Here is a 72,089-nt window from a genome sequence, read left to right on the forward strand (position 1 = left end):
CACTTTTGATGGCTTGAAAAAGCAAGAGTGACTTTTTATTCCTTGTCTAAAATCAAATTGCTTATCTGAGACTTTTCCTACACCTTAAATTCCCACTTTCCGACACATCCGATGCAATCAATATATATGCATTACCTCACACATATTTTACCATTTCTTATCTCTACAAATGTATATTGATCTTCAGTCATTGCTTTTCTGTTTATAGCCAGGGCTGAATTAATCCCTCTGTGGGGTCAGGGCTGGTATATTTTTGTTTGCTGGTATATTTTTGTTTCTCCCTCTCCTCCCACATCCCCATGAAATTTGATATCACTACACCTTGTAACTTATGACTCCCTCCTCAAACCCCCTGCCCCCCTGCCCTCCCATCTTTTGCCCCTGACCTGCCCATGTACTTTATTGAGAAACTTAAAACTTGTCATGAGCCCTGCCTGGGTATCTCTCCCTCATAATATCAGGCTCTTGACCTATGAGCCCTTAACCAGGGATTTGATTCCCTTATTGATTCGGTCGCTCAAATGATGTTCCAAAAAGTAAAACCAAACACTACTCTTAGAGGGGAAAGATTTATTTTACTAAAGTAGGGGTTAGGTGCATATGCATGCACACACACATACACACACACACACACACAAACATTCTATCTCTCTCTCTCTCTCACACACACACACACACACACACAGCACAACACCTAAAGTTACCAATCCAACTGGTTTGCCCCAAGTCTTGGTGAAGATGATAGTTCTGTGCCTTGGTGGAAAGAGCCCAGACATGGGAGTCAGAGGTCAGAGGTTCCAATTCTGACTCTGCCACTTGTCAGCTGTGTGACTTTGGGCAAGTCACTTCACTTCTCGGTGCCTTAGTTACCTCATCTGTAAAATGGGGATTAAGACTGTGAGCCCCAAATGGGACAACTTGTATCTTTCCCAGCGCTTAGAAGAGTGCTTTGTACATACTGCTTAACAAATACCATTGTTATTGTTATTATTATTTCAAGAAATCAGACTGACCACAGCTTGTTGTCATCCTGGCTTTCCTCAAGTCTTGGTTAAGGTGATAGTTTCAAGGAGTTGGACTGCCCGCAGCTTGTCGTCATCCTAGTTCAAGTCTTAGATGCTGGGCTGCAGCAGCCATAGGTGTCTTAGTGCATGGTTTAGGTGGTTTCATGCTGAGCAAAGAAGGCCGGTTCTTTCCCCCTTTTATCCATTTTTCTTGGGGGATTGTAGCAGGGGGATGTTCTGGATTGCCTACTGCCTTCCACTTGTTAGCGTTACCATTTTAGCTCGTTACTGGGTAAACCAGAGAAGAAAGCAACCCCTCCCACCGGGTATATTCCCCTTGTGAGCATAGGCCCATTCGGCAGTCCTTTTCCTGCCCATCAGAGCAATTTAGCCCCTACTTAAGCCCTCAGCAAAACAATTCAGTTCCTCTCCTCAAAACTCCTCAGAAAGATAATACAGTTTCTCCTCTAAATCATCCTTTGGCCTTGTTGCTCCTGGGGTCACATAATACAAGATGGAGTCACTCTCACTCACCACAAAACTATCAAATGTGATCTCCCTAAAATCTTCCATCTCTTTAGTCCCATCCTCTTGCCCATTTTTCGACTCTCCCATCTTTTCCAGCAGTATCTCGAGGAGATCTCCCACCTTCTCTCAAAATGCACCCCTCCATCTGCACCTCCAATCCAATCCCTTCCTACCTTATTAAATTACTTGTCCCCTCCTTTCCTGTCTCCTATCTTCAACTGTTCACTCTCCAGTGGCTTCTTCACCACTACTTTGACACATGCTCATGTATCCCCCATCCTAAATAAAACCCTCCATTGACCGTAAGACTCCATCCAGTTATTACTCCATTTCCCTCTTACCATTCCACCATGCCTCTCCAAACTCCTGAGCAAGCTGTTTTAACTCACTGCCTCCACTTCCTTTCCTCTAATTTTTTTTTTGATCCCTTCAAATCTGGCTTCTGTCTCCTTCACTCCATCAAAACTGCTCTCTTAGTTAAATACAAATGCTCTACTTCATGCTAACCTCTTCGATTTCTAGGCTGCCTTTTGCATTGTGGACCACCCCTTTCTTCTGGAAACATTCTTAGTCTCTTTGATGGGTTCCTCCTCTTCTCCCACTGTGGGAGTCCCTCAAGGCTCAGTTCTTGGTGCCCTTCTATTCTTCATCTACACCCATTCCCAAGGAGAACTCATTCACTCCTATGGCTTCAACTACCATCTCTATGCAGCTGATTCAAAATCTGTATCTCCAGTCCTGAAAGAGAAATCCTTTCTTGCAGTCTCCTATTTCCTTCTTTCTTCAGGGCATCCCAATTTGGATGTCCCACCAACACTTCAAACTGAACATGTTCAAAGCGGAAATCCTCATCTTCCCACCCAAACCCTGTCCCTCTCTGCCCCGTGCCCCACAATTTTCCAATCACTGTAGAGAGCACTTCCATCCTCCCTGCCTCACAAGTCAGTATTCTTGCCATTATCCTTGACTTGTTACTTTCATTCAACACACAGATTCAATCTGTCACCAAATCATCCCTTTCCTCTCCATCCAAACTGCTACTTCATTAATACGAGAATTTATTTTATACCACCTTGATTGCTCTATTAGCCTGTTTACTGACCTTCCTGCTTCCTGTCTCTCCCCATTTCAGTCTGCTGTCTGGATAATTTTTCTACAGAACAATTTAGTCCATTTTTCCCCACTTCTCAAGAACGTACTCCTTACCACTGGCTTTAAAGCACTCAATCAGCTTGTCCTGTCCTACCTTACCTCCCTGGTTTCCTACTACCACCCAGACTACACACTTTGATCCTCTAATCCCAATCTACTAACTATACATCAGTCTTCTTTATTTTGCCTCTGACCTGGAACTCCCTCTGCTTTTATAGCCAGCAGATGATCACTCCCCATGGCTTAGTGAATCAAGTACAGGCCTGGCAGTCAGAAGGACCTGGTTTCTAATCCTGGCTCCACCACTTGTCTGCTGTGTGGCCTTGAGGAAATCACTTCACTTTTCTGTGCCTCAGTTCTCTGATCTGTAAAATGGAGATTGACTGTGAAGCCATGTGGGACAGGGCTGTGTCCAACCCGATTTGTTTTTTTCCACTCCAGCACTGAAACATAGTAAGCACTTAAAAAATTCTATAATTATTATCCTCTAGACTGCAAACTCATTGTGGGCAGGGGATGTTTCTGTTTACTGTTGAACTTTACACTCCCAAGCACTTAGTTCAGTGCTCTTAACACAGTAAGCCCTCAATAAAATGATTGACTGACTGGCTGACTGTACCACTTCCCAGGTCAGTGTCCCTGCAGTGACAGGTTTTGACAGCAAGGGAAAGGGAGCAGATGACAAATGAAGAGATGATCTGCTGTACTTGCTTCTTTCTCTACAGGTCTGGAGGCCCTCTCTGCGTCCCATCTTCCAAAGTTCATCCAGGATCTTTTGAGATGGATTGGACAGGATTCAATTCCCTTATAGTTGGGGTTTACAGCTCCCTCATGCCTCCTGCTCACTGTTCCTGGAAAGAGGTTAGGTTTCAAAAAAGTAAGGGTTCCAACAGGGCAGAGATGTGACTCAGGGAGAAGCATGACCTGCAAAGTTCCCCCACCTGTGCTGGAGAGAAATCTTGGGGATGGAGGGTATTGGAGCAATGACAGCAGCTCACACAGATGATAGTCATGTTGTGGATGTCCACTCCACTTAGTCTAGTCCCCCGGACTTCAGCCTCTGATCACCTCATGTTAATCCTTCCCTATGGTTATCTATATACATGATTTGTCTTTTGGTAGTTACCCCTTGGCATGTTTTCATAGTAATACAATGCTTCCTAAATGACAATGTTTTTTGCTCTTTTTCCTTTAAATGTTGGTCTTTATTCCAAAAAGATACTTTTTTTTTTTTACTTTTTGTTTCTCATTGTGGCTGTCGAAAAAACTTAGCCATTTATTTCTCTAGATTACACTGCTATTCCATTTTGCAGGCAGAGTACAGTAGGTCTTTGGCAGAGAAAATATTCTTCAGTCCTGCCCTTCTAAAATGAAGTCAATAAATAAAAGGTGAGTAATCTTATCATGGTGGTTGCAGTGAGCCATTATTTGTGTGATATAATGAAAAAAACATGAAGCCATAATAGCAGAAAGGCATTGTCGACAGTCAGGCAAACTGCTTTGTAGTTTTGATGGTATGAAATGCTTGTGCATGTTCACTTTGTAACCTTCTTCCACATGTTGTCCTTGGCAGCTGGTAGATGGGATTCCTGAATGCCAATTAATATTGTTTTCCACTGTATGCTTCTAAGGAACACAGATGAAGACACTGTGTACAGATGAAAAAAAGGGTTCTATTTTGACTAGGAAAATGGGAATATAGACTTTGGTATCCTAAGCAATCAATCAACCAATTGAATTTATTGAGAACTTCCTGTGCACAACACCCTCTACTGAGTGACAGGAAAAGGACAATAAAACAGAGCCTACTCTTGTAATTTCTGCAGAAGTGGGAAGCAGTTTCCTTTTTGGGAAGGTCGGTTCCTTGAAAACAGTTTTATAAATTCCCTTTTATCTAAGAAGTTGGAAGAAACCCACAAGTTACACATCTTTGTATATGTGCACTTAGAATTGTTTCTTGGCTGTTGTTTTTCCAGATCCAGAAATGAGTTCTGGGGTTGGATGTAATAGTAAATATATTTCTTAAATGGGGCATTTAGTCACAGGTGCCTTGTTTGCTACAAAGTTTCACCTGTTCTCTAAAAAAGGGCAACTCTGCTTCCAATTCACATTCTGAGGATGTTACAGTCCGATATATTTTTCCAAGTAGCAAAACTATAAATCTTCAGAACTACAAGACTTAAGGCATCTTTTTTCCATTTTACTCTTCTCAGTAAAAATGATTATGTGATTCATCTTTAATCCTGCTATAAATATGAAAAACAACTTGGTGAAACTGTATTTAATTCATCATTTCTCTTTTTAATTATTCACATGAAGGTTAGGCTTATACTAGGGAAGTGAAGTATTGAGGCAATTACTTTAATGATTCAGGCAAACTGTTGTTATATTTAAGAGAGGCAGCATAGCCTCTTAGAAAGAGCTGGGGATTGCAAGTCAATGTACCTTGGTTCTCTACTGGCTCTGTCACTTATCTGTGTGTGAGCTAAGGGAAGTGACTTAACATTTCTGTATTTCAATTTCCTCTTCTGCATAAATAGGGATTAAATACCTTTTTGAAAAAAAATAGTATTTGTTAAGGGTTTACTATGTGCTGGACACCATATTAAGTGCTGGGGCAAATACAAGGTAATCAGGTTGGACACAGTCCCTGGCTCAAGTGAGGCTCATAATCTCAATCCTCATTTCACAGATGAGGAAACTAAGGCATAGAGAAATTAAGTAACTTGCCCAAGGTCACACAGCAGACAAGGGGTGGACCTGAGATTAGTCCTGTTTTCTCTCCTGCTTAGACTGTGAGCCCCATCTAGGATAGGGACTGTGTCCAATCTGATTATTTTACATCTACCCCAGTGTTTTTATCATAGCAAGTGCAAAACTATTATTATTATCACTATTAACTGAATTATATTCATAAACAAAGGAAATTTGTGACTTGAATTATCTGAAATACTTAACTCTATTAGCCAATTTGTAAGTGCACACCTGACCTAAATGTTATTAATTAAAATTTGAAAGAAGAAATGAAATTTATTTTAAGATCTATATTTTAAATTATATTGGAAGATAATACATTCAACTTCCATAGTCCTTTCCAAGTAATTTCAAGAACCAAATCAATCAATCAGTGGTATTTATTGAGCCCTTACTCTGTGCAGAGCACTGTACTAAGTGACAGGAAAAGTATAATGTCATAGAGTTGGTAGATGCAATCTCTGCCCATAAGGAATTTACACTTTACAAGGAGAAATAGACATTCAAATAAACTACAGATACGGGAAATTGTGGAGTATAAAAAGATGTGCATAAGAGCTGGGATGAGTATCAAAGTGTTTAAGGGATACAGCCTGGCCTAATAAGAGAAGCAGCCTGGTCTGGTGTAAAGAGCATGGGCCTGGGAGTCAATGGACCTGGGTTCTAATCCCAAATCCTCTATGTGTCTGCTGTGTGACTTTTTGACTCTTAAATTTTCTGTGCCTCAGTTTCCTTAACTGTAAAATGAGGATTCAATTCTACTCCTTCCTATTTAGACCATGAGTCCTTGTGCGACCAGGACTATGTGCAACCTGATTAACTCATGTCTACCTTAGTGCTCAGAACAGTGCTTGGCACAAAGGAAGTACTTAACAAATATAAGAATAATAATAAACAGCTAACTGCATAATTATGTTATATCATACTCCCCCAAGTGCTTAATACATGCTCTGAACCCAATAAAATCTCAATAAGTACAATTGATTGATAGTTGGCAAAGGGGAGGATGGATAGGAGAAACAAGGACTTAGTCTTGGAAGACCTTCTTTCTGAAAGAGAGGCGATTTTAGTTAGGTTTTGAAGATCCTGAGAGTGTTATTCATTCATTAATTTGTTCAATCAATTGTATTTATTGAGCACTTACTGTGTGCACAGCACTGTACTAAGCACTTGGGAAAGTACAATAAAGAGTGATAGTCCCTACCCACAATGAGCTCACAGTCTAGAGAGGGGAGGCAGACATCAATACAAATAAACAGATATCAATATAAATAAATAAAAATTCATATATATATATATATATATATATATAAGTGCTGTGGAGCAGGGTTGGGGGAACAGCAAAGGGAGTAAGTTAGGGTGACCCAGAAGGGAATGGGAGATGAGGAAAATTGGGGCTTAGTCTGGGAAGACCTCTTGAAGGAGATGTGCCTTCAGTAAGGCTCTGAAGGGGCAGAGAGTAATTGTCTGGCAGATTTGAGGAGGGAGGGTGTTCTAGGTCAGAGGAAGTATGTGTCGGCAATGAGACAGATGAGATCAAGGCACAGTGAGAAGGTTAGCAGCAGAGGACCATAGTGTGTGGGCTGGGTTGTCGAAGGAGATGTGAGGTGAGGTAGGAGGGGCAAGGTGATGGAGTGCTTTCAAGCCAATGGTGAGGAGTTTTTGTTTGATACGGAGGTGGATAGGCAACTGCTGGAGATTTAGGATTAGGATTAGGTAAACTGTTGGATATGATAATAATAATAATGTTGGTATTTGTTAAGCGCTTACTATGTGCCGAGCACTGTTCTAAGCACTGGGGTAGACACAGGGGAATCAGGTTGTCCCACGTGGGGCTCACAGTCTTCATCCCCATTTTACAGATGAGGTAACTGAGGCACCGAGAAGTTAAGTGACTTGCCCAAAGTCACACAGCTAAGTGGCCGAGCAGGGATTCGAATCCATGACCTCTGACTCCAAAGCCCGTGCTCTTTCCGCCGAGCCGTTTCAGGCCCAAGAGAGAATACGGCCAAGGGGTTGTTCCTGAGATAGACAACATCGAGGTATAGAGATTAGATTGGTGTTAGAATAGCAGAGTGTGCAGACTGAGTTGTAGTAGATCATCAAGGTATGGTAGGAAGAAGAGCAACAATCATGGTGGTTGGTCATTCAGTCAGTTGTACTTACTAAGCACTTACTGTGCCCAGACCACTGTACTAAGCGCTTTGGAGAGTACATATAACAATATAACCAAACCTGAAACATTCCCTGCCCATAGTGAGCTATAGACTAGAGGGGGAGAAAGATATTAATACAAATAATTAAAATTATAGATATATACATAAGTGCTGTGGGAGTAGGAGGGGGATGAATAAAGGGAGCACGTTTGGGTGATGTAGAAGGGAGTGGAAGAGAAGGAAAAGGTGGCTTAGTCAGGGAAGGCCTCCTGGAGGAGATGTGCCTTCAATAAGGCTATGAAGTGAGGGAGATTGTCTCTTGGATATAAAGAGGAAGGGCACTCCAGGCTAGAGGCAGGACAGGAGCAAAGGATCTGTGGCAAGATAGATGAGCTTGAGGTATAGTGAGAAGATTAGCAGTAGAGGAGCAAAGTGTGCGGGTTGGGTTGTAGTGGGAGAGTAGCGAGGTGAGGTACAAAGGGGCAAGGTGATTTAAAGCTGATGGTAAGATTCTGTTTAATGCAGAGGTGGATGGGCAAAGTCTGACAGTTCTTGAGGAGTTGGAAAACATGACCTGAATGATTTTGTAGAAAAATGATTCTGGCAGTAGAACTAAGTATGGACTGGAATAGGGAGATAGGAGGCAGGGAGGTTTGCAAGGAGGTTGAGTAGGATATTTGCTTGGTTTAACATGGCAGCATTTTGGCTGGAGAGGAAAGGGTGGATTTTAGTGACAGGGTTTAGTGATGGATTGAATGTATGGGTTGAATGAGAGGAGTCAAGGATAACATCAAGGATACGGGCTTGTGAGGCAGGAAGGATGGTGGTGCCATCTTCAGTAATGGGAAAGTCAGGGGAAGGATAGGGTTTGGGTGGGAAGACAAGGAGCTCACTTTTAGAGATGTTAAATTTGAGGTGACGATAGGACATTCAAGAAGAGATGTCTTGAAGGCTGGAGAAAATTTGTGACTGCGGGAGGGAGGCTGGAGAATGTAGAATTGGCAATCATCTGAATGGAGGTGGTAGTTGCAGCCATGTGAGCAAATGATTTATCCAAGGGAATGGGTGTAGATGGAGAAAAGAAGGGGACACAGAACTGAACCTTGAGGGACCACAGTGCAACACAGACTGAGAATTAGCTTTCAGAGAGCTAGAAGAACGAGGAGAGGACAGTGTCAGTGAAGCTGAGGTTGTGTTAGCATTTCCAAAGAGTTACATTGGACATAAATAAATCTGTATTTTGTTATAGAATTTTGCTGTTCAGAATAAACATAGAGAAAAGTCAATCAAGAAATCCAAAATGTTATTGGAAATTGACTATTTGACAACCTCTAGACAATAAACTCATCCTCTATCCTGTAAGCTCACTGTAGGCAGGGCATGTGTCCATTTACTGTTCTTTTGTACTCTCCAAAGCACTTAGTACAGTGCTCTACATATAGTAAGTGCTCAATGAATCCAACTATCATGCCCACCAAGTTTCATATTAATCTGAAATCTATACCTGAAGTACTATATAAGTTTTAAGGTAGCTGGGTGACCTAGTTAAATTCAGAAGATGCTTCTTTCTGTCTTATATGGTTTTATCAGTTTTCTGCAGCCAAATCTAACATCAAATAGCAAATCAGATCACAAATACAGGGTCCCTAATAATGTTGGTATTTGTTAAGCGCTTACTATGTGCCGAGCACTGTTCTAAGCGCTGGGGTAGACATAGGGGAATCAGGTTGTCCCACGTGGGGCTCACAATCTTAATCCCCATTTTACAGATGAGGGTACTGAGGCCCAGAGAAGTTAAGTGACTTGCCCACAGTCACACAGCCGACAAGTGGCAGAGCTGGGATTCGAACTCATGAGCCCTGACTCCAAAGCCCGTGCTCTTTCCACTGAGCCACGCTGCTTCTCCCTGTAATGTAGTCAGTACACCACCAGTGAAGCAATACTCACTGCAGTACAGCTTCCTAGGCTGGAATTTGTGAGAAGAAAGTATGACTAGAGGTACAAAACAAACTGTAAGTTCATTATGGGCAGGGAACTTGTTTGCTTATTCTCTTGTATTGTGCTCTCCCAATACAGTGAACAGTGCTCTGAACATAGTGAGTGCTCAGTAAATACTATTGATAGATTGAATGATTGTTCACTGATAATAGTATTTGCTAAGTGCTATGTGTCAAGCACTGTTCTAAGCACTGCGGTAGATACAAGCGATACAAGATACAAGGGCTTAGTCAGGGAAGCCCTCTTGGAGGAGGTGTACCCTCAATAGAGCTTTGAAGTGGGGGAAAGTAATTGTCTGTCAGATTTGAGGGAACAGGGCGTTCTAGGTCAGAGGCAAGATGTGGTCGAGGGGTCGGCAGTGAGACAGATGAGATCAAGGCACAGTGAGGTTAGCATTAGAGGAGCGAAGTGTATGAGCTAGGTTGTAGTAGGAGAGTAGCAAGGTAAGGTAGGAAGGGGCAAGGTGATGGAGTCCTTTAAAGTCAATGGTGAGGAGTTTTTGTTTGAGGAGGTGGATGGGCATCCACTAGAGGAGTGGGGGAATATGTTCTGAACATTTTTGTAGGAAAATAACCAAGGTCACATAACAGGCACATAACATGCACTTGACGGGGCTGAGACTTAAACTCTTCTGACTTAAACTCTTCCTTTTTCCACTAGACCAAGCTACTCCTGCATAACTTATACGATACTAAAATCCCTTCACTGGATCTCCCTGGCTCCTCTAGCTATTGCCCCATCTCTTTGCTCCCCTCCTGTCCAAATTCTTTAAACAGATTTTATACGCCTAGTATCTTTCCTCCAACTCCATACTGTCATCCAATCTGGTTTCTGCCCTCTGAAATCTGCCCACTGAAATTATACTGTCCAAGGTCAACAAATGACCTCCTCACTGTAAAATTAATCTAATCCTCCTTGACCTTTCAACTACTTTTGATATTTTGGATCACTCCTGTGGTGAACCCACCACAAGTTGCTTTACTTGTGTGTTTGTGATCCAGAAGAAACTCACCAAAGAACTGGAGTGCTCTACTTCAGGGCAGGTTGTTGCCAGCCCTTGGGGTCAGAGCAAGGAAGTGGTCGCTCTGAATCATGAGGAGGGAAGCAGCGTTTGAGGGAAGCAGTGTTTGAGGGAAGCTATGTGCAGAAGAGGATTGCAGAGTCAGCGGTCCACTTTGCCAGGAACTTCTCCCAACCTTCTGCAGCGAGATCAGCAGAACGAACTCCCCTGACCAGCAGACTGGTACTGGATCCTTGGTGGAGTGGGTGTGAGTGAGTGTGTGTATATGTCACTCCCCTGCAAGTTGGTAAAAACTAAGTAAAACTTTCCACAGTAACTTTGGTGGTTTGGTTTGACTCTATTATGTGTCACAGAGGCTACCCAGTACAAGAAAGTCCTGGTTGGTTCAAGCTGGGGGCTCTTGACAAATCCTTTTCCCTTTTCTCTCTCGGCTGCAAGTTCACTGTGGACAGGGAACATGTCTACCCACTCTGTTATACTGCACTCTCCCAAGCACATAATAGTGTTCTGTGCACAATAAGAGCTCAACAAATATGACTGACTGATTGACTGATAGATTGATTTTCCTAGAAATAATAATAATGATGGTATTTGTTAAGTGCTTACTATGTGCCAAGCAATGTTCTAAGCGCTGGGGTAGATACAAGGTAATCAGGTTGTTCCACGTGGGGCTCACCGTCTTAATCCCCATTTCACAGATGAGGTAACTGGGGCACAGAGAAGTGAAGTGACTTGCCCAAAGTCACACAGCTGATAAGTGGTGGAGCTGGGATTAGAACCCATGACCTCTGACTCCCAAGCCTGGGCTCTTTCCACTGAGCCATGCTGGTGTTAGTCTGACTCCTCATTTCTGATTTTCATCTGACCTCTGTGACTGATTCTTCTCAGTCACTGGCTCTTTATCTTTATCTCACCTCACTCCTCTGGGTGTCTCTCAAGATTCTGTTCTGGATTCTCTTCTCTTTGCACTTTATATTCACTTCCTTGGGGAGCTCATCTGTTTCCATGGCTTCAACTAATAATAACAATAATGATAATTGTGGTATTTGTTAAGTACTGGCACTGTACTAAGTGCTGGAGTGTATATAAGCAAACCCACTTGGACACAGTCCCTGTCCAACAAAGGGTTCACAGTCTTAATTCCCATTTTAAAGTCGAGGTAACTGAGGCACAAAGAAGTTAAATGACTTGCCCAAGGTCACATAGCAGACTAGTGGTGGAGCCAGTATTAGAACACTGGTCCTTCTGATTCCGAGACCCTTGCTCTACCCATTTGGCCATGCTGCTTTACAACTATTGCTGGTCATGCTGCTTTATTCAACTAACATATCTTAAGTGGTCGTCTCCCAAATATATCCCATTAAGCCCAAGTTCTCACTTCTTTCACAATCTCACATTGCTTCTTTCATCCAAGATATCACCATGTCAGCACCTTAAGCTTCACATTTCTAAAACAGCTCATTTTGCCTGCCAAATTTTCTCCTCCATCCAAGTATCCAATCACAGTTGACAATACTACTATCGTCACTGCTTCTGAAGCTGACAACCTTGATATTACCCAGGATGCTGCCCTCTCTTTAGACTCTGACTTTTAGTCTGTTCCTAAATCCTGTTCATTTTTTCTCCACATTTCTTAGATGCACCCATTTCTCTCCATCCAAATGGGGCCATCCTGAACAATTTGCATCACATCCAGACTAGACTAAATTAGCCTTCTCACTGTTCTACCTTCCTTCAGCCTTATCTCTATCCAGTTGACACATCACTCTGCTGCCTGAATCATTACTATAAATTTTATTTTGCGCATCTCTCCATTCCTTATAAGTCTTAGATAGTTACCTGATTCTCTTCAAAGCACTTCTGAAATCCCATATTCCTTAATTATTTTTTATTCTTGTGGGTCGTATCTTCCCTGATTATTTACTGATTTCCTCATTTTATATCCAAAAACTCCCCTAAGCATTTACGAAGATATCTAATATGTTCTACTACTTCCAATAATAATAGTATTTGCTAAACACAATGTGCCAAGTACTGCGCTAAGTACTGTAGTAGATAGAAGATAATCATATCAAACACAGGCCTTGCCCCACACAATGCTCACTGACTAGGAGTAAAAGAGAACAGGAACTAATCCCCATTTTTCATTTAAAGAAACTGAGGTACAGAAAAATTAAGTAATCTGACCAAGATCATGTAGCAGGCAAGTGTGGAGCTGAATGAGAATCCAGGCCTCCTAACTCTCAGTCCTGTATTTTTTCCACTAAGTCATGCTGCTTTATATTTGTAATATATTTTAAGGCCTACCTCCTACCCTAGGCTATATGATACTTGATGGTAGTAATCTCATTTTTTGTTTTGTTTTTTGCTTTTATGACATTTGTCCAGTGCTTACTATGTGCCAGACACTGTACTAAGAGCTGAAGTATAATACAAGCTACCTAGATTGGACACAATCTATGTCCCACATGGGGCTCACAGCATTAATCCCAATTTTACAGATGTGGTAACTGAGGCACAGAGAAGTGAAGTGACTTGAGCAAGCAGAAAAGTGGCAGCGCCAGAATAAAAACCCAGGGCTTTGGACTCACAGGCCAGGACACTTTCCACTATGTCTAGCTGCTTCCCTTTTGTCTAAATACACTGTTGCCCTTTAAGCACTTAGTAGGTGTATTCTACAGTGCTTGGCACATAGTAAGCGCTTAACAAATACCATTTTTATTATTATATTCATATTCTCCTATCATTTCAGCACTTATGCCATCTATGCACTTATACCTTCATGATCAGACTACAACAGCTGTATATATCAACTTAGCTATTGCATTACATTAAGCAATTACTAATCCACACATCCAGTTTTCCATTATCTTTATCCTTCTATCTGTAAATTATTTTGGTCCGCCTCTGCCACCAGATTGCATACACCATGAGGACAGGGATCATGTCTTTAATCTCTATGCACTTTCTCAAGCACTTAGTACTTACTGCTCACAGTAGGGTTCAATACATAGCATTGATTGATTGAATTGTCAGTGCTTAAACCATTCCATGGTGGTAACTTAGTTAAGTGCTTCAAGAGGCACACTCCTTCCAGGCATCTAAGGGTCTACATTTTTAGTAGGGAGGTATAGACTCAAGAAATAATTTATTATAACATAGATTGCAAAAAAATCAAATAATTTTCATCAATAAATTCATTATTCTGCATCCCTATGTGCTAATCATAGTACTGAGCACTTATTAATGTCTGTCCCATTTCCCTTCTCCCGGCAGACTGTAAGCTTACTGTGGACAGGGAATGTGTCTATTAACTCTGTTCTATTGTACTCTCCCAAGCGCTCAATATACAGTTCTGCATACAATAAGCATTCAATAAATATGATTAACTGATTGACTACAACAGGTAAAATAAAAAGGCTCCTGGCCTCAAGGCTGTTACAATCTAATGGGAAACGCACACAGACAGAAACTACTTTCAGTTATTTACCATTAGTGGGAGCTCTGGGAAGGAAGTTACTCTACTGAACTCTCTGAAATGCTCAGTCACTGATTGATTGATAAAGATTCAACTGAAAGAGCTACAGGAAGAAGTGATGGAAGGGTATTAAATAAGTGAATAAGTAGATATTAAATAAGTGAATAAGTAGATAGAGTAGACTGATATATGTATGTACCAAAGGGATGTATGTACCAAAAAGGATGACACTATCCAGGGTGGTGGAAATCATGGAAAACATCCTGCAAGAGGTGAGATTTCAGGAGGCTTTCAGGAGGGAAACATGTCAGTGGGGAGCAGGAAAGACAGTGTGATTGAAACTCAGCATCTATTGGTTTCCCAATAACAAATTAACAGTAAAATTACTGGACTGCCTCAGAACAAATGAAACAAGCTGAGTTATTTTCTTCAGCTAGATATCAAATACTATAGAGCTTGTCTTTAATGTTACCCCAGTCATATTTAGAAATTATCACTCATGTAGTTATTCAGATTTATATATTTGTCAGGTTTTAACATTGCTATTTTAAACATTACTACAGATGATATCTGGTTGAGCTAATGAGGTGATTAATCAATGATTTTAAAGTGTGTTGCAGATGGAAGCTACATAACATAAATGCTGATATATATTCATTATAATTCTACCAACTCTTAATGTTTTGGAGATGTAATTTGAAAGAGAGGAGGGGCAGATGGAGCTGAATGATAAAAATATTAATGGCATTTTCATAAAACAGCCATGAACTTCCCATATTATCTGTTTATAGAGTCAAAAATATTTCTATGTCATTCCTGGCATTTCAGGTACAGTCTACAGAATACATGTATTCTCCTTGCTTTGAAATTCCAGTAGTATGTGGGAAATGAGTCTATTTGGTCTACCTGGTTCTGATCATTTTATGTTCCATTTGGTCTACCTGGTTCTGATCATTTTGTATTCCAGTGTGGAAAACCAATATTGAGGAGAAGGAGAGGAAGGATTGCTTCATCTTTTTGTTATCCTGCCTCCTGTCGCCTGGCTCTGAAGAATGATCCACTACAACTGGAAAAAATGGCAAGCAAAGATGCAGTCAGAAATGCAAAAGGAGGCACAAGTAAAGGGAGGTAAAACTTGTAACCACATAAAACATGCCCCAAAACTAAAGGGATAAGTAAGTGGGGAAATATAAAAGGACTGAGAGTGTGAGTAGGATGAAATAAAATTTGAAACAACAGAATTTTGAGAAATCCTAGAAAAGAAGAATGAAAAAATAATTTCCAAAAGAAGATCATACTAGAAATAAGTCCAATTTCTTCCTGTACCTTGGAGGATCACTGCTTCAAAAGTGTCATAATTATTCCTGGAATAGGAAAAGTTGTAGATGTGGGTTGCCAGCTAGAAAGAGGTTAAAGTTGGAGAGACAAACCTGATGGAGTATGTTTCCTCCAAACTGATCATTAACTGAGCAGATACTTCAGTGACAATCAGGGCTAAATGATCACAGAATCACCTGAGGTTACAAATTTCAGACTTTTGTGGGTACTCTTAGAGAGTTCCTGGAGTCCTTTTACATGCTGTTATACCTAACTATTTATGACCTGTTACCAGCATCTTAGCTATGCTAATTATGACATTCCCTCAAATCACAATTTGTCTGAGTACAGGCCTGATGAAAGAAGGCAGATAAATGAGCTGTTTCACACAAGAAGTTTTGGGCATTCCTTTCATCATAAACTAGCAAAAAGCCTATGCTTTGCCTACTTGTCAGACAGATGCACACAGCGACACAAGTACATACAGGAATGAGAGAGAAATTGTGGTGCTTTGCCTGGTGGTATCAGATTGATGTAGCAGATTGCCTTCCATTGCCCAAGCTAGGAATGGAATGGGTATGCCTCTCTTGACTCTCCCTCCTGCGGTCGAGACTGGTAAAGTACTGGGAACTCTCCAGCTGCAACCCTGAGAAGGGGAGAGGGGGAGACAGACATTAAAATAGATAACTGCTAGGCATATGGGAAAGTAAAAGCCTATGGAGTTTTAGACATCATCACTCGATAGAAAAAAGAGTGGAAAGAAATGAATATGGAGGTGTTGGGGGGATGGGAGAGAGGACCCAGCCTGCAGACTATCTAGACTGTAAATTACAATGTAAACTCCCCCTCTAGACTGCAAACTCACTGTAGGAAGGGAATGTGCCTGTTACATTGTTACATTGTATTCGCACAAGCCCTTAATATGGTGTTCTGCACACAGTAAGTACTCAATAAATATGACTGACTGACACAGAATACAAAAAGAGGGGGTAACCAAAGCCTGAAGGAGAGACAAAGGGTTGTCAGTGTGTGAGGAAAAGAGGGAATAACATGAGATTCCCAGAGCAGAGTTGGGTCAGGCACTGAGGGTACACAGAAGAGAGGCGAGGAATACGAAATAGAGTGGTGCAGTGTCACAGCTGAGATGTAGGGAGCTAGAGACCTACGATTAAATTAACTATTTTCTTTAGCTTTTCCTTTTCTTTCCTGGTTCTGGCTTTTTCTTTTCTAAATACAAACAAAAGAATCTTGTTTCAACAGCAGTTTCTTGTTTGGATGAAGGGCAATGAAAGTTACAAAAAGAAGAACCTTAATTGTGTTAGGGAGGATGACACTTATGTGCAGCGCTGAGTGTCCAAAGATGTGTGAAGAAACCAAGAATTATACAGTATAAAAAATTCATCAGAATCAAAGATGGGAGAGATTGCATTGTACAACCATTTATTATACCCTCTCCCTCCCTCCTTTCTCAAAGGTCTTTGAGAATACTTCATCACCCCTTTTCAAGTTAGTTGTTAGCACATTTATAGGCAATCAATCAATCAATGGTATTTATTGAGTGCCTACTGTGATAAAACACTAAACTTAATCCTTGGGTGGGTGATGGAGTATAATTTAATACATAGACATAACATAGACAAAACATTCTCAGTATATGAATAATTTCAATTACTTGCTCATTTTCCTCTGAGGTGGCCAGAAAACCCTGAATACAGCACCGCACTAAGCACTGGGGTTAATTCAACATAGGTTGGACACAGTCCCTGTTCCAAAGGGCTCACAGTATAAGGAGGAGGAAGTAGCATTTAATTCCCATTTTACAGTTGAGGAAACTGAGCTACAGATAAGTTAATTGACTTTCCCCATGGCCATGTGGAAGGTAAATGGCAGAGATGGGATTAGAACCCAGGTGTTCTGACCCCTAGACACATCCTTTTTCCATTAGTCCACATTGGTTCCCATGTCTATATTAATGTCCACATCTTTCCCAGTACTTATTACAATGCTTTACACATTATAAATGCTTAATTAATACTATTTTTGATCAAAGATCCTCTTAGGCAAAGCACTGAATAATGTAATGTACACATTGAAACAAATTCTTATACAAATATACCTCAATTCATCTTGTTTAGACAGGTTAGAATAAGGTTCTTTTCATCATAAAGGAATATTCTGTGCTTTAGCTGAAAAGCATAATGTCTGATTGGGACTAATCTTTTTTGTCATGCTTTTTTCCTCCTTTCATTTGCGTAGCAATTCCTCATTTCAAGAGTTCAAATTGATTCATTTGAGTTAGCCTCCCAATTCCCCTTCTGTGCTTTATTGTTCTTTGACACATTTTTTTTTTCATCTCAGCACTGAAAGAACTGTCTTAGCACAGATTCTTGGAGGTTATTGATATGCTTTTGTGCTAACCTGGAATTTCCTGGGTTTATTTTTACAAGAATGAGAATATAATTTTTTTGGACTTGTAATTGTCTAGTTTAAAATGAAGACCCAGTGTTAACAGACTTCAAATTAACTGAGCTTACTTAACAGAAGTAGCATAATTAGCATTAATGCACAATTTTACTCTTTATTTTGTTCCCCAAGATTCATATAACGGGCCTTCTTATGGGCAAGTGTCCAACATGTTCTTTAGAGCAATAAAAGAGAATTGTCTACTTGCAATTGTTCACCTTGATTTTTATGTATTGATGTTTGTTTAAAACTCTTCAATAATTGTGTGGAAGTAAAATTAATGGGCATAACATGTAAAGTTTAAAAAGCTGTATTGGTTTTCAGTGATTGGAATAAAAAACATTTAAGGGTCCAAGATATTACTTATAAATTTATAGCAGACTTTTCAAAATTTTTCTGCTTGTAATATTTTTGAATGACTGAAAAAATTATGAACAATGACTTAAGCTGTAGAAAAATTTGGAATCTTTAATGTTTAGCAAATTATATATTCCAGGCTTTTTGAGCTTCTTCAAACCCAAGACACTGACTGTATCTAGTCACTAGAGGATGATGTTTAATTGCTACTAGAATATGTGCTGACATAAGCCGCTCAGTCTCCACCAGGCTGGGTAAGTGGGGTAGACTTAGAATCATTCTGGGGCTCAGTACAGTACTCTGCACAAAGTGCTCAATAAATACTCTCAACTGGCTGATCTCAGTGAAAATGAAGCTGAGTTCTTTCAAATGGCATAAATTCTCTTTGATAATTGTGGACAGAAGAGATTAGTGTTGATTTGTTCCCTCCAAGTCTTTAGAGCCACCTTAGAAGTCTTTAGCTCTACATTAAGTGTAAACCCTTAAAGAGTATCACTGGAGATGACGTGGACCACCCCCTTCTGTTGGAAACCTTATCTAACCTGGTTTCACTCATACTATCCTCTTCTAATGAACCATGTTGAACCAAGCAGCGTGGCTAAGTGTAAAGAGCACGGGCTTGGGAGTCAGAGGTCATGGGTTCTAATCCCGGCTTGGCCACTTGTCAGCTGACTTTGGCTAAGTCACTTAATTTCTCTGTGCCTCAGTTACCTCATTGGTAAAATGGGGATTAAAACTGTGAGCCCCACGTGGGACAACCTGATCACCTTGTATCCCCCCAGCGCTTAAACCAGTGCTTTGCACATAGTAAGTGCTTAACAAATACCATTATTATTGTTATAATTATTATTCTAGTTCTCCTACTCTCTGGCCATAACTTCTTAGTGTCTCAGTCTTCTCAGTCTCTCTCACAGGCTGCTCCTCTCAACCTGCTCTGCACATGGTAAGCACTCAATAAATATGATTGGTTGAGTGAATGAACCTCTTATTGTAGGGATCTCTCAGGACTCAGTTCTGGATCCCCTTATATTCCCAATAAATCAATACCCATTCTCCCTCCTACTTGGACTATGAGGTCCATTTGGGACTGGATGTGTGTCCAACCTGATAAACTTGTATCTACCCTGGTACTTAGAACAGTGCTTGCTTGACACAGTGCTTAACAAGTACAATAAAAAAAAGATCGACCAACGAATGGCATTTATTAAGCACTTACTGGATGCACTGCACTAAATGCTTGGGAAAGAACAATACAAAGAGAGGTAGTAGATATGATCCCTGCCCACAAGAGGTTTACAGTCTACAGGAGCATGGCTCAGTGGAAAGAGCACGGGGTTGGGAGTCAGAAATTATGGGTTCAAATCCCTGCTCCACTGCTTGTCAACTGTGTGACTTTGGGCAAGTCACTTAACTTCTCTATGCCTCTGTTACCTCAACTGTAAAATGGGCATTAAGACTGTGAGCCCCACGTAGGACAAGCAGATCACCTTGTGTCCTCCCCAGTGCTTAGAACAGTGCTTTGCACATAGTAAGCACTTAACAAATCCCATCATCATTATTATTATGACAGAAGGATGTAGTCATTAAAGTGAATTAAGGAGAGAGGAAATAGTAGAGAATACAAATATTTATATGAGTATTGTGGGGCTGGGGATTCAAAGTGCTTAAGGAGTACACAACCAAGATCATAGTTGAAGCAGAGGGCATGGCAGATAGAAGAAATACAGGGTTTAGTCTAGGAAGACCATGGAGGAAAGGGGATTTTCAGGAGGGTTTTGAAGGTGGGGGCTATAGGTGGACTTTCGGATATGAAGAGGAGCAAGGGAATATGGGCAAGGGGTTGGTGGTGAGATAGGTGACATCAAGGTACAGAAAATAGGTTGTTGTTAGAGGAGCTGAGTGTGCAGAAGGAAGTGTGTAAGGTTAGATAGAAGGGAGAAAGTTAATTGAGTGCCTTAAAGCCAGTGGTAAGTAGTTTCTGTTTGATGAGGATGTGGATGGGTTTTTAAGATTGAGGTGATATGGACTGAATGTTTTTGCAGAAAAAAAATGACCTGAGCACTAAAGAGTAGTATGGAGGAGAGAAGGTAGAGATAGGATGCAGGGATGGCAGTGAGGGGGCTCATGCAGTAATCAAGGAGGGAAATGATGGATGGAACAATATGGTAGCGTATGGATTGAGAGGAAAGGGCAGATTCTAGAGATATTGTGAACTGATAGGTTTTGAATGTTTGAATTGACAGGATAATGCTAATGAGACCGGGACTGAGGCACTGTCTATGGTGATAGAAAATTCAGAGTGGGGGCAGAGTTTGGGTGGGAAGATGAGGAGTTCTGTTTTGGACATGTTAGGTTTGAGGTGGCAGGAGGATAGCCAAGTACAGATGTTCTGAAGTCAGAAGGAAATGTGGGAAAGCAGAGAGGAAAGAGGTCAGGGCTGGAGATGTAGATTAGGGAATCAAATACATAGAGATGGCAGTTGAAGCTGGGGGAGTGAATAAGTTATGATGATGATGATGATGGTGGTATTTGTTAAGCACTTACTATGTGCAGAGCACTGTTCTAAGTGCTGGGGGCATACAAGGTAATCAGGTTGTCCCACGTGGGGCTCACAGTTTTCATCCCCATTTTACAGATGAGGGAACTGAGGCACTGAGAAGTGAAGTGACTTGCCCAAAGTCACAAAGCTGGCAAGCGCCGGAGCCAGGATCAGAACCCATGACCTCTGACTCCCAAGCCCGGGCTCTTGCCACTGAGCCACGCTGCTCCTCTAAGTTATCCAAGGGAGTGGGTGTAGATGAAAAATAAAAGGGGGCTGAGAACTGAACCTTGAGAAATGAAAGCTAGCTTGTAAGAGGCAGAGGAGAAGGAGTGGTCAGAAAGATAAGAAGAGAGCCAGGAGATGGCAGTGTCAGTAAAGATAAGGTTATGTAATGATTCCAGAAGAAGGGAAAGTGTTCACAGTGTCAAAGGCAGAAGAAGAATTAAGGAGGATTAGGATGGAGTAATGACCACTAGATTTGGTAAGAAAGAGGTCATTGGTGACTTTAATATGACCATTTCTGTGGAGTGGAGGGGGTGGAATTAAGATTGCAGGAAGTTGAGGAAAAAGTTTGAGGAGGAAGTGGAGTCAGTAGTATGGGCAACTTGCTCAGGAGTTTGGATCCCCTTGTAAGAGGGAGATGGGGTGATAATTGGAGGATGCCAAGGGGTCAAGCAATTATTTTCTTTTTTAGGATAGGGGATACTTGGGTATACTTGAAATCAGTGGGGAAGGAGCCTTCGGAAAGTGAATGGTTGAAGACGAATGCCAAGGATGGAAGAAAAATGGGGGCACTTGCTTTGCTAAGATGAGAAGGATGGGGTCAGAATCACAGGTGGAAAGGGTAAAATTTGAGAGAGGCATGAGAGCGCCTCTTAATAATCATAATTATGGCATTTGTTAAGCACTTACTACGGGAAAAGCACTGTTCTAAGCGCTGGGGAGGATACAAAGTGATCAGGTTGTCCCACGTGGGGCTCACAGTCTTAATGCCCATTTTACAGTTGAGTTATCTGATGCACAGAGAAGTTAAGTGACTCGCCCAAAATCACACAGCTGACAAGCAGCACAGCAGGGATTTGAACCCATGACCTCTGACTCCCAAGCCTGTGCTCTTTCCACTGAGCCACGCTGCTTCTCTAGAAGATAACTGGGAAGGCTGGTAGAATGTGAAGAGTTTGAACTGTGGTCTGTCAGATGAAGTGTCTGTATAAAATAAGGATGGAGAGAATCTGGCAATAATTCTCTCCTAGACTTGGAGAAATATTGTGAGGAGGCCCAAGCTAGGACTTTCTCCACACTCTGGCTCCAGAAAATTTGTTAAGCACTATGTGCAAAGCACTGTTCTAAGCACTGGGGGATACAAGGTGATCAGGTTGTCCCACGTGGGGCTCACAGTTTTAATCCCCATTTGGCAGATGAGGTAACTGAGGCACAGAGAAGTTAAGTGACTTGCCCAAGGTCACACAGCTGACTAACAGCTGAGATGTAGCATGACATAGGGGATAGAGTATGGGCATGGGAGTCAGAAGGACCTGAATTCTAATCCAAGCTCTGCTTCTTGTCTGCTCTGTGACCTTGGGCAAGTCACTTCACTTCTCTGTGCTTCTGTTACCTCATCTGTAAAATGAGCCCCATGTGGAATAAAGACCGTGTCCAATCTGATTTTCTTGTATCCACACCTGTGCTTAGTAATAGTGCCTGGTACGTGGTAAATAATAAATACCACAATCATTATTATTATTATTATTTACAGACTGTGAGTCCCTTGTAGATTTGGACTGTGTCCAACCTGATTAGCTTGTGTCTACCCTAGCGCTTAGTACAGTGGTTGGCACATAGACCCATTTTAACAAATGCCATAAAAAGAAATGCTCTGCTGCATCCTCTGTTCCTGAGGGAGAAAATTCAGTTATTTGTGTTTCATGGTAGGGTGGATCTGGTAGAGGGAGTAAATGGACTTCACTGGTTATATGTGCTTTCCTCTATATTTTAATCAGAATGCACTCGATAATATTTATGCTATTTATAACAGGAAAAAACTACATAATGCATTTTATTTCACTGCCATTCCTCCCTTCTTTGAGGTCAGGAAGAACTGCTCCCTCTCAGAAGTGACTGGAGAAGAGAAATGGGCAGATAAAAATGATACTGCAGAGCAGGCATTCTTTGTTAAAATCACATATTTTCTTTTGTTTAAAATAATTATTTGACTTAGTTCTGGAAACAACCAAATGTAAGGGTCTAAAACCCCTGGATAAGGTTTGAAAAAATGGTCAAATATCCCTGCAAAGAATGAGTATTTTTCAATCCTTTATAAACCTAATGAATATGGTTTTGCTCCTTTTTATGATATTTAAACTCTCATCTTTATAACAACAATAATTTTCAGTCCATGATCACAGAGATTCAGGGAATAGTATTCCATGATTCTAGGATTATGTCCAGACAATTATTGACCCTTCTGGCTTCACATGCTTTAGAATAATTTTGGATTTCTGGCCATGGGTGGTTTTGCTCTTATGGGTAAACCTTTATGTAGCTTTGAATTAGTAAAATGCTTATACTGTTGTCTCTTGTCCCTCTAGTTCCTCGGAGTACATCAGAGGAACTATTATCTCTAATTATTTATTTTTTCCTGATGCCCTGAAAAACCAGAGTTTCAGTATTTGACTCTATTTGAATGTGGTACTGACATTTTTAAAAGTTGCAGACAGTGAACAAGCTGAGGCCAAAATTACATGAAATAATGACTAATAACAAAGGTTCACATTTGGTCAATTCAAGCACTCATTGACTAAATTTGCACTGGAGGTTATTAGGCAATAAAGTACCAAAATTAAGGGAAGAAATAGTGGGAAGAACATTAGATACTGCGGTTTAGACAGCCTTTCAAAGGGACTTCAGGATGTCTAGCTACAAGATGACATTTTGAAAGGAGAAATATTCCCTGACATGGATATATGCTTTCCCTTCTTTCTGGGGATCTTGTCTTCTTACAGAATTTACCTTTGGAAGCAAGGAGGCACTACAGCAGAATGGAAAGAACTTGGACCTGGAAGTCGGAAAACCAGATTTAATCCCAGATAAAGTACTGACCTTCTTGGTGACCTGAGGCAGGTCACCTAGGACCTCAGTTCCCTCTAAAAATGAGAATATCGTATCTACTCTCCCAATCTCTTATATTGGAGAAAGACCATCAGACCTGATTATCTTGTGTCTTCCCCTGTACCTAGGACATAATTTGTATTTAACAAATTCCAGTACTACATAATTTACCATACATATTATGCTCACCTTTCTAACCTGTGAGACTGTAACAGTCATGTTTCATAGTGTTGGCTCTGACATTAGATTTGATGAACTGAGGGAAATATTTTCTCTCCATCCTTTAAGGGTTTATCCACTCCCTATTTTCAGCATACTTCTCTTAGGATTCCATGGAATGCTACAAGCCTTTCACACTCCCACCCCATTGATGAAAACCCTTGATATGTGGGGACATTGAAGTGGGGAACTCCTTGAGCCACAGCAATGGGGCAAGGGTCAAAGGGACAACTGAACCAAAAGTAGGAGAGTCACTGATCATAGAAGAGTCAGGGTTGAATTCCTAGTGGTAAAAATTCCCAACCGAGAGGGCTTAAGGAAAATAATTCTGTGTCGTAACCACCATCCTCCTGTCCCCACCCCATGGGAAACGTCTCTGATTCAAAACTCTAAGTGATCTCCCTAAGGATCCTATCTTATTAATATTATTGAAGTAGTATGGCTTAGCGGAAAGAGCACAGCCTTGGGAGTCAGAGGTCATGGGTTCTAATCCTGGCTCCACTACTTATCAGCTCTGTGACTTTGGGCAAGTCGCTTAACTTCTCAGTGCCTCAGATACCTTGTCTGTAAAATGGGGATTAAGACTGTGAGCTCCACGTGGGACAAGCTGATAATATTGTATCTCCTTCAGTGCTTAGAACAGTGCTTGACACATAGTAAGCACTTAACAAATACCATCATTATTATTATTATTAATACCTACATTGACAGGGAGAGGGAACCCCATGATCCTAGAGAGACCTCTAGCCTTGGACCATTCCTCTGCCTCCTGAGGTTTTCCTTGCTTAATTGCAGCTTGGGCAAAATATTTACATTGTTTAGTGTGTAGTACTTGGGAGAATACAGCATAAGTACCATGCATTCCTGACCCTCAAGGAGCTCACAGTCAAAAGGGGAATAGATACAGACAAAAATCACCCTCCTTAACCTACATCCCTTGGGAATTTCTTCCCACCAGGCTCTTGCAACATCCCCCAATGTGCTCCAGATATTTCCTCCTTCTCCAGTGCAGCCCACATACCACAGAGGAATGGAACAGGGTAAGAAGGTGAAAAGTAGTTTCATATGCATCTGCGCAGCGGTAAAGTGCTATCCACATCCAATTCAAATGCTGTTTGCCATTTTTCAAGGCACAAAACTGGAGCGCTACAAGGAAAGCAGTTTCTTTTGCATTGATTCCAAACTAATTCTAGGGTTATATTAAAAAAAAATGCACCAATAAACAGTAAGCTTTATAAAATGCCCCATTATGTGATTTAGGATTATAGTAAGGTAATATTCTTGGAAATCAAAATGCAACATTTATGCTTTATTGCTCAGAAACTCATAATTTGTCTACCTTGGGGTTTTAAAAAAGTCAATTCTTTAATGAACAAGAAGCCCTGCTAATGTTGTATTATCTCTCTATGCCTGTGAGGTGCCAAGCTATTTTATTAATCTTAGACTGCATTACATTATTTAAAACTTTGGATCCTCACTTTATTAAAACTAATAATCCAGTCAGGAAAAAGAAAAGCCAATTGCTTCCATCACTTTAAAGTAACACTTGCTCATATTAACCCTCTTCTTGCTATTTTCTTTCCTTACTGCAAACTTCTGCCTACAAAGACCATTAATCTGCTTAGTAACCGAAAAGAAATTTATCTTTTTTCACTCACAGAGGGATAACTACATGCCACGAGTGGCAGAAATATAGGAATCTATTCTACTTATGTTTATAACTATTTCCATGCTTTGATTTGTTTGAAGATGCTTTCCTTACTCATTCTATCATCGTCAGAAAAGCACCATGGCCTAATGGATAGAGCACGAGCCTGGGAGTCAGAATGACCTGGCTTTTAAATCCAGCTCTGCCACTTGTCTGCTGTGTGATATTGGGCAAGTCAGTTCCTTCTCTGTGCTTCAGTTACTTCATCTGTAAATGAGGATTATGACTGTAAAAACTCTGTGGGACAGGGACTGTGTGCAACCCAATTAGCTTGTATTACCCCTTAGTATTGTATTTACCCCTTAGTACCCCTTGTATTTACCACTTAGTACAGTGCCTGGCACATAGTAAGTGCTTAACAAATACCACATTTGTTATTATTATTATATTATCTCTTTTCCAAAGTGAAGTTATATGAATTTGGAGTTCCCCTACTTAAGTTTTAAAGAAAAGTGGATTTGCAAGGCATGGGGTTTAAAAATGAAGAAGGGACGAATGAATCAATAAAAATAGTTATTCTAATCCTGGTCAAACTTTCTTCTTCTCACTGATAACAAATGAAAGGATAATGCTCTTTTTCACTCTTCTTGGAGGCCTTGCTAAAATGATGTTTACTGCATATTAACAGATGTGGTGATGATAATACCGAAAAATAGCATCTTTTGTGTGAGAATTTGTCACAGAACAAAGTTTTTTGTAAACCACCAACCATCTCCTTCTAGATCAGAGATAGCTTGATACATTTGTTCTATGTCTTAAACCTCTTATATTCAATAATAATAGTAATGGTATTTGTTCATTCAGTCGTATTTATTCAATCACATTTATTGAGCTCTTACTGTGTGCCAGCTACTCTACTAAGTGCTGACACTGTACTAAAGAAGACTTACATGGTCTCAATCTATTTTAATATTGTCTTGATACACCTCATAAGAACCATCTTAGTCTTCTAAGTAAAGTGTCATATAAATATTATTTGGTGATGAATGAAGGAGTCATGAGAGGTGCTAATTTAGGCAGGTTGGATCAGAAAAAATTTGTTAATTTTATAATGAAAATGATAATAGTATTTAGTATGTATTTAGCAATAAAGTGGAATACTTATACACATGTACTTACAGAGATAACCTTTGAGTTTTCTGTTTCAGGAGGAGTCATGTTTATTCTTTGCAGAAGGTCTGAATGAAAAGCAAACCATTCTGAACCTGAAAAAAAATACAGAAACCTAAACTTGATAAGAAAAATGATCACTCAACCTGTGCTGTCTGGAGTTATTTCATTTGTTAATCATAATGACAAGGCATTTTTCATTACTTCTCTCACCATATTTTACTGTAATCATTATTATTTACTGTAATATTAATTCCATAATTATTCTTTCCTGTTGAAATGATTTTATTTTTCTCACAACGTTATTGGAAGTTAATGCAAGCATTGAAACCTCATTTTTCTTTTCAGCTAAGTTTCCCAGAGAATAAAAGAAAGGAAGCTGAACTCTCATAGAATCATTAATTGGGATTAGGTAAATATATTGTCAGCCTAAAGATACCACATGAGGATTTAATGACACAGGTCTTTACATTCAGGACACAAGCAACTCTGAGAAGGTTAAGTGATAAAAACTACACAGTAAACAGGAAACAGTGTCTCTGAAGATGAGCAAAAAGAAAAAACTAGGTAGCGATAAGTCTCTGCCAGCATAAAGTGCGGATAGTAGAAGCAACCATTTCTTCCTATACCTTCCCTTAAAAATTAGTCTTGACCATGGAAAGAGGGACAGCAATTAAACCAAAAATGATTCATTGCACAACAGTTGTCAGTAAAATGGGACTTCCTACTCTCAAAGGGTACCTGAATAGAAATACAGAACAATCTATATTTAAGGCTATTTTACTGGGCAACAGTATGAATCAATCAATATACGGCAGGCAAAGCACTATCTAAGTGCTTGGAAGAGTACAATATAGTAGAATTGGTGGACATGTTCCCTGCACACATGGAGCTTATTGTAAAAAGCAGCTATAGAAAATGAAACCAATGTGCAAGATGACAAAAAGGAAAAGCTAAGCTAGACCTAAATGTTTATTGTTCACATTAATTCATTCATTCAATTGTATTTATTGAGTACTTACTGTGTGCAAGGCACTGTACAAAGTGCTTATATTTCCACAGATATACAGACTCAATGCATACAAAAACTACAATGCATACACAAGCAAATGTCCCTCAAGTGTGTATGTTCATGGGAGGGGGTACATATATAGGTGTGAATTGCCTAAGGTATGTGTGAATAGGATTTGGAGAAAATATATCAATGAAAATATATCCACTGTGAATCCAAAACAACTCGATGGCACTTGATAACAATAATAATAATAATAATGTGTGAATGGATTACAGACATCCCTTGGTGTATCTGGTTTTCCTCCACAGAGTTGAAAGGGTTGATTTATGACCTGCTAATAAACCATATTCTCTGATTGTTTCCTACAAAGGATCTGATTGGTTAGAACAACTGCCAGTATTGTGACTCAGTGAAATTATAGTAGGACATAGAGGCTGAGAGAGAGTCAGAGAGAATGTTTCTGAAAACTCTAAATCAGATCCTTTCCCATCCCCAGCTCCTTGCCCCAATCATACTCACCTCCTCCTGGCCTCCAACTGTGCATCCCAGTTGGTGCCTGACGTTGTTGCCCCTTAACAGAGAAAAACCAATGGGGCTCTGTCCTGATTCCTCGGAAGGGGTCGTGCCAATCTGGGACATACCTCTCAGTAATATCCAGCCCTCAGCCACTGCTCCTCCCAGGGACAGAAAGGAAGTGGAGGTGGGGCTCCAGGAGTGGTAATGTTAGTGGAGGGAAACAGAGAGGCCACTTTGAGAGATGTAGAAGCTGAGCTACCAGGTCCCACTTCCTTGGCTCTGCTCCCTTATCACTTTAAGGGGAATTGCAGTTTAAACCACTTAGATAATAACTGAGGCAGAGATAAAATGTGACAGCTTATTGGCTCTTCCTGGAGGACTTCATCAAATAAATGGTCATAGCTGAAATGACAACAACCCTTCTTAGAACCCTCACAAGTCACCGTGTGGAGCAAGCCAATCAGTGAGATTGCTCTGAAACAAGACTTATCAGCTAGGAAGTATGGAAGAGAGTGGGAATGCAGAAATGAAAAGAGATACAGGGAAAGAGATAGGACTCTCTCTTGCATTTCCAGGCTCTTTCCATCTAGGTGATTATGTCTCATTTCTAGAGAATTCAAAGACATGTAAGCCTCTCAATCCTGGGACATGTAGTCCCCAGGCAGCAGAGACTGCAACAATGGGCTTCCTTCTGCTTTGTAAGTCCCAGTGACTACAGTTCTAGATCTAATAAAGAAGTAAAACTATCTACTACCATGTTCTTCCAACAAAAAGTTCTTAAACCTAATATAGGCATAATAGCAACATTTATGTAATTAAAATTTATTTAATGTCTGTCTCCCCTTCTAGACTGTAAGCTTGTTGTGGGCAGAGAACTTCTACCATTTCTGCTATATTGTACCCTATCAAGTGCTTAGTTCAGTGTTCTCCACACTATATGCTCTCAATACATATGATTGATTGAACTAGAGCTTTTAAGATCTAGAAAAGATGGGAGAAGTTTTAAGTATGTTTGAGGTTTTCAATAATTTGGTTCCTGCAGCATTATAGATCTTAATTCTGAATTTCTCATTTGATTTCAAAAAGTGGTTATCGCTCCTTTTTTATATAAATAATAATCACATATGAATTCCAGAAATGGAAGTTAGCTACAAAGCATACATGATCTTGGCAGTGAGTGGTTGGTCTGCCTGTGAAATGAAGATTATCCTCATCCTACCTGTAATACTGCATTAAGTCTAAAGTATTCTAGGGGACTGTAAAATATGCATATCTCATGGCTACATGTATTATGAAAATGGAATAATTGATTTTAATAATTTTTGAAATAAACTTTAATAAATCCCCACTATTTATTAATTTGAATGGTTGAGCCTTTTGTCTATTTTCTAAACCAAACCTCTTTATGGGGGAATGTATTCTACTCAGAATTTCTATTCTAATTGGCAATAGTGCATGAGAAGTCCCTTTTAAACCTAAATCCTTTCCCCAGACCTACATCTTTAGAATAACATTTTGCTTACCAATGGGAAAGAGTGGGTAAGAATCTCTGAGGTGCTCAAATGCTAGATGCCATCCTTTTTCTATCACTTGAAAGAGACTACAGGAATGTAAAAGTCCTGGTATGGAGGGTAGATGAGGGAGCAGTCCTCCGTCATTGGGACAGGTGCCTGGTGCCTTTGAGGCCTCAGTCCCCCTACCAAACCATCACTGTGGTGCCTAATCTTTGTCTCTCTTGAGTGAGGGACAAAAAGCAAGGAAGTCCAGGGATCTTTTTGTTACTTGACTGAAAATGGGCATGGGAGAGAAGGTTGAGAAATCACAATGCTACCTTGGAGAATCTTGCTAATTACTTAAATGTTTTTAGATTTAAATGTTCATTTGCTGTGTCTGACTCTTCTCCTCTCCCCCCACCCCCAATATGGGAAGCTCATTATGGACAATAGATGTCTTGAATTCAATTATGTGTATTTCCAACAATACAGTATACACAATTCCAGTATAGAACAATAGTGATATTTTATAATTGCTATAAAAAATTATAAAATTCTAAAGGTTTGTTTCTGATCCTTCCACTATCTTTCAAGATACAGAACAAGAGAATGACAGCACATATAAATCTTTGTGGCTAGAGGATTTGGTTTACACCCAGGAAGTAAGAAATCACTGAACTTTATTAGAATACAACAAGGTTCACCACAGTGGATCAAATTGATGGCCACATTGCTGAAGAGTTATAAATGAGGCTCAACATCCAACATCCAATATTTAAGACACCAAGGAAGATAAAGAATCATGTACAAGATACCTTGAATCTATCCCAGTGCTTAGAACAGTGCTTGTCACATAGTAAGTGTTTAACAAATAGCCTCCTCCCCCACCAAAAAAAAGATATAATCAAATGTTCCACTTGGCCCCCAAAAGCCATAACTAATGTAAACTCCCAAACCAGACAAGATCAATTTCAGGATTTAATAGTAATACAAATGGGAAAGATCACAAAAGAGAATAAATAGATTAGGTTTGCAAGGTAGTGTTTATAGGCTCTGAAGTTCAAGAATGCCAAGCTAGCTGAATCCAGCAATCAATAAATTTTATTTCATTAAGCTCCTTCTCCCTGCTCAAAGCAACAGAGTTGGTAAACATGTTTCCTGCTTATAAGGAGCTTGAAGACTAATGGAAGAGAAACACATTAAAATAAATTGAGGACATGTATAAAAATGTGTCAGAGGATGAGAGTGGGCTGCATATCAAGTGCTAAAGAGTCCAAATCTAAGTGCATAGGCAGTGTAGAAGTGAAATGGAGTAAGGGGACTAAGGGCTTAGACAGGGAAGGTCTTTTAGAGAAGATGTGATTTTAATTAAGGCTTTGCAGGTTGGGAGAGTGATGGTCTGTTGTATATGAAGGGGAGGGAGTTTCAGGCCAGAGGGAGTAAATGGGCAAGGGGTTGACAGCAAGATAGATGAGATCGAGGTACAGGAAGTAAGTTGAGGCAGTGAAGCATGTGGGCTGGCTTGTAGTAGAAAATCAGTGAGGTAAGAGGCAAGAGATAAGGCCAAGGTGTTTGAGTGTTTTAAAACCAGTGGTAAGGATTTCTGTTTGATATAGAGGTGTTTGGACAAGTACTGGAGTTCTTGAGAGTTGACAGACTGAAATTTTTTTAGAAAAAGGACCTGGGCAATAGAGTGAAGTATTCCCTGGAATGGGGACACACAAGGGACAGAGTTCTGTAAGGAGGCTGATGCAAAAGGTCAAGATGGGAAATGAAAGATGCTTGGGTCAGCATAGTGGTAGTTTGGTTGGAGAGGAAAGGGCAAGTTATAGCAGTGCTGTTTAAGAAGAATCGACAGGATTTGGGGGCAGATCAACATGCATAGGTTGACAGAGAGATGAATTTAGGATAATGTTGAAGTTACAGGCTTGTGAGCTAGGGAGGTTAGTGGCATTTTCTAAAGTGATGAGAAGGTCATGGGGAGGGCAGGGTTTGGGTGGGAAGATGTTTTGGACAAGTTTAGTTTGTAGTGCTGGCAGTACGTACAGATAGAGATGCCCTGAAGTCAGGAAGAAATATGAGATCCAGGTCTGGAGAGGGAAACTTGAGAATCATCTATAGAAATGATAGCTGAAGCCATGGGAATGAATGAGTTATCTAAGGGAATGGAGAAGGTCTGCTTGAAATTCTGATTACCACAAATTTAGGCCACCTACTGCCTCAGGGCTTTGTTGAGAAACAGTTAGATTAAAATCATCCATGGATCAAAGTCATATAACAAATTAACCCACGCTAACCTCCTTTTCATCCCTGGTATAGCTTAGTTCGTGAGAAATACATTACCACATGCAGATCCTTCTAGCTGGATATCAGGGAAATAAAAGCAGAGATGCACCACGATCAATTCTTAGCCAACTTCCATATGTATCACTTCCTTTACTCAGCCCTATTTTACAATATTGCCCCAAAAGCCAGTCCCTTCCCAGAATATTCCACTGACACTAAACTTGGGCAGAGAATGGGGATAACCTCTGATAGAACTGAGCAAGCCTGTAGGCTTATTTCTAATAACTGCTTCTCCCCATTCGCTGCTCCATCAGGATACCACATCCAATTTTTCAAATCAAATTTCTCTAAAACATTTGAAACTATCTTCATTTCAAACTTTCTATGTATATAAAATGATCCTTCACAGTCTGACACAACCTAATATCATTGAGCAAATGTTAGAACTAAGTAAATATTGTCGAGTGTTAATATAAGTTGAAAATGAACCAACTTTCTTAACCCACATAATTTCTTAACATTAATCAAACTACTGGTGCTCTCAGTAGAATAGTTCACAATTCTTTTAAAAACAAAATATACATAAGGTGTTATTTTTTTCTGTTTTATCTTTGTTCTGGTTATCACAGAATCAAGGTGTGCTTTGAGAACAGCAGCATATATTCACAAGGTAAGCAAGATTCCATATACTTTGGGGCAGTTTGTCTCCAAAACACCTGAGCCATTTCTTATTTTACTTAATACCTTGCTTAACATTTCCTAATACTGCTTCTTTTCTTTTGTTTAAATCTAACCTCTTTGGTGTCTCTGAGGATATTTTTTAGCTTAGAATGTCCCTTTCCTTCAAATGGCTCCCCAAAGTTTAGCATAATGGATTATATCTTCTAATTCTTTAATTCACATGGACACATCTATCAGTCCCTTCAGTCAAAAATATACTGACTAGAATGTGGTCCTCTATTACATTCTAAGCATATCCCCTTCAGAGAAGTTGTGATATACTGATTATCACTTAAGTAGGGGTAATAGTGAATCTGTCTTGCCACTATATTTGGAGAGTGATTTAACTAAAGTCTTTTATGTGGCAATGCAGATTTTGCATTAAATCAATGAATGAAAAATGCAGATTTTGTAAGTCACAACTTCTCTGTGCTTCAGTTTCCTCAGTTTCCTTGTGTTGTTCCTATTGGCAAGACTTTAACTTATTGTACAAATCAAACTTATCTTCAAGAAGACCATCTACTGCAGAAATTATCCTTGTGAACATTAATCACCTCTGACAGTTTCTCTCTCTTCCTCCTACTCCACTTTCTCTCCCTTCCTCTCTCTGTGCATCTTTCCCTTCTATTTTGATCTTTAATTGTGTGCAATATTGGTACACATTTAAATTTTGCCTAGGATCTTTCTTCATTTTCATCTTTGCAGGTTCTGGTATGGCACAGCTCCTCATCACTCTGGCTTACTGTTATTAATACACTGTTTCTGGAATTCCTAATGTCCCAATCCTCACCTCTTCCTTCAACCTGAGGCTCTAGGAAGGGACTCTGGTAGTGAGGTACTAATGGTCATTTGAGTATTCCTGTTTTCCCTGTTTGCCAGATGACCTGGAGGCTGATGGTAGGAAGTATTGGGAGGGGCAGACAGATACACAATCAAGGAACATATTGATGACTGGGACAGGTATTTCTCTAAAAGTATGCAGTTGCCTGTAGTGATCAGCTTCCCATCTTTCCAGAGAACATAGAAATGCCCTCAAGATGTCAGCTTGTTCTGTGTTTAAATAAAGCTTACTGTCCTTGGTAAGAGTACCAAACAGGTTTCTTACTCCTGCAGATGGGTCTCACTATCCTAGGTGGCTTGTTTGTTCCTCACACCTAATGCCACCTTTTGAGGAGGAATTGGAAAAAAACTGCACATCTTGGTGGAAATACTGTTCCTCATGGAGCAGTCTCTAGGATTAATTTCTCTTAGCATTGAGACACATTGCAGAAAGTTACTCAGGGACAGCAGGCTTGACCTTTGCTCGAGCATGAGCTTGAGGAGACCGTTCTCATTAATTATCAGTTGATCCATAATATTTATTGAGCACTTGCTATGTGCACAGAATGATACTAACCTCTTGTACAATATCATAGAGTTAGTAAATTGACTGCTGCCAGTGAGGAGCTTTCAGTCTTCATCATGGACTACAACTAGGGTATTCTAATTCCTAGTCTAACTCGGGTCTTCTATTACATAGTCTCATGCTCAATGATTACACAGCCTTCCTGTTTTGGACTGAAGTGCCCCGGTGGGGATCTCCCCAGGATCAGCCAGTGATTTGATATGGGGGCTACTCTGTAGGGGGACAGGCACATTCTATAGGTCATTTCCCAACACCGAAGGACATGAAAACCTCCTATTGTCCTTGAGGAATCTCACAAATCAGGAATTAGTCCAGCCAGGCCAAATCCCTGGACCAGGGTAGAATGCCTGGTTGTGAGAAACCTGAGCCCTGCGCTCCTTCTCAATGTTTTCTCTTCAGAGTATCTCAATAAATCCTTCTCAATGGTTGCATTTTTGGGGGCATGAGATTGTGCAAGCTACTGAGCAGCCCTCTGAGCTGCTAACTCTTTCTTTCCTGACAAAATGAGGCTGCTTCAAGGTAAAAAAAAAAATCTGAGAACAGGGGTGGTGAAAATGTACATTCTTGGCAGTTAAAGGGGATGTGTGCTATACATCCCAATGTCTTGTCTTGTCTAGGGAAAGAGACCTCAATCCTAGCAGCAGTAGCAGCATCTTAATGGCTTTGAACTGTGAAGTAGTACATAAGGTGACATGTTTCCGTGACCTGTGGAACTCTGCCAAGGAACAACATTGAAAATAACAAAAAATGTATGTTCTTGTTCCTGTTCTGTTCCCTTTAGGAAAATACAGTGGACACAGGAAATGAAATGGCACCTATCAGTGACATTTGATAGGTGCCATTTTTAAACTACATAAATGTACATATGTATATCTATGTATTTTTTTCAATTATATTGTACTCCAACTATTCAATGATTTTATCCTAATGTAATAGTACAACTTCTTGTTAAGTTCTATTCCTCCTACTAAAGTGTGCAAATCATATTTCTCTGTCTGTTTCTTCAATTAAATTATAAGCACCTTGTAGTAGGGAATGCATCTTCATTCATTCAGTTGTATTTCTTGAGCACTTACTATATGCAGAGCAATGTACTAAGCATTTGGAAGGTAAAATGCAGCAATAGAGAGAGACAATCCTTGCCCACCCCTATATTACAGTTTAGAAGAGGAGAGACAGACATCAAAAACAAGTAAACAGACATCAAGATAAATAAGTAGAATTACAGATATGTACATATATACACAAGTATTGAGGAGCAGGGAGAGGTGGGTAGAGTGAAGGGAGCAAGTCGGGATGATGCAGAGGGGAGGGGAAGCTGAGTAAAAGTGAGGCTTAGTCTGAGAAGGCCTCTTGGAGGAGGTGAGCCTTCAGAAGGGCTCTGAAGAGAGGAAATGTGAGTCTTTGGCAAGTTTGAGGAGGGAGGGCATTCCAGGCGAGAGGTAGGACATGGGTCAGGGATCGATGGTGGGAAAGGTGAGAAAAAGGCACAGTGAGAAGGTTAGCACCAGAGGAGTGGAGTGTGTGGGCTGGGATATAGAAAGAGAGAAGGGAGATAAGGTAAGAAGGGGCAAGGTGATGGAGATCTTTGAAACCAATAATGAGGAGTTTTGCTTGATATGGAGGTTGATGGGCAACTACTGAAGATTTTTGAGGAGGGAAGTGACATGCCCAGAACATTTCTGTAGAAAAGAATCCCGGCAGCTGAATGATGTATGGACTGAAGTCGGGAGAAACAGGAGGTTGGGAGGTCTCAAAGGAGGCTGATGCAGTAATTCAGTCAGGATAGAAAGAGTGATTGTACTAACATGGTCAGTAGTTTGGATGGAGAGGAAAGGGAAGATCTTGGCGATGTTGTGAAGATGAGACCAGCAGGCTCTGGTGATGGATTGAAAATGTGGGGTGAATGAGAGAGCAGAGTCAAGGATGACACCAAGGTTGCAGGCTTTTGAGACAGGAAAGATGGTAGAGCCGTCCACAGTGACAGAAAAGTCAGGAAGAAGACAGGGTTTTGGAGGGAAGATAAGGAACTCTGTCTTGGACATGTTGATTGTTAGGTGGCGGGAGGACATCTAAGTAGAGATGTCCTGAAGGCAGGAGGAGATACGATCCTGGAAGGAGGGAGAGAGAACACAGGAGAAGATATAGATTTGGGTATCACCCACGTAGAGATGATAGTTGAAGCCATGGGAGCGAATGAGTTCTCTGAGGGAGGGAGTGTAGATGGAGAATAGAAGGGGACCAAGAACTGACGCTTGAGGGCCCCCCTACAGTTAGGGGATGGGAGGGGGAGGAGAAGCCCACAAAAGTGACAGAATGAATGGCCAGAGAGATGAGGAGAGTCAGGAGAGGATGGAGTCAGTGAAGCCAAGGTTGGATAATGTGTTGAGGAGAAGGGGATGGTCCACAGTGTCAAAGGCAGCTGAGAGGTTGAGGAGGATTTTATGAGTAGGCGTTGTTGGATTTGGCAAGAAAGAGGATATTGGTGACCTTTGAGAGGATGGTTTCAGTGGAGTGGAGGGGCAGAAGCCAGGTTGGTGGGGGTCCAGGAGAGAGTTGGAGGAGAGGAATTTGAGGCAGCGAGTGTAGATGACTCACTCCAGGAGTTTGGAAAGGAAGGGTAGGAGAGAGATGGGGTGATAACTGGAGGGGGGCTGTGGGGTCAAGGGAGGGTTTTTTTTTAGAATGGGGAAAACATGAGCATGTTTGAGGCAGAGAGGAAGAAGCCTTTGGAGAGTGAGTGGTTGAAGATGGAAGTTAAGGAAAGAAGGAGGGAAGGGGTGAGAGTTTTTTATAACATGGGATCGAATGGGGTTCAATGCACATGTGGAGAATGTAGCACTTGAGGAGGCAGGAGATCTACTCTGAAGATACTGCTGGGAAAATGGGAAAGTTGAAAGGGGGGCCGAGAGGAGGGGGATTGAGAGGGGGAAGGGGTAATTTTGGGAGCTCAGACCTGAATGTGTTAATTTTCCTAATGAAGTAGGTGGCCAGTTAGTTGGAGGTGAGGGATGGGGGAGGGGGAGGAAGGGGGGCTTGAGGAAGGAGTTAAATGTCAGGAACAACTGACGAGGGTGATGGGCATGGTGTCAATAAAGGAAAAGAAATAGCTTTGCTGTGCAGAGGATAGGGCAAAGTTAAGGCATGAAAAGACAAACTTGAAGTGGACAAGTTTGGCCTGATGTTTAGATTTCTGCCAGCAGCATTCAGAGGCTCAAGCATAAGAGCGAAGGAAGCAGACAGTGGAGGTGATCCAGGGCTGTGGTTTAATGGTGAGAGAGTAATGAAGGGATAGGGAAATGAGTGAGTTGAGTAGAGAGGGTGGAGTTGAGAGCATCAAGAGTGGGTAGAATGGCTATGAAGGCTAGTGGGGAGTGATGCACTGAGAGAGATGGATGGGGTTGAGAGAGTGGAGGTCTCTGTGGAGGAAATAGTACACATCTATGTGGAGGAGGAGTGTGTGAGAGGAAGCAAGGGAGAAGTTTCTGTTCAGAGAGAAGGATTTCAGATTTGGTGAGGGTGGAGATTGTGCAGCAGTGTCTTGCTTCTCTTTTTCTCTCACACCTGCTTAGTTCACAATAGGCACTCCGAAAATATGACTGGATGCTGACTGATTTACTTCTGCTCTGGAGTTTGCCAGGGCTCAGCTTTAAAACTTGTTGGCTAGACCGGGGCTTTTTCCAGAATTCAAAACTTCCTGGTACTTTCTTCCCCTGTGGGGGTGCTGACAAGTTCTGAGTCAAGGGAGAAGAGAATCAGGAATCCCAGGCTTGGTGGAGGCAAATGAGATTCCATCTCCCACCAAATCCCCTCTACCATATCCCTTACCCAAGCCCCCAGAAAGAGAGTTCCCTATCTTGGGGAGAAGTATCAATATGCATATTTCTTGGCTCCTGACACCTCTCCCAATGAAAATAAAGTGTTTGTTAGTAATAATAAAAATGAATTTGTTAAGTACTTGCTATATGCCAGGCACTGTAGTCCCTGAGACATTTGGAGAAAGATTCATTTGAAACACGAATGTCTGGGAGCAGAACAGTGCCTTTCTCCAAAAGTCATAGCTTCCTTTTCAAAAATGACTTACTGAATTCATAAGGTGAGAAGGTTGCAAAGTTCATTTTGCTGATTACTCAGTAAAAACAGATGATGAGCTTAGAAATTCTGTGAAAGGCTAGCTATACTAATTTTTAAGAATTCCTAAATCCATCTGTCTCTACTTTCCCATGTAGACATGTGTTTATTAGTTAAAGATTAAAGTAGGAGTTGTGGTAATGCTCCTTCAAAATCTTTACATGAAATGAGGATGAGGGAAAGACACAATTCATATGGTAGAACCTCTGAAAACAAAGACTATATTTATGGAAGTGTTAACTGTGTCTGCACAGGGTGAAACCACACTTATTTTGACTTGATCTCACACCATCTGATTCAAACAGACCTTCTGTTTTTAAAAAAAAAAATAAAAATCAGTTTCCATTGTGGGTGTATTAACAATTAACAAGTTTTAAGGGAGAGCCAGAAATGTGTTTATAGACAGATGTTCACAGCATTTTCCAGAGTCACTTGAAGACAAAATCTGAGGCATATATAGGCTTCGTGAAGCAGAGTATCAGATCATTCTCTTAAATGTTGAGGTTAAAAGAGGAGCTATAGTTTGATTAGAGTCTATATTTTAACTTGATAGAGGAAGAAAAGTATCATGTGATATGCAAATATCAGCACTAACATCCACCTAAAAGAGCCCCCAAAACTGGTAGGGATATGGAGAACAAAGATGAATAATAAATCTGAATATATTTCTATAGTCACATAATAATTCCAAAGTCAAAAATACCTAGAAGGTGTGTTTAAACAAAACAACAAACCAAACCCCTGAACTTGTCCTATAAAAAGTGAAGCATCCTTCTAGAGTTTGGAACTTTGGTTAGAAATAAAAGTATTGCGCCTGCATTTTACAGTATCGTACATCCATGTCTAAGTGGCAATAGTATACTAATTAGGACAAAAATCGGAACAATAATGATAGACATATGGGTAATAAATGGTTACATCACCTAGACCTGCTAGAATTCTTTCCTAGACTATAGAGGGAGTTGAAACCTGAGCATCACAAGAAATATATCTCTTTGATTATTTAAAATAGGCAGACATGGATATATTACAGATTAGTCATGAATCAATTAATCAATCAATGGTATTTGTTGAGTACTTTCTGTATGCAAGGCACTGTACTCAGTACTTGGAAGAGTATACTATAACAGAGTCAGTAGACATGGTCTCTGGCCACAGTGAATTTACCTGAAAAATGGCCAAAGCTACTGGACTTGATGGATGACACATGGAGATCTTCCAACAGGGAAGGAATACTCTGTTTTCTTGCTCACACAGTCTCTTTTCAACATAAGGAACACTAAATAATTATTAATATCTCTACCCTATTGTCCCTTCCTATACACTTAATCCTACTCCCTAAGCATTTAGGTACTCAACCCAACCCCGCAGTACTTAGGTATATATCCTTATATTCAGTTATTTCCCCTACTTGTAATTTATTTTAATATCTGCCTCTCCAGCTAGATTGTAAGCTTCTTGAGGGCAGGGATCTTGTTTACTAACTCTATTGTATCTCTCTCTACAATCAGTGGTATGTGCAGATCACTGTACTAAGCTCTTGGGAGACTAAAATTAAACAGAGTTCATTCATTCATTTATTTATTGAACACAAGCATTTGTTATATGCCATGCACATTTATTTATTGTGCACAGGGTGAGAGCTGGTAGATACATTACCTACCCAAAAGGAGCTTATAATTTAGAGGATAGACAGGCATTTAAATAAATGATGGATATTTACTTAAATGCTGTGGAGCTGAGGTTGGGGTGGATTGCAAATGCTTAAAGGGTAGAGATCCAAATGCATAGGTGAGGAAGAAGGGAGAGAGAGGAGGGGAAATGGGGGGGTTGGTCTGGGAAGGCCTCTTGGAGAAGATATGATTTTAGTAAGGTTTTGCAAGTGGGGAGAGTGGTGGTCTGTCACCCAAGGAAGAGGACAGAGTTCCAGACCAGAGGGAGTACGTGGGCTAGCAGTTGGCAGTGAGATAGATGCGATACAGGTATAGTGAGTAAATTGGCATTAGAGGAGCAAAGTGTACAGACTGGGTCATAGTAGGAAATCTTCAAGGTGAGGTAGGAAGGTGCAAGCTGATTGAGTGCTTTATAGATAATGGAAAGGAGTTTCTGTTTAATGCAGGGTTGGATAGGTTCTTGATGAGTGGGAAGACATAGACTGAACATTTTTTAGAAAAATGATCTGGGTAGCAGAATGAAATAAGGACTACAGTGGGGAAAGACAGGAGCCTGGGAGTTCAGGGAAGAGGCTGATGCAGTAGTCAAGGTGGGATACGATAAGCTCCTAGATCAAGGTAGTTGCAGTTTGGCTTGTTGTGGCCAGATAATGTGTCTACCCACTCGATGGTACTGTACTCTCCGAAGTATGAGGGCTGGGTTTTAGAAGGAAAGGAGTAAGGTGAAGTAGAGGGGGCAAGGTGGTGGAGTACTTTAAAACCAATGGTGAAAAAATTTTTTTGATGCAGAGGTGGATAGGCAACCACTGGAGTTTTTGAGAAATAGGGGGGACATGCCCTGAATATTTTTGTAGAAAATGATCCAGGCAGCAGAGTAAAGTATGGCCTGGAGAGGGGAGAGACAGGAGGTTGGGAGGTCAGCGAGGAGGCTGATGCAGTAATCCAGGTAGGATAGGCTGACCAATTATATTAACGTGGAAGCAGTTTGGATAGAGAGGAAAGGGCAGATTTTAACAATGTTGTGAAGGTGGGATCAACAGGATTTAGTGATAGATTGAATATGTGGGTTGAATGAGAGAGAGGAGTCAAAGATATGGGCTTATGAGGCAGGAAGGGATGGGAAAGTCAGGGAGAGAGCAGGGTTTGGGTGGGAAGAAAGGAGTTCAGTTTTGGACATGTTAGGCTTGAGGTGATGGGAGAACATCACAGAAAAGATGTCGTGAATGCAAGAAGAAATGAGAGACTGCAGAGAAGGAGAGAGAGTTTAGGGCTGGAGATGTAGATTTGGGTATCATCCTCATTGAGGTGATAGTTGAAGTCATGAGAGCGGAGGAGTTCTCCAAGGGAATGGGTGTAAATAGAGAATAGAAGGGAACCCAGAACTGAAGCTTGCGGGACACCCCCTACCCCAGTTAGGGGGTGGAAGGCAGAGGAGACCATGAAGCCCACGAAGGAGATTGAGAATGAATGGCCAGAGAGATGAGGAGAATCAGGAGAGGATAGAGTCGGTGAAACCAAAGTTGGATAACATTTCCAGGAGAAGAGGGTGGTCCACAGTGTTAAAGACATCTGAGAGGTCTAGGAGGATTAGAATGGAGTAGGAGGCCATTGGATCTGGCAAACCTTTATTGAATGATACCTCAACAGTCCAATATATCATTGCTAGATGCCCAAATAGATGAAGAAGGGAGACAGTGTGACCTAGTAGGAAGATTGTAAGACAGAGTCAGAATACCCAGGATCTAGTCCCAACACCACTAACCTTTTGGCTGTGTGACCCTTGGACACATCTTAAATCTTTGTGCCTCAGTTTCCCCATATGAAAATTTGTTATAAAATACTTGCACTTTTCCCCTCTTAGACTATGAGTCTCATGTGGTGAGGGCACTGTCCGGCAGCTTGGCATACTGGATAAAGCACAGGCCTGGGAGTCACAAGGTCATGGGTTCTAATCCTGGCTTTGCCACATGTCTGTGTGACCTTTGGGTAGATCTTAAATCTCTGGGCAAGTCACTTCACTGCTCTGTGCCTAATTTACCTTATCTGTAAAATGGGAATTGAGACTGAGCCCCACATGGGAAAAGGACTGTGTCCAACTTGATTTGCTTGTATCCATTCCAGTGCTCAGAATAGTAACTGGCACATAGCAAGTGCTTAAGAAATTCCATAATTATTATTATTATTAAAGGATGAGCTAACAAGGAACAAAACCAGCTTGTTCTAGTGGAAAGAGCATGGGCCTGGGAGACCTAGGATCTGGGTGAAGCACCATGGCCTAGTGGATAGAGCATGGGCCTGGGAGTCAGAAGGACCTGGGTTCTAATTTCGACTGTCACTTGTCTGTGTGTGACTTAGGCAATTACTTAATTTCTCTGTGCCTCAGTTACCTCATGTGGAAAATGGGACCGTGACCAACCTATTTAGTTTTTAATCTACCCCCTTGCTTAGAACAGTGCTTGACACATAGTAAACTGGCATGCAAAGTCAGGAAGCATTCCATATTTTACATATTATGCTATTTAATTAATGTGTATATATAACTATAATTCTATTTATCTATTTTGATGCTATTGATGCTTGTCTACTTGTTTTGTTGACTGTCTCCCCCTTCTAGACTGTGAGCCCATTTTTGGGAAGGACCTGTCTCTATCTGTTACCGATGTACTTTCCAAGCACTTAGTACAGTGCTCTGCACACCGTAAGTGTTCAATACGATTGAATGAAATACCATCATTATTATTATTCTAATTCCATAACTACCACTTGTCTACTGTGTGACCGTGGGCAAGGCTGTCAATTTCTCTGTGCCTTAGTTACCACTTCTATTAAATGGAGATTAAGACTGTGAGGTCCCTATGGGACATGGACTGTGTCCAACCTTATATACCGCCCAGCTTTTAGAGCAGTGCCTGGCAAATGGTAAGCACTTAAATACCATTGAAATCAAAGTCCCCAAGCACTTAAGTACAATGCTCTGCACATATTAAGGACTTAGTAAATGCCACTGATTGATTGACTGATAAATATAACAGAACATAAAAAAATAGATTTTTGGATTGAATATGAGGGTTGACAGAGAGGAGTCAAGGATAACACCAAGATTATGGGCTTGAGAGACAGGAAGGATGGTGGTGCCACCTACAGTGACAGAGATTTCTTGTCTTTCCCTTCCTTTGTCACCCATATCAATCCACCTCTACCACTTACTACCGGTACTAGTCAATCACCTACCATCCCCTCCTCCCGACGCCCCTAGACCCCATCTCCAACAGTTTGAACAATTTTGATCCCTTTCTCAGATTCCCTCCCTCCTTCTCCATGCCTACACTGATCTTTGGGAACTTCGATATCCCCAAAGATGTTCCTGAAGACCCTTCCCCTGTCTGCTTTCTATCATTCCTGAGATCCAGTGACCTCCTACTCCACCTCACCTTGCCTACTAATTTGGACATCCTTTCTATATCATCATCCGTAGTCACTGTACAATTTCTATCCTCACCCCATTATACAGCTGTTCATTATATAACCGTATTTTTGAGAACACATTCTGTAAAATCCCAGTTCACTAATGAATGACACAAGGTACATTTGAATCATCTATCTCATTTATTTTAGTGTCTGTCTTCCCTGCTATAGTGTATGTTCTTTGAAGGCAGGGTTTATTTACAGTAATTCTATTGTACTTAGTGCTTAGCTCTAAGTTCTCATTTACTGCCCAACCACTTAGTGCTCTGCACATGGTATAATGCAATAAAATACTATTAATAGTTTGCCAACAAAACATCTGCAATCATGAGTAAGCTTCATCCTGCTGACTTTCCTGTTGCACTTACTCTACCGAGGGCTTATGAACAAGAATTAATCAGTGGTTTTTATTGAGTCTTTCCTATTTGCAGATGATCAATCACTGGCATTTAACAAGAGCAAAGCTTAGCTACTTCTTAGAACAATAAGAGAACAATACAGTTGGTAGACATGAGTCTTGACTGCAAGGAGCTAAGGCAAGGAGTGGCAGAGTAGACATTAAATAAATTACAAATAGGGGAAGCAAGGGAATGTAAGACTATGTACCTCAGTGCTGTGGAGGTAGGATAAGTACTTAATTACTTAGGGAAAGAGGATTAAAGTGAACAGGTGATACATTAGGGGAAGAAAACAGAGTGAGCAGATGAGAGATTAGTCAGGGAAGACTTGGTAGAAGAGAAGTAGTGTGGCCAAATGAAAGAGCACAGGCTTGGGAGTTAGAGGATCTGGGTTCTAATTTCAGCTCCACCACTTGTTTACTGTATGACTTCACTTCTGTGTGCTTCAGTACAGTTGAGGTACTGGAGGTACTCCTCCCTCCAATTTAGACTGTGAGCCCCACAAGGGACAAAGACTGCATCTGACCTGATTGATTTGTATCTACTCCAGCACTTAGAATGGTGTTTGACACATAGTAAGGGATTAATAAATATTAAAGAGTGACAATTTTTTTAAGGTTGAATTGTGAAGAGAGGTGGCCTGTCTCATATGAAGGAGGTTGAATGGGGATAATACCATTTTAAAAGTCAGATCTTATCTTTGGAAGCCCCACTCACTGTTCAATAGAGAAGATCCTGAAATTGACTGTGGCAGGAAATGTGCTAATATCAAGGATTCTAAGGCTAGAAGGTTTGGATCCAGAAAATGAACTGCCTCATGGAGCTATTTCAGGAGAAAGATACATACATCTACCCAAAACCATCTGCTTGTTCCCACTCTGCTTCATGTGGGCCATGTAGAAAGGCAATATAGAGCAATAAAAAAAAACTGATTTGGATCAGATAGCACAGTAAGGCTGGAAAATATAAACACAGCCTTAATTTGCCCTACTGTTTGCACATTAGTTGTCAATTCCAAAACATAATCCATCACTGTTATGTGTCCCTCCTTGCTCCTGACATCCCTGAATAGGCTTGAGAGGATATTCTCTTGTATGTAAATATTCTCAACTGCTGCTTTATGTTTTGGGGTCAAAAATAAACACAAAATTATCTTCAGAGACAGCTTTTTAATATTTCTCTATTTACAATAATACCTGAAAGTCTTATGCCACCTTGCTCTTTCCAAAACCCTCAAAAAAATTAACTACTCTATAATTCCTAAATGATTTCTCAGCAGCAATAGTAGTGATGCTAGTTAGAGTTATTTTAATGTGATTGATGGAGAAACTGCTGCAAAGTTTTTCTGGAAATTTTCTAGTTCACATGATGTTATCAAAGAAATGTCCAGTTCCAATCATTGCAGAAAAAGTGAAAGAAAAATACAGTACTTAAAATACAAATTAATTTGGGAAAAACATGACTCAGTCATTTAAAAAAAATCAAAAGCATAATAATAATAATAGCAGTTGTTAAGCGAATACTATGTGCAAAGCACTGTTCTAAGTGCTGGGGGTGCTACAAGGTGATCAGGTTGTCCCCTGTGGGGCTCACAGTCTTGATCCCCATTTTACAGAGGAGGCAACTGAGGCACAAAGAAGTTAAGTGACTTGCCCAAAGTCACAGCTGACAAGTGGGGGAGCTGGGATTCAAACTCATGACCTCTGACTCCCAAGCCCGTGCTCTTTCCACTAAGCTATGCTGTTTCTCAAACATCCCTCCAGAGAACAAAAATAGTCCTTGCTATCTATAAATTATTATAAAGTCTGATTTTTATAGGTAAAACCTCCTTTCATTTTAATAATAAATTTAATAAATTAAGTGTGATTTAGTGTATGATGGAATAACACTGATATGTTGCCATGGAGATGGCCCTTTGATATGAGAAATGATAGAGAATTAAGATGAAAATATTTTTTGTCACAGAGATAAAAACATGCAGAGAAGGGAGAAAGGAAAAAAGCAATGAACAAAAATAACATGTATACCAACAGAGACTTACTGTGTCCCCTAAGCTCAAAATTAACTAAAAGGACAAGTAGATAATTTAGCTAGAGCAAATAGTTCATCTTTCATTTCTTCCTATGTAGAAAAGCATGTGCCTCCTGGAATGGCACAGAATAGGAGCTGCCCAACCCAGATGACTGCCCTGGAGGCACAGAGCTGAGAAGATGTGCAGAGCAGCAACTGAACAGTCTGTGTGGTGCCGCAGACCAACAATAAGCCTAAAGAAGACATGGCTTGAATGAGCTTGCCTTCCTCACTCAACCAGCAGGTACAGTCTGCCCTGTACTAGGCTCTGTAGAATCTCAGTGGATTCAAATTGCATTGCTAGGACACAGAGCGGTCCCACCAAAGGCCCCTGGAAACTGGAAGTTTGAGGAGTATGAGGCAAGTGGCTAAGGATCGACATATTTTGGAGTATTTGGCCAGGACCAAAGTTGTGGCAGAGAAAGGTGAATATAACAAGAGAAAAGGGAGATAAATGAAAGGAGAAAAGGATACCAAAGGCAGGAGATGGAAAATGGGCAAAAGGAGAGGGAACAGAGAAGCATAGAGAGAAAAAGGAAGGAGACAGCAAAAGGGAGTGAAATGAATAGAGGGAAATGTGTTTTATCTGCCACTGACGCCCATTGCTCACTGTTGCTGCTGGGATTGGATCGAAAAAAAGCTATATTTCTGTTTCCTAGAGTGCTTTGGTGAGGGCTCTTACCCAGTGTAATGGGACTTCTGATGATACAGGCTGGACAGCTACTATTGGTGGAAGAATCCCGGCGAAGTAATGTGTTCTACTGGAAAGGGAACAGGATTAAGTTAGGAGACCTATGTTCTAATGCCAGCTCTGCCACTTGGGTAAGTCACTTCAGTTCTCTGTGTCTCAGATTTCCTATATATAAAGGGGGATTAAGTACTGACCTTCCTTTCCCATAGACTGTGAGCCCCATGTGGGACAGGGACTAAATTTGATATGATTTTATTGTCTATACCCTAGTGCTTGGGAGAGTGCTTGGCATGTAGTAAGTGATCAATTGCTACTATTATTACTTCTCCAGCATGGCATGGCTATATTTAGATAGGGTGCTCTCCATGTTCAAAATTGACACTGCTGACTGTGTGGTCCCATCCATGTATATGAATGTGGCTGAAGAAACCCACGGTTGATGCACGACAAGATTAAAGTCCAATGGACTTGATCTTCTGATGAGCCAGGATTGAGGATGGTGCAAGGAGGAAATGTTTAGCACATCTTTTGTAGTTCCTCCCCGTTTCATTCTGGGAAGCAGCATGACCTAGTGGAGAAAGTCCAAGTCTTGGAGTCAGAGGGCCTGGGTTCTAATTCTGTCTGTCATTTGCCAACTTCTTTGGACCTCAGTTTTATCAATTATAAAATGCAGATTCAATTACCTGTTCTCCCTTCTACTTAGACTGTGAGCCCAGTGTGGGACAGGAACAGTGTCCAATCTTATTAATGGGTATCTATTACCTTCACACTTAGAATAATTCTTGATACATAGTAAATGCTTAATAAATATACTCTTAATAATTATTATTATTCAGTGTATCATTAAATAGGGCTGCTCAGACAGCCACAGTACAACCTCACATTTCGCGCCTTTAATGTCAAAGTCGATTCACCTGTGCTGGACAGTGACAGCATGGGAAAGAATCAAAAGTGGATGATCAAGTGATCAAAATGTTGATTAAAGACAATGGCAGAGACTCAAGTTTTTACTACACGGAAGAAGGCAATGGTAAGCCACTTCCAAATCTATAACAAGAAAACCCTATGGATACACATAACAGAATTATCTTATGACAGAAAATGGAACCTTCTGAAAAGGCTGTGTCCATGGAGTCTCTATGGGTCATAAGCCACTTGACAGCATTTGAAGAAGAAGAACAATGCCAATTTACTCACAATACCTTGATCTCATCTCTCAGCACTAAAACCTTGCTCACATCATCCCTCTATCCTTGGAACTCCATCCCCCTTCTTATCTGACAGACCATCTCTCCCCATTTTCAGAGCCCTAACTGAACTGATATCTCCCCCAAGAAATCTTCCCTAACTTCACCCTTCCTTTCTTCATTGCCTATGCACCTGGGCCTGTACTCCTTAATAATTAATAATAATAACTGTGGTATTTATTAAGTGCTTACTATGTTCCAAGCACTGTACTAAGTGCTGGGGTAGATACAAGATAATAGCGTTCCATATGGGGCTCACAGTCTAAGTAGGAGGGAGAACAGGTATTCAACTTCCATTTTGTGGATGAGGGAACTGAGACAGTGAGATGCTAAATGACTTGCCCAAGGACACACAGCAGACAAGCTGCAGAGCTGGTAATAGAGCACAGGTCCTCTGACTCCCAAACCTGTGCTCATGCTACTAGACCACACTATTTCTTATTTACTTTTGTTACTCTCACCACACTCCCAACTCCCCAGAACTTACACATATATCCTTATACTCTGCTGCTTGTTTTGTCTTATGCTTTCAAGCCATCTCTGATCCATAGTGACATCGTGAACACATCTCACCCAGAATACCCCACCTCCATTTGCAATCATTCTGGTACTTTATCTATAGGATTTTCTTGGTAAAAATACCGAAGTGGCTTACCATTGGTTCCTTCCACACAATAAACTTGAGTCTTCATCCTCAACTCTCTCATGCCACTGCTGCCCAGCACAGGTGAGTTTTGACTTGTAGCAGATTGCCTTCCACTCACTAGCCACTGCCCACACTAGGAGTGGAATGGATATGCCTGTGCTTAACTCTCCCCTCCCATAGTCGAGACAGGTAGAGTACTGGAAACTCTCCAAGTGCGACAGAGGGACTTAGTGAAAAGAGCATGGGCTTGGGAGTCAGAAGATGTGGGTTCTAATCCTGGCTCCACCACTTGTCTGCTGTTTGACCTTGGGCAAGTCATAACTTCTCTGTGCCTCAGTTTCCTCATCTGTCAAATGGGGATTAAGAATGTGAGCCCCAGGTAGGACAACCTGATTGTCTTGTATTTCCCTCAGTGCTTGGCACATTGTAAGCATTTAACAAATATCATGATTATCATTATTATTATTATTACTCTGATGCTTACCCTATTTGGAATGTATTTTAATGTCACTTGATTGTAAACTCCTTGAGGGCAGAGATCATGACTACCAACTCTAATAAAATGCTCAACACGTTGCTTATTAAATCAATAGTATTTAGTGAGTACTCACTGTTGGTATTTGTTAAGCGCTTACTATGTGCAGAGCACTGTTCTAAGTGCTGGGATAGACACAGGGGTATCAGATTGTCCCACGTGGGGCTCACAGTCTTCATCCCCATTTTACAGATGAGCTAACTGAGGCACAGAGAAGTTAAGTGACTTGCCCACAGTCACACAGCTGAGAAATGGCAGAGCTGGGATTCGAACTCATGACCTCTGACTCCAAAGCCCGTGCTCTTTCCACTGAACCACGCTGCTTCTCAGAGCACTGTACTAAATGCTTGGGAGAGTATACTGCAACAAAGTTGGTATGTACATTCTCTGACAATAAGAATAATAATGTTAATAATTATGGTATTTGTTAAGTACTTACTATGTGCCAGGCATATGAGGCTCACAGTCTTAATCCCCATTTTACAGATGAGGGAACAGAGGCACAGAAAAGTTAAGTGACTTGCCCAAGGCCATACAGAAGACAAGTGGCAGAGTCAGAATTAGAACCCAGGTCTTTTTGACTCAGAAGCCAATGCTTTATTCACTAGGTCATGCTGCTTCTAATGAGATTACAGTTTATAACATTGATTTCCCATCTATTGCACTGTACCCTTGATTGATTAGCATGGCATAGTGGATAGGAAGCTGAGGAAAAGAGGGGCTTAGTCTGGGAAGGCCTCCTGGAGGAGGTAGGGCTTTGAAAGGGGTGGTGGGGAGAGAGTCATTGTCTGGTGGATTTGAGGAGGGAGGACATTCCAGGAGAGAGGTAGGATGTGGGCCAGTGGTCAGCAGCGAGATAAGGGCACACTGAGAAGGTTAGCTCCAGAGGATCAAAGTGTGCAGACTGGGATGAAGAAGGAATGAAAGGAGATGAGGTAGGAAAGGGCAAAGTGATGGAGAGCTTTAAAGCCAACAGTGAGGAGTTTTTGTCTGATGAGAAGGTGGATAGGCAGCCACTGGATATTTTTGAGGAGAGAGGTGACATGTCCTGAACGTTTCTGTAGAAAGATAATCTGGGCAGTGGAGTGAAGTGCGGACTGAAGTGGGGAGAGGTCAGAAAAGAGGCTGAGTGACTGTATTAATGGTCTGGATGGAGATGAAAGGGTAGAGTTTGGCGATGTTGTGAAGATGAGACTGACAAGATTTGGTGACAGATTGGGGATGTGGGTTGAAAGAGAGAGCAGAGTCAAGGATGACCCCAAGGTTGTGGGCTTGTGAGATGGGAAGAATGGTTGTGCCATCTATAGTGACAGGAAAGTTTGGGAGAGGACAGGGTTTGGGAGGGAAGATAAGAAGCTCTATTTTGGACATATTGAGGTTGAGGTGGTGGAAGGACATCCATGTAGAGATGTCCTGAAGGCAGGAGTAGATGCAAGCCTGGAGAGAGGGAGAGAGATTAGGGGAGGAGATGTAGATTTGGTTATCATCCACATAGAGATGGTAGTTGAAGCCATGGGAGTGAATGAATTTTTCAAGGGAGCAAGTATAGATGAGAATAGAAGGGGACCAAGAACTGAACCTGAGGGACTCCTACAGTAGGGGATGGGAGGGGGAGGATAAGACCGTGAAGGAACCTGAGAATGAATGGCCAGGGATATGAGGAGAACCAGAAGAGGACATCATCAGTGAAGCCAAGGTTGGATAACATCCAGGAGAAGGGGATGGTCTACACTGTCAAAGGCAGTTGAGTAGTAGAAGAGGATTAGGATGGAATAGGAGCCATTGGATTTGGCAAGGAGGTCATTGGTGACTTTTGAGAGGGAGGTTTCAATGGAGGTAAGGGGACAGAAGCTGAGATACCTGAAGTGAGTCCATTTATATCCCAGTTAGAGGTGGAATAAGACAGAGCCATCTTAGCACAGACAATAAATGTTAGAATGGACATTCTGACATGGGTTATTTAAAAGTGGGCACTTTTTTTTCCTCCACACTTAGGAAAAGCCCAATGGGAATACATGAGAAAGCTGTGCCTTTCTAAGGTACAAAGTTTTTCAAGCCCTTATTTCATACCAACCAGGACTACCTTCCTGGACTAGAGGAGCCTCAGTGATATGTAGTAGAGCTCAAACTACATCTCTGATCACCAGTGTTACTGTGAAAAGCTTTTACTTAGTTTTACTAGTGTACAAGGGAGTGACACTTACATACACTAACTCCAATCCAAGGATACAATGCCAGTCTGTGATCAAAGGAGCCCAGTCTGCCAAAGCTTTTTCCTTCTGCTTCCATGTGCTGCTGACAAGTGCTGCTCTCAGCATCCTTCCTTCTTGCTTCTCTGCATGCTTCTACCCCACTGCATGCCTTCTTCTGTGCTACTTCAATGGGCCCCCAGGTGTTCCCTCACTCTTTAAAACGACTGCCTCTTATCTGCCTTAGGCATGGCAGCTGTGGCTCTACATGTAGTCATTGATTGCTCCAGGCCCATTACTGGGTAGAACAGGGAGAGAAAGCTCCATCTCCCTCCATGCTCCACCCCCCACAGGCCAGCAATCACCTCTCTCAAATAGAGTCGATCCAGTCTGTTCTTTATTGTTGTTTACAGGATCAAGAGCAGTATTTAACAAGGCAACTTGTTGTGAGTTCACCAGATGAAGGCCTAGGAAATGATTAGTTCCTGGGAGACCGGTTGGGATAGTATTCTTCCAGTTGATAGTGCTGCTTTACTTGGTGTTAATGGGTTCATTCATTCAGACATATTTATTGAGTGCTTACTGTGTCCAGAGCACTGTACTAAGTGCTTGGGAAAGTACAGTACAGCAATAAAGAGAGACAGTCCCTATCCACAATGAGCTCACAGTCTAGAGGGGAGGGAGAGACAGACATCAATTCAATTAAACAGGTACCAATATAAATAAATGAAATTACAGATATACACGTAAGTGCTGTGCGACAGGGAGAGGATGGAAGAGCAGAGGGAGCGAATCAGGGTGATGGGGTTCTGTTGGGATTACATTATGCCACTTAACCAAAACTTATACTCAGAAGCAAATGGTGAAGTTTCTGGTGTAGACATCACACTGAACAGCATTCAGAAAAGAAATCCCAGTTTGAAGCAGTGCAATGCTTAATGATAGGAAGATGTCCAGTTTTAGAAATGTATCTGGCTTATATCAATTCATTTATATTGTCACCCTAGCACCTGCAGCATGTAGGCAATACATATCTAAATCATTAGCGTCCCAAAAAGGAGCCATTTGCTTCCTCTGATTAGATTCCCCAGACAGGATCTTACTGATAGACACTTTTGATAATCTGCCTGTTGAGAATCTGATTGGTGGGAGGGAGGGGAAAAAATGACAGTGGCTGCAGACTTTGCTGGGAGAAAATTTCATATTTCATAATTTTAAATGTCCAGGAATCCCCGAAGGAACGAGACCAGGTTTTTGTTTTAAAATGTGCCTAGTGAAAACCACAAACCCTCCCTAGCACAACTTGGATTCACAGCTTGCTCCCGGATAATTGCTACAGCAATGATTACAGCCCAATACACTCCCTGGTAAGGCCCGACCCTGCTTCCTCTGCCTGACTTGACCGCTCTTTGCTAGTACAGGTGATAGCGACCTTTAAAGGACATGAGAAAGGGCTGCCAATTTTTAAAGTATTTGCCAAAAAGCTTCATTACTATTCACATAAATGCACTCACTTTATGGAACCCGAGATGGGGGATGGGGCTGGGAGCTTAGCTGGATAATGCAGCACCTCCCCCACTTCCCTGGGCCTAGGTGGGTGGGGGCACGGTCCTGCAGACTGAAAGGCCTGGAGCACCAGGAGCATAAGGATTGCTTTTCACTTTCATTTTCACTCTTGGAGGGGAGCTCCTCTTCAATTATATTCCAAATGAGTCTGGTTTACTTTCACCTCTGAACTGCAAAAGCAGGCATATGGTCATTTTACAATTAAATGATTGTCTTTTTAAATTATTGAATCAAATTCTTTAAAAATAAATGAAAGAATAAACCCATTAGAAATTCAATAAAAAAAGCCCACATTTTCTGCCATTAAAATGTACAATAATAACTTAATAATTGAGATATAAGTGGATGCATAAAAATAGTCATTTAATTCAAAGTAATTAAATTACAAGATATATTTCCTATCCAGAAAAATATGACAACATGAAGGATAGCACTTAAGTAAATTCATTATTGAATAAAGGATGATTATCTTCCATAAATCCTAGAACATAGAAAGTACAGAAAATGTAAGGCAGGAAAAGCAGATATGGAAAGAGGAATCACTCTTACTATTATTCCCAGGCCAAAAACCCTAACTGAAATCAGAGAACAAATATTTAGAAAACAAACCTGTAAACAGGTATAGAACAACTATGGATGACTAGATGACTGTATACATTTATATAGGGCAGATTTGATTGCATGCTTTCACTGAACAACATTAGTGGATAAAAGATGCATCGTCAACATAATAGAAATTGATTTTACTGAAGCATACAATATGTAGTGTCTAATGAAATCTTACTCCCCAAAAATTCAAATTGGCTTATCTATGAGGGTAATCACAGGTATTGAAAACTGTGTGAAAAGACATAAACAAAGGCAAGCATTAAAAGGCAATGTAGCAAGGTAAAAGCAGTAGAATGATTGTGGTTTCCAACAGTTCCCAGTTATGATAAAAAAAAGAAAATGAGAAGGAAACAAAAGTGATAAAACCTGGGTTGGCATGACCACCAGTTACCCCTATAACTCCAGTTCTAGTCTCCCACCAAGATTTTTATGAAGAAATATAAAAAAGGAGACCTAAAAACCAAACCTGCATCTTCATTCATTCATTCCATCATATTTATTGAGCATTTATTGTGTGCAAATTAAGTAATTAATTAATGATGGTATTTGTTAAGCACTTATGTGCCAAGCACTGTTCTAAGCACTGGGGCAAATACAAGATAATTAGGTTGTCCCACGTGGGGCTTACAGTGCAAGTCACCATTTTACAGATGAGGTACCTGAGGCACAGAGAAGTTAAGTGTCTTGCCCAAGTTTACACAGCTGATAAGTGGTGGGCCAGGAAATGCTTGGGAGACTACAATATAACAACAGACACATTGCTGCACACAATGAGCTCACAGTCTAGAGGGGGAGATAGACATTAATGTAAATAAATAGATGAATAAACAAATAAATAAATTACAGGTATATACATATGTGCTGTGGCGATAGCAAGGATGAATGAAGGAGCAAGTAAGAGCAGTGCAGAAGGGACTGGGAGATTATGAGAGGAGGGCTTAGTCAGGAAATGTTCCTTGGAGGAGATGTGCTATCAATAAGGCTTTCAAGTGGGGGAAAGCAATTATCTGTCTGATATGAGGAGGAAGTGCATTCCACAGTGGAGGTAGGATGTGGGCAAGAGGTCAGCTGAAGTCGAGGCACAGTGAGAAGGTTAGCTAGCATTAGAGGAATGAAGTGTGTGGGCTGGGTTGTAGTAGGAGAGCAGCGAGATAAGGTAGGAGGGGGCAAGGTGATTAAGTGCTTTAAAGTCAATGGTGAGGAGTTTTTGTTTGATGAGGAGGTGGATGAGCAACCACTGGAGTTTCTTGAGGAGTGGGGAAACATGGTCTGAATGTTTTTGAAGGAAAATGACTTGGCAGCAAAATGGATAACAGACTGGAGTGGAGAGAGATAGGAGGCAGGGAGGTGAGTGAGGAGGCTGATACAATAATCAAGGTGGGATAGGATAAGTTCTTGCATCTTCATAGCTTATAGAGAAAGCCTCAGTTATCTCAGTTGCCTTAGTTACCTCATCAGTAAAATGGGGATTAAGACTGTTGGCCTGATATGAGACAGGGACTGTGTCCAACCCAATTTGCTTGTATTCCCCTCAGCTCAGTGCTTAGTTCAGTGCCTGCCACATAGTAAGTGCTTAACAAATACCACAATTATTGTCATTATTATTAAGAATTAAAACCCAATCCATTTTAAGGGGAGGGGTCGAATATGCCAGGCAAAGGAGATTACACTGAGACATCTCCAAGATGAGTTAGACAACATAATTGTAAATATTAACAAGGTCAAATAAGAGAATCCCGTCTGTTCAGGAAAGAAATATTGGTTGAGATTGGTTAAAAAAGACAGTGATAACCTTGAACTCATGTTGGAAAACAAGAATAGCTTTTCTGGGGCAATTAGTACCAACGAAGAGAATGTCCACTGTATGCTCCCCGATCAACCATGTTAATTGCATATGTGTGTATGTCCTTCGTGTAAACACAGCTGTCCTTTGAATTAAAAAAATGACAATATGAGATTTAAATTAGTATGTTGGATATGGCCAATCAGAGCAACATGTGAGTGAAAAATCCCTCCCACGTTATGTCCATGAAAGATTATATCTTGCGGCACTTCATTTTGTACTGATGGTGCCTGGTGCTGTTTTAGTTTCTCTTTCTAGGTGTCATAACTTTCCAGAAGTCTTTGCTCTAAGTGTCACCTCATTTTAGAATGGAAAATAACTCACCTATGTAGTGTTTTTTCACAAGGGTCTACTGCTATGCCATATTCCAAATTTTGCTTCATTGATTATTTAAAGACTTTCTTTTTCCTTGTTTGTAGTTATTCAATATCAGCTCACCAAAAAGGTGAAATATTTGAGTATCTGGGTGTCATCCATTCTCTTCACATGCTTCACCCAGTTCAGGTGTGATTAGAGAAGAATTGCTTTGGTCCTGATGGACAGACTGAGTTCCCAGATCTCATTTTAGTATTTACTAATCTATTTACTATTCTAAATTTACTACACTATCCTAAATTTACTATACCAAATTTTGATATTGACAAGCTCAATGTGTATCAGTTATCGTTCTAAATGATGGGGTAGATATGAATTAATTAGATCAGACGCTGTCCCTGCCCAACAGGGGACTTGCAGAGAAACAGCATGGCATAGTGGTTAGAGCACAGGTCTGGGAGTTTGAAGGTCATGGGTTCTAATCCTTGCTGCTCCACTTGTCTGTTGAGTGGCCTTGAGCAAGTCACTTCGCTTCTCTGGGCCTCAGTTACCTCAAATGCAAAATGGGGATTGAGACTGTGAGCCCCTTGTGGGACAGGAACTGTGTCCAACCTGATTTGCTTGTATCCTCCCCAGCGCTTTGTCCAGAGCCTAGCATATATTAAGCGCTTAACAAATATCATAATTGTTAACGAATGTCACATAGATTACCTTGATGAAACTGCTCTAGAAGTCGAATCTGCTGTTTGTGCTGGGTATAGATATGAAAACCCCCGAAAAGATTAGTGGAATACTAAGATTATCCAGATTTTATGTCTGTTAGAGGGTGGAATTTTTGTTGATTAACAGAATGTGCATTTATTTAGCTGGAGATGTGAAGTTGATTGAATTTGCATATTCATTAGACATGAGTAGCCAATATGTATATGTTGATTAGATAGATTTAGGGAAAATGACTATATTAATCACTGGTCTGGAGAAAAGGAAAAGCAGCAGGGTCTAGTGGAAATAGCATGGGCCTGGGGGTCAGAGGACTTGGGTTCTAATCCTAGATGCTTGCTGTGTAACCTGGGGCAAGTCACCTAACTTCTCTGTGCCTCAATTCTCCTAATCTCCTTCCTACTTAGACTGTGAATCCCATGTGGGATATAAACTGTGCCCAACCTAATCAACCTTTATCTACCCTAGAGCTTAGAACAGTTTAACACATAGAAGCACTTAACAAATGTTATTTTTTTAAAAAAATGATTGTTGACTGAAGGCTGAATGATATAAATCCTGAGCACCCTGAAAAAGGTTCTGCTGTTGTTAGCTTATCAGAGACTCTACTTACCATTCCCCTGGTACCTTGAAGGACATCCTGGCTGACTCTTCCCTGGTATCTCTTAGGTAGATTTTCAAAGGTCAGGTCTAACTAAAGTGGAGAAAAAAAACAGTGGAATCAACTCATATCAGCCTACAAACAAACAAGAAGTAGCCTTGCCTAGTGGATAGAACACAGAGTCTGAGAGTCAGAGGACCTGGGTTCTAACTCTGGCTCCACCACGTGTCCTCTGTGTGACCTTGGACAACTCATCTAACTTCTCTGAGCCTCGGTTCCCTTATATATAAAGTGAGAATTATGAATGTGAGCCCTATGTGGGATGGGGACTGTGTCCAACCAGATTATCTTGTAACTACCCCAGTACTTAGTGTTTATTCATTCATTCATTCAATCAATTGTATTTATTGAGTGTTTGATGTGTGCAGAGCACTGTACTAACTCTTTGGAAAGTATAATTCGGCAACAGATAGAGACAATTCCTACCTAACAATGGGCTCACAGTCTAGAAGGGGGAGATAGACAACGAAACAAAACCAGTAGACAGACATCAGATTAGTTTAGATAAATAGAATTATAGGTATATACACATCATTAATAAAATAAATAGAATAACAAATATGTACAAATATACACAAATGCTGTGGGGCAGGGAAAGGGGTAGAAGAAAGGGAGGAAGTAGGGGCGATGGGAGGGGGGTTGGAGGAGCAGAGGAAATGGAGGGCACAATCTGTGAAGGCTGCAGTAGGTGGGCTCTCAGTACAGCTTTGGAGGGGGAAAGAAATCTAGTGTGGCAGATATGAGGAGGGAGGGCATTCAAGGCCAGAGGTAGGATGTGGGCCAGGGGTCAACGGTGGGACAGGAGAGAATGAGGCACAGTGAGGTTAGGGGCAGAGGAGCAGAGTGTGTGGGGTGGGCTGTAGAAGGAGAGAAGGGAGGTGAGATAGGAAGGGGCAAGGTGATGGAGAGCTTTGAAGCCAATAATGAGGAGTTTTAGTTTCATGCGAAGGTTGATAGGGAACCACTGGAGATTTTTGAGGAGGCTGGTGACATGCCCATAGTGTTTCTGTAGAAAGATAATCTGGGCAGCAGAGTGAAGTATAGACTGAAGCAGGAAGAGACAGAAGATAGTAGAGTGCCTGGCACACAGTAAGAACTTAACAAATAACATTAAAAAAAACTTTGTAAATTATTAAAAAGAGTAAGAATTAAACCTCTCCCCTTCAAAAAAAAAAAATCCCTTATCTCATTTAAGGGAATTTTCCACCAATATCCATTTCTTTCCCAAACTGAAATATGCACAAAATTATTTTCACAATACCTTCTGGCAGTTCTAATAACTGAGTTGTAAATAAAATTCAAATGTCAAAACGGCTCTAGGTCAAAATGGTTTAAATTCAAGTGTTGTGAAAGATCTTCTGGAATCAAACCAATGAGTTGCGCATAGAACAGATTGAAAATGTCAGAGCAGGCCTTTCATTTATAGGTTGCAGCATACTTCCCAAGCAATTGTGTTTCATAGCCTTATGAAATTGTTCAGAATTACTGTATCCACTTTAAAAAAATGAGAAAGCAGAAGCTGCTTCCTCACAAGAGGAGTTAAACATTTTGTGATGTCTCTCTGGGCTGTAATTCAGTCTTAATGCATTTCCAGTTTTCCACAGATAGAAATCATTGTATAGTCAAATGACCATACACTCTAGTGGCAACCCCTTGCTTTGTTTATGAATTTCTGTGAAGAATGGCACTACCATGTAAACAGGTGACTTCTGTTTGGCTCCGGGACAATGGTAGATGGATACAGGTAACTCTCTGTTCTTGGAATAGTGGCTAGATTCCATCCTTCTACAAAGACTTTGACTCAAGCATAGTGAATTTTCCAGATCACTGAAACAGCTGGGGATGGATGGTACCAAAGGTTCCTCTCAATATATAACACACCATCCACCCTCCTTCAAAACTGTTGAGAACTTATCTCTCTGAGCCGAAGTAATGGTGGGTGCGCCCATCAGCAACTATTTCTCCTATTAAAATGCAATTACTCCTCTTTAAACTTTCAAATTCTGTCTTTATTGTAGCAGTTCTATCCGAGGGACTGTAGGTTATTGTGACACTTACTTACAATCAGCTGTAGAATATTGGAATTTTTTTTGGTCTTTGGGGAGGTGTGCTCTGTTGTTATGATGGATTTTCTCCTTTTTTTATTACCTGAAAAATATCAGGAGAGTTTCAAAGTAATAGCAACTATTGTTACAGCATAAAACATAAAATGAACTTCTGTTGTCTTAGAAACAGAGCTAACTATTACTTTTCTATCAGAGTATGTGAGATGTAGTTATTTTTCAGCATTAAAATATGTTTCTCAGGCCACAGGAATTTTTTTGTTCTTTAAGTTTAGATAATTCAGGGGGGCAATTACTATTAACTAAAGAGGAAATTAAATAAGGCAAATTCTGAAATTATTAATTTTGTTCTTGCCCTTAAAATATTCCTGTGTTTCTGGTGGATATTGTACTATATTCTTGGTGTATTCCAGAATAATGAGAATAAATTTTATTTACTTATTTAATGAGTGATTTTAAAATTGCTTATCACTGAAAGAAGATGAGTCAGCTTGAAATTATGAATATATAATTGGATTTAAAGATGACACTATTGCTGCTGAGTGTGACTGATAAGACTGATGAATGAGCAATAATTCATCCTATAAATCAATCAAAATCAATCACTTATTTTCATAATTGCTGTGGGACTGAGAGTGGGCTGAATATTGAGTCCTTTAATTGTACAGATTCAAGCCCATAGGCAGTGCAGAAGGCAGAGAGCATTAGAGGAAATGGAGGCTTAGTTAGGAAAGGCCTCTTGGAGGAAATATAATTAAAAAACGCTTTGAGGATGGGAAGAGTGGTGATGGTCGGTTGTATATGGAAAGGAGGGAGATCCAGACCAGAGGGCAAAGGGAAGAGGTCGATGGCAAGATAGATAAGATTTGGAGTGTAAGCCTGTTGTGGGCATGGAATGTCTACCAATTCTGTTATAATATTGTCCTCCCCCAAGTGCTTAGTACAGTCTGTACAAAGTAAGCACTGAATAAATAAGATTGATTGATTGAGTGATCAAGGTACAGTGAGGCAGTATTTATTAGAGCAGTGAAGTGTGGGGGTTGGGTTGCAGTAGGAAATCAGTGAGGCTGGATAAGAGGGAGAGAGCTGATTGACTGCCTCAAAGCTTATGGTGAAGAGTTTCAACAATGCGAAGGTGGATAGACAACCACTGGAGGTTCTAGAGAAGTGGGGACTGAACTTCATTTTAAAAAATAATCTGGGCAGCAAAGTGAGGTATGGACTGGAGAGAAGAGAGGTAGGATGCAGGGAGGTCAGAAAAGAGGCTGATGCAGTAGTCATGGTGGTATAAAGCAAGTGCTTGGATCAGCAGAGTATCCATTTAGATGGAGAGGAAAAGGCAGATTCCAGAGATGCTGTGAAGGTAAAACCAACAGGATTTAGAGACAATTTGAATGTATAACTTGAATGAGAGAGATGAGTAGAGGATAATGCTAAGGTTACAGGATTCTGAGACAAGGAGGATAGTTGCATTGACTACAGTGATGGGAAAGATGGGGAGGACTGGGTTTGTGAAGAAAGATGAGTTCTGTTTTGAACATGACAAGTTTGAGATGTTGTCATTGTATCTAAGTAGAAATGTCCTGAAGGCAGGATAAAATGTGAGACCGCAGAGATGGAAATCGGTAAGAGTAGAAGGATAGATTTGAAAATCATCCATGTAGAGAGGGTAGTTGAAGTTGTGGGAACAAATACATTCTCCAAAGGAGTGGGTATAGTTTGAGAATAAAAAGGGACCAAGAAGTAAACTTTGAGGGACTCTCACATTTAGAGGGTAGGAGGCAGAACAGGAGTCAGTGAAAGGGAATCAGAAGAAGAGGCTAGAGTGTTAGGAGACACAGGAGAGGACAAATACTAGATTGTAGGGCTTTGTTGATTTTGAGAAGCAGTTCATAATCACCTGCATTATGGGAAGCAGTGTGGCTCAGCGGAAAGAGTCCGGGCTTGGGAGTCAGAAGTCATGGGTTCATATCCCGGATGTGCCACTTGTCAGCTGTGTGACTGTGGGCAAGTCACTTCTCTGTGCCTCAGTTACCTCATCTGTAAAATGGGGATTAAGACTGTGAGCCTCATGTGGGACAATCTGATTACTCTGTATCTCCCCCAGCACTTAGGACGGTGCTCTGCACATAGTAAGTGCTTAACAAATACCAGTATTATTATTATTATTATTATTGTTATTGTTATTGGATGTCCATTTCCACAGTACAGTCATCACCATAGAGGAGTTTTGCATAAATGATTAAAGGGCTTTTAACAATGCCTTCAGCCATGTAAATTGAAAGTTAAAGTTCCTAGAGACTCAGTGTCAAATTTGGGCACTAGGCTTATCATTTCTTGTAGTGCATTGAAGAGTAGCTCTATCTGGACAGTGAGCATCAAATAAGTGCAGATTTATCTCCTGATGTAATGAAGTGCTTTTTGGAAGTGGGAAGCAATAGGGTGAGACAGCAGTAGCATGCCAGATTGTACGTTGCTTCTAAAGTAACAGACAACAAGATATTCACAGTATTTCCCTACTGGGACTTAGTGGCTGGAATCTCCAAATCCCACAAGGCCTTCACTACCTTGAGATCATCATCCTTAAAATCCCTGGTCAGCCATCTTTCTACTCCTCATAAACTTTCAATTGCTATAGATTTCCCTCTTCACCAAGCAGAAACTTCTTACAATTTATTTTAAGGCTCTTCATCAGCTTTCTCTATCTTAATTAGTGGCTCTCTAAACCTGCTAATCGTCAGCTTGCATATTCACTTCTCTTCACCTCTCTTTCTATACCTTGTTCTCCACTCCCTTGCCTCTGATCACTTCATCATGTTGTTGATGGTGGAACTCCCACCATCTTAAAATATACCAGACTACAACTTTCCCTATCTTCAAAGTGATCCTAAAAACAACATCCTCCAAGAATCAATCAATCAATAAATCAGCGGTATTCATTGAGCACTTACTGTGTGCAGAGCTCTTTGCAAAGCATTTGGGAAAGTAGAATGCAACAGAGTTGGTAGATACGCTTCCTACCCACAAGGAGCATACAATCTCAGCTGTGTGACTTTGGGCAAGTCACTTAACTTCTCTGGGCCTCAGTTACCCCCTCTGTAATATGGGGATTAAGACTGTGAGCACCATGAGGGACAACCTCATCACCTTGTATGCTCCCCAGCGGTTAGAACAGTGCTTTGCACATAGTAAGCACTTAACAAATGCCATCATTATCAACAGTGAGAAGCACCATGGTCTAATGAATAGGAACAAGGTCTGGGAGTCAGAGGACCTGAATTCTAAACCTGACTCTGCCACGTCTGCTAAATTACCTCAGGCAAATCATTTAACTTATCTGTGCCGAGTTACCTCATCTGTAAAATGGGGATAAAAACTATGAGTCCCAGGTGGGACATGGGCTGTGTCCAACCTGATTATCTTGTATTATTGTGGTATCTGTTAAGCACTTACTATGTACCAAGCACTGTATTTATTGCTGGGGTAGATACAAGATCATCAGGGCTCCACATGGTTTTCACAGTCTAAGGAGGGAGAACAGGTATTGAATTCCCATTTTGCAGATGAGGGAACTAAGGCACAGAGAAGTGAATTTACTTGCCTAAATCCACATAGCAGATATGTGGCAGAGCTGGGATTATAAACCAGGTCCACTGATTCCCAGGCCCATGTTCTTTCCACAAGTCCACACTATTTGTATCTACTGCAATGCTTAGAACTGGCCGGCACAAAGTAAGTGCTTAACAAATACCATTTAAAAAATCTACAGGGTGAGACAGGAGTTGAAATAGCTGAGGGATAGGGGAAATAGTAGAGTATAAAGTTATTTACATAAGTACCATTGAGCTGGGATGAGTACAAAGATGTTTAAGGGGTACGCAGTCAAATTCATAGTCAAATCAGAGGGGAAAGTAGATAGGGGAAATATAGGGGTCAGCCTGGGAAGGCTTCTGGGAGGAGATATGATTTTAGAAGGGTTTTTAAGGTGGGAAGAGTGGTGGATTGTAAAACATGAACACAGGAGGAGTTCCAGATCTGAGGGAGGATATAGGCAATAGGTCAGTGGCAACCTCCTGTCTCTCCCCACTTCAGTCTATATTTCACTCTGCTACACAGATTATCTTTCTACAGAAAGACTTTGGGCATGTAGCGCCCCTTCTCAAAAATCTCCAGTGGTTGTGTATAACCTCCGTATCAAGCAAAAGCTCTTCACATTTGCTCAAAGCTCTCCATCACCTTGCCCCTTTCTATCTCACCTCCCTTCTCTCCTACAGCCCAGCCCACACACTCGGCTCCTCTGCTGCTAACCTTCTCACTGTGCCTCCATCTCACCTGTCCTGCCATCAATCCCTCCCCCATGTCCTACCTCTGGCCTGGAATGCCCTCCCTCCTCACATCTGCCAGACTAGCACACTTCCTTCCTTACAAGCCTTACTGAAAGCTCACCTCTTCTGGGAGGTCTTCCCAGACTAGGCTCCCTTTTTCCTCTGCTCCTCCTCCCCACCCCATTGCCTTGACTCCCTCCCTCTGCTCTACCCCCTTCCTGCCCCAAAGCACTTGTGCATGTAAGTACATCTTTATTATTTTATTTATTTTATTAATGATGTGTTTATATCTATAATTCTATTCATTTATATTGATGCTATTGATGCCTGTTTACATGTACCTGTTTTGTTTAGTTTTGTTGTCTGCCTCACCCCTTCTAGACTGTGAGCCCGTTGTTGGGTAGGAATTGTCTCTATTTGTTGCCCTGTTATGATTTCCAAGCGCTTAGTACAGTTCTCTACACAAAGTAAGTGTTCAATAAATATGATTTAATGAATGGATGAAAATACAGGAGACCAAGGTACACAGACTAGGTCTGCATTAAAGGGTCTTAATGTGTGGGTTGGATTGTAGTGGGAAATCAGGGAGGTTAGGTAAGAGGAAGAGAGTTGATTGATTTAAAGCCAATGATAAGGAATTTCTGGGTAATGTGGAGATGGATGAACAACCATTGGAGGAGCAATGATTAATCTATTAATTATATTTATTGACTGTTTATTGTGTGCAGAACGCTGTACTAAGCGCTTGGGAGAGTACAATCCAAAAGATTTGGTAGACATGTTTCTGCCCACAATGAACTTACAGTCTAGATGATTCTTGTGTGGAAGGATTTTTCAGAAAAATGATTTGGGCATCATGATGGAAAAGAATTGGCAGATTCCAGAGATATTTTGAATTGACACCATTTGTGACAGATTGAATGTATAGGTTGAATGAATGAGTTGAGTCAAGGATAATGCCAAGGTTAGGGGCTTGTGAAACAGGGACGATGGTGGTACTGAAATAGGAAAGTCAGGGAGAGGACAGGGTTGGGTGAGAAGATGAGGAGTTCTATTTTGAACATGTTAAGTTTGTGTGTGTTGGTGTGACATCCGAGTAGAGATGTCCTGAAAGAAAGAGGAAATGTGAGTCTGCAGAAAAGGCTAGAGAGGTTGATTTGGGAATCAACCATGTAGAGGAAGTAGTTGAACCTGCAGGAATGTCAAGGGAGTGGGTGTGGGTGGAGATCAGAAGAAAATAGAATAGACTAGAATAACAGCCACCAGTGACCTTCTTGATGCCAAATCCAACAGCCTCTAATAAATCCTCATCCTCATCAATCTCTCACCTGCCTTTTTTGGCAGTCTGTGAAGGACAGCTTTCAACAATGAATCAGAGTGGAATAGGTCCTGTTATGCTTGAAAAGTGAAGGATTCAGTTTTTCAGGGATGATCAATCAATCAACAGTATTATAGAGCACTTACTAGGTGCAGAACACTCTTCTAAGTGCTTGATAGTCATTTACTTTTTCTAAAGGCTCTCCAGGTATGTTAACTCATTGTGGGCAGGGAAAGTGTCTGTTATATTTGATATTGTACTCTCCCAAATGCTTAGAACAGTGCTCTGCACACGGTAAATGCCCAATAAATACAGTTGACTGGCTTACTAACTAAACTCCATTATCTTCCTTCGTTGCCTATTGTATTGTTTTATCACCCTTTGATCAATACGTTTTTCTCTACATTAAATCAAAATCTCTGCAGCTTTAATTGCAGACCTTCTGGCCTGGAATTCCCTTCCTTCTCTTTCATATCTGACAGGTGACCACTCTCCCCACCATTAAAAGCCCCACCAAAAATCTCTTCCCTTCACTGACCAAGCCCTCATTTCCCCTATTTCCCCTGCCTTCTGAGTTGTGAAGAGACTTAGGTCTGTACCCCTAAAGTGCTTGATAGTATCACCATCTCCCACACCAGAGCACTTAATGTACATAGCCTTCCAACTACTATGACAACTACTCCTACTGATTCTACTGTATCATCTCAAGTTCTTGGTACAATGCTCTGCACACAGAAACCACCCAATAAATACTATTGATTCTGAAGATTTAAGACGATCCTCTAAAAATAAGTGCTGTTATCATCATTAGTGTTTGCTCTTACCATGCTTAATACTTATGTAATTTTTTAAAAAAAGAGATTCTCAAAGGATTGGAAAGACTAACTCTAGCAGTGCCCATTTAAAAAAGGAGAAAACCATCTTCTCCTTGCACCTGAAATCTAACATTGTTCAAAATCAAGATCTGACAGATGTGCTTGCTACTGCTTGGTATTTAGTACAGTATCACTATACCCTGACTGCAGCTCTTAATTGGTTCCATGAAAATAGAGCATTAAATGAAAGAGTGCTAAATGAAGCATAACTTCCCACAGGAAATAAAGCAAAGTGCTTTGATGCGTTGCCATGATGCAAAAAGACCCTCAGATTTAAAATATATTAAAAGCCAGAGATAAAAAGCACAATGAATGTACTTAAAGGATCAAATAGTGATGCAAACATATAACAGTAATGAAAGATTTTGAGTTAGATGATTTATGTGCATGCATGAAACTACTTAATTTAAAAAGTGTAATTTTTCACATCTGATTCAGAAAAACGGATCTTGTGCACACAAACTACAGATGTGCTATTATCCATGCTGACGAGATGTCATTATCTAATGCTAGATAAATTGACTTTAATCACTGCAAATGGAGTCAATCAAAATACTTCAAAGGGAGGGGAGTAGAAATACCTAATCCTAGGGAAATCTACATTAATTTGAAGTGAGAAAGCACCATAAGTAATATAAGCATTAAAATGCAAAATCTCTATTATGCTAAAAGAAGAGTGTCATAAAGAAGAAGTTCAGAGGTGATTCCCAAATCTGCCTCTCCACCCTGACTTCTCTCCTTTTCTGGAGTTTCACATTTCCTTCTGCCTTCAAGATATCTCTCCTTGGATGTTCTGATGACAATTTACACTTAACATGTCCAAAACAGAGCTCCTCATCTTCCACCCAAACCCTGTCCTCCCGCTGACTTTCTCAACCTTTGTAGATAACACCACAGTCTTCCCTATCTCATAAGCTCCTAACCTTGGCAATATGCTTTACTTACCTCTCTTACTCAATCCATAAATTCAGTCTGTCATCAAATCCTAATGGTTTCCCCTTCTTTCCTATCCATCCAACTGCTACCACATTGGTCCAAGCACTTACCATATCCCACCTTGATAAATTTTTATCATTCTCTTTGTTGACCAGCCTACCTCCTGCCTCTCCCCACTCAAGACCATACTTCACTTTGCTTGTGGATCATTTCTGAAAAGTTGTTCAGTCCCTATCTCCTCATTCCCCCAAAACATCCATCTGCATCAAACAGAAACTCCTTGTCTTCTGCTTTATAACACTCAATCAGCTCTCTCCCTTCTAGCTTGACTATTTGATCCCCACTTCAACTAATCTGCACACATTGATCCTCTAACACCAACCTACTCTCTGTACCTCAATCTCATCTCTCCTGCCACTAAACCCTTTCCCCACTCCTCCCGCTGGACTGGAACTCCCTCCTCTTTCATACCCGACAGTCCATCACTCTCCCCACTTTAAAAACATTTATAAAATAACATCTCCTCCAAGAGGCCTGTCCTGACTAAATTCTCATTTCACCTATCCACTGCGTCAACAATGAACTTGGCTGTGTACTCTTTAAGCCCTCTGAGGTAATCACCTACATCTGGAACATATATCTATATATCTTTATACTCTACTATTTACCCTATCTAAAATCGATTTTAATATCAATCTCCTCTTGTAAGCTGTAAACTTCTTGTGGGCAGGAATCATATCTGCCAACTTTATTGTATTGTTCGTTGTCAAGAATTTAGTCAGTACAATGCTCTGCATACTGTAAGTGCTCAATCAAATCACTGATTGATTATAGGGAAGGGTGCATGCATCCCATGCATTTAGAATAAGTAGTTAATTTAATCAGAGGTGAAGAGAGCTCATCTGACATTTCTCTATCACCAGTGGAATAAAGCAAGTTTCGCAACAAATTCAGGATCAAGCAATGTATTCTATGCAACCTGCTTAAGGATACACAGAGGCTTTTACTAAAAATCTGCAAGCTCTGGTAAACATTGTTAAATCCCTTGAGGGCAGGAATCACATCTAATTCTTTGATATTCTCCCAAGAGCTTAGTACACAGTAGGTGCTCAATACATGCTACTGGCTGACTCCTGATTCTCTATGGAACATAACCAATTGACATGACATGGGCATCACTAAAAATACTTGAAGCAGTCACACAAGACTACTTTAAACTGATGATTGTGAGGTGAGTTAGTTTAGCTTGGGAGAAGCAGTGAGTAAGTGCTAATATGTAAGCCAGGGCAGCAGGGTGGGCAGGAAAGCCAACTCAGAAGTTTATTTTTGTTGAAGAATTCTTCCCATCAAATGGCAAGATAGACTCACAAACGAAGGGGCTATGAAAGGAAGTAGGTGTACTAGAATTTAAAACAATGCTTTTGCTTTGAAGCAACACTTCTTGGCTCCTAAGAGGATAATGGAAGACAAGGAGACACCTGAGAAACCACTGCATCTTGAAATGAGAGGGGTGGGGTGGGGGGCTACAAACCAGGAGAACTGAAGAAAAACGTTAAAATTTTGTAATACTTAATTCAAACGGGGGGCCTAACAGGATCCTCAGGAGACAATAGTAGTAAAAATACCCACAAATGTCCTGCAGCACTCAGGAAAATTGAAGTTATTTTTAGAGAAAAGCCTTAATGAAGATCATAAATGGAAAACAGTTCAGGAGACTGCAGTGTATAAATTCAACAACACCCCCTCCTCCCCACCCAAAGACAACTCTCCAAATGCCAACCTTTACACCTGAACATTGTGGAAAGGACTTTTATTTTTGAACAGGCAATTACACCTTCATCCCAGGACTAAACTCTCACTCTCACTGACACCATCTGAGCTATATATATATATGTATGCCTTTTTACACACCACACACACACACACACACACACACACACGTTTATGAGAAGCAGCGTAGCTCAGTGGAAAGAGCATGGGCTTGGGAGTCAGAGGTCATGGGTTCTAATCCCGGTTCTGCCATTTGTCAACTGTGTGACTTTGGGCAAGGCACTTAATTTCTCTGTGCCTCAGTTCCCTCATCTGTAAAATGGGGATTAAGACTGTGAGCCCCACGTAGGACACCTGATTACCTTATATCTCCCCCAGGGCTTAGAACAGTGCTTGGCACATAGTAAGCACTTAACAAATACCATTATTATATATATATATATATACATATATATATGTATATACAGATATATGCCTTTTCAGGATTATTTCAATTCTTATTTTACTCCCGCATTTTTATGATGCATTCAAAAAACTATGGAGAAGGAATAAAATATAAAATAATGTTTTGGGCTAAGATCCCAACAGTACGAAAAGTCTTAGTAATAATACTGGTATTTGTTAAGCGCTTACTATGTGCAGAGCACTGTTCTAAGCACTGGGGGAGATACAGGGTAATCAGGTTGTCCCACGTGGGGCTCACAGTTAATCCCCATTTTACAGATGAGGTAACTGAGGCACAGAGAAGTTAAGTGACTTGCCCACAGTCACACAGCTGACAAGTGGCAGAGCCAGGAGTCGAACCCATGACCCCTGACTCCGAAGCCCAGGCTCTTTCCACTGAGCCACGCTGCTTCCGCAACACTTAATTCAGTGCTTGGCACATAGAAAGTGCTTAGCAAATATCATTACAAAATCACTGAAGAGGAACATATATATAGTAGTATTATAAATAATAGTATTATTTAAATGACATTTTCATTAGAGAAGTAAGAGCCTAGTGGGCAGGGAACATGTCTATCAACTATCATATATTGTACTTTCCCAAGTGCTTAGTACAGTGCTCTACACACAGTAACCACTCAATATGTATTATTGATTGAGACATATACCTTTGCAACTACGTCATTTAGTTGAAGTTGCAGATATTTGATATTAAGATGACTAAAATCATATATTATAAGAAGTTTGTTGAAAGGAATTGTAATCTCATTATGTACTAGAAAATGGAAAATGTACTGGAAAATGGGGATGAAGTCTGTGATCCCCACATGGGATAGGGACTGTTTTCCAACCCAACAGTGATTAGAAAAGTTCCTGGCACAGAGTAAGGGCTTAACAAATGCCACATGATTATTATTATTATTATTATTACTTCTGATTATATTTCTGAGCAAGAAGGACCCTTCCATTGAAAATATAAATATTTAATGTACAAATACCATTTCATATTCCATGTTTCCCGCTATATGCTCCCCAGATGTTATCAATGATATGGGATGTATATAATCTTTAATTTTTTTCTGACATTTAAATGCAGTCAGGAGGAATAGGTGAGTGTCAAAAAATAATCAAGGAATTCTTTTAGCAATTTTTCATAGATGTGTGGGTTGCATAATTTAAGACTGTCCTGGGGCACCTATAAATCATACATAAGTTTCTTTCCTTCTTTAACTTTTTAGACAGGATAAAGATATTTAAACTGCAGCTTCTACCCCTTTTCTGTATGTAGTCCACATCGCCATTTCTCGGGCAAAGTATCAATCAGTTCGCTGATCAGAACTACCTTGTGGACGGGGTAACTCTTTAACCAAATGTTTTCAGGATATCCTTGCACACCTAGGGCAGCATCACACAAGTTGTAGCAGTTCATTAAATAATTTTGAAGATGATGGTAATAATTGGGTGTGCCATGACATACTGTTATTATTTTTCAAAGACTAAGAAACCACAGACTCCCTCTCTGCCATTCTTTTGCTAAAACCATATGACTAAGAGCCAGATGATATGAGTGAGACTCTGGAAAAGATTCCAGTGATTAATTTCACTCTTTTGATTCATTTCTATTTTTAAACCAGCGATTTGGAGCACCATAATTAGTTAAAAGCATAAGGCACGTATCTGGCCACTTCCAGGTTCAAGAACTAGCTTCCGTTAAAATATAACCTTCAGACTAATTTCAATGACTCCGCATGATGGGAGGAAAGCAGACCTACAGCTTTTAATTGCCCTCCCTTAAATTGAAGTTAAAGTTTAACCGGTTGATATTTATAAGAGATTAAACTGCAAACTGAGAACCAGGCTCTGCTGGCAAGTGGAACTGTTGCAGGTGTTGCTGACGGCGCACCACTAGGTGGCAGAAGTGACTCACAGTTGTTAGCTGACCTTTTGGCGAGCCGACAAAGCAGCCCGCCTCTTCATTCCCGTTGCAATTGCAGCCGATACGTATGTGTAAACAAGCATAAACTATAACTGACATGCACCATTATTATTAAGGTGTTAAGCAACGTCTAGCCCGGATCCTAATGACTAGCTTGGGCTGGTCAGCCGAAATGGGCTCTTTCCTGGATTTGCCGGGAAAGGAGATCGGCTCTTGAAAATAATTATCTCCTGGATGGGACTGTGAAGACAACGTGTGACTGATCCTGCACCACTGTCTTTGTGTATTACATCACTTGGTACGATTGGCAATGCGGTGTTCGATTACTGGGACGTTAGCAGTGCTTTGCTGCTACCTGCCGTGGTGATCAATTCCTATGCCCAAGATGGTTCTGCAATGTATATGACGAGGAGAGGTGAGACCAGATAAAATCTGACGACAGCTATCCACTTGTAAACACTTCCAGGTTGCAGGGTATGAAGCGCTGTGACTTTTACATGGTGCGGGCATTATTTTTAAGCAAGAGGGGAATCAAATTTAGAGGTCCATATGCCTCTTTTTGTCAAGAAATGGAGGAATTTCTATCCCTTACAACAAATCTTCAGAAATAAAATGAAGAGAGCAGTGCAGACACAATTGGAGCTTTGCTAATATTTGGAATCTGAAAGCAAAATCAGGATGATGCTTGGATTTGGAGGGTAGTTGTACTTTGAAAGGGAAGACTGTTATTCAGTAGGTAATTGAATAAAGGGGGAAAAAACCCTCATTGCTAATGAAAACTTTAGCAGGGAAATGTCAGCTCCAGCAGGCAGTGTTGAGCAGCACCACCTCTATTATCCTAGGCAGGTGGAAATCTGGAGCCTCCATCCTAAATTTAACTGCCTAAATATCCCACGGTGGTAGGGTCCCTGGTAGAAGGTGAATAGCTTGCACTATTCCCCAAAGGTCACAGTCCAGCAGTGTCCCCCAATTATAGCAAACACACACTACTTCCTCTGCAGCAGGGGTGCAGCACGTCCAGCAAGCAGTCAGGCACACAATAGCAGAGCAAAATGAAAAGCAGCAGTGGCAGCAGCCAGAGCTTTGGGCACCAGGTGCAGTGGGCTGAGAGGTGGGAAGAGCAGAGTGTGGCACTGGCAGTAAGGATTACCACACACATTTTACACATATTATGTAGGGATGGCAGAGTTGCTGACAAATCGGCCAAGGAGAGGATTTGATTGGACTGAAAGCGGAGTGCACTTGATTCTATGTTAAAAGGAGCACAACTGAGGCCCTGAATTGAATAGATGAAATGCTTTTGTCTTAGGGAC

At 40.8% G+C, this 72,089-nt stretch overlaps 1 long non-coding RNA gene across 1 annotated transcript; it reads right to left on the bottom strand.

Moving 5' to 3' along the window:
• Positions 1-3,689: 3,689 nt before the first annotated feature.
• On the bottom strand, positions 3,690-51,598 carry LOC114809117. The gene is made up of 3 exons (XR_003756873.2): positions 51,411-51,598; positions 26,925-27,010; positions 3,690-4,332 (listed from the first exon to the last, which is right to left on the bottom strand). It is a non-coding gene; the product is annotated as an uncharacterized LOC114809117 (long non-coding RNA).
• Positions 51,599-72,089: the final 20,491 nt, after the last annotated feature.

The sequence above is a fragment of the Ornithorhynchus anatinus genome, chromosome 2 (genome assembly GCF_004115215.2).
Source record: "Ornithorhynchus anatinus isolate Pmale09 chromosome 2, mOrnAna1.pri.v4, whole genome shotgun sequence".
Taxonomy (NCBI): domain Eukaryota; kingdom Metazoa; phylum Chordata; class Mammalia; order Monotremata; family Ornithorhynchidae; genus Ornithorhynchus; species Ornithorhynchus anatinus.